This window comes from Nicotiana sylvestris, chromosome 8 (genome assembly GCF_000393655.2).
Source record: "Nicotiana sylvestris chromosome 8, ASM39365v2, whole genome shotgun sequence".
NCBI classification, from domain to species: Eukaryota; Viridiplantae; Streptophyta; class Magnoliopsida; order Solanales; family Solanaceae; genus Nicotiana; species Nicotiana sylvestris.
Genome location: NC_091064.1, coordinates 47,452,985 through 47,525,073, shown reverse-complemented (window position 1 = coordinate 47,525,073; position 72,089 = coordinate 47,452,985). Strand labels below are relative to the sequence as shown.

Genomic DNA, 72,089 nt, shown 5'->3' with positions numbered 1-72,089 from the left:
AAAAGGTGAAGCAGAAAGAGATGAGGTCGGAGAGAAGAACCCAACGAACGAAAAATGAAGTAAAGGAAAGATGATACCTACTACAAACCGCAAACGAACATGCTTGAAAATAAATTCTGAAGATTCGAATTTGAGCCAAAATTGGCCTCAATCGCATGTTCTTGTTAAGAGCAACTGATTAAGGCCAGTTTCGACTCCAAATCACCTCGTCAAACTAGAAAACACTCGAGTGATTTTGTTTCCCTATCTGCCTTCCTAGATCTAAAATTTGTCTTGTTTGGTGATGAATTGAGGGAATATGGTGATGGATTAGGGGTCAGGGGTGAGTGAGGGTTGTATGGTGTAATTTTGGGTGGTGGTTGGAGCTCTTCTGTGGTGAAAATGGCGGAACTAGGGTTCGAGGGTGAGAGGTCTCCGAGGGAGGGGGCTTCTGGGAGAGACGATTGAAAAGAGGGGGTAGGGATTTTCGGACAATTAAATAGAGCAAACCTATCAGTTCCATGCCGTCAGATTAGAGGACATCAACGGCTGAGATTAGATTCCACTTAGTCAAACGGGCTCGTTTTATTATCAGGGGAAATGGATCGGGTGAGGGTGGATTGGGCCTGATTTAATGGGATTGGGGGAGGAGTCCGTTTGGGCTGAGTGTTTAAATCAGAGATGGCCCAAGATATAATTTCATCATTTCCCATTAATTCTTTTTAGTTCCCTTTCTTTCTCTTTTCTTTTTCTTTTTTTTTTCTCTGAAAATTAAAACTAAAAATCCTAAATTAAATTAAAAACCAAACTAACTCATTAAGAAAAAACTAACTAATCCTAAATAAGTAACACCATTAATAAATTAAAGAAACAAACTACTTGAAAATCAAAAATTAAAATTAAAGAGTGCAAAATGACTATTTTTATGATTTTCCTTTTTATAAAACAACTTAATTACTAAACAATTCTTAAAATGCAAAATTAACTCCTAAATGCACATGCAACACATTTTTTGTATTTTTTCACTAATTAAAATGCACAAACAAAAATGCAAATAATTAACATAAAATGCCACGAAAATCCACAAAATTGCAAACACTTAAAGAAATTATTTTCTTTTGAATTTATGGGAGTAATTCATATAGGGCAAAAATCACGTGCTCACAGCTGCCCCTCTTTGCGCTAAAACATGAAGAGTTTTCGTGCAAAGATAAAGTGAGCGTGTACGAGCGATTTTTGCTCATTTGAATACTCCATGGGAAGCATTTTTTGAAAGATTTGACCGCACCCTGCTTTCGATGTTGCCTACATATCTATGGCTAAAAAGGAATCAGGTCGGTGTAGTTCAGGAATGTTTGGTAGCTGGGACTACCATAAAGTTGTGATTTCACTGTTGTTATTGTTGCTGCTACTGCTTACTGAACCCCTTTATTACACCATGTCAAAAATAAAAGAAGCTAGACTAAACTATGATCTATGAGTTACAAGAGATCCTATCTATATCTTCAAACTTGCTCTTGTGGTTTTTGTTGCCTTATTGACTTGTATTCTCCCGGTGAGATCCCTTTGTTGCCGCTTTGAATTGTAATCTGAGATGTTTTCCCTTTCTCCAGGTGGATGCCTGACTGCCAACTACACTTGAGATGTTTTCCCTTTCTCCAGGTGGACGCCTGACTGCTGAACTTGAATGTATTCCCTGATCTCCAGGTGGGCTCCTGATTGCTGCACTTGATATGTATTCCCATGCTCTCTAGGCGGGCTCCTGATTGCTAAATTTGAAATGTACTCCCATGCTCTCCAGGAGGGCTCCTAATTGCTGAACTTGCATGTATTCCCATGCTTTCCAGGTGGGCTCCTCTATGCTAACTTGAAACGTATTCCCTACTCTCCCAGCGGGCTCCTGACTTCAACAAAATAGACAAAAACAAAGAAAATTTTCTGCCCTAGTTTGGTATCTGGGCACATATGTAAGTGTAAAACGAATCATATTACCAAATATCAATAAGAATTTGAAAGCTAAAACTTGAATTGTACTCCCTTGTTCTCCAGGCGGGCTCCTGACTGTTGACTTAAAATGTATTCCCTGCTCTCCAGGCGGGCTCCTAACTGCTAACATGAAATGTATTCCCTGCTCTCCAGGCGGGCTCCTGACTACTGACTTGAAATGTATTCTCTTGTTCTCCAGGCGGGCTCCTGATTGCTGAACTTGAATTGTACTCCCATGCTCTCCAGGTGGGCGCCTGACTGCTGAACTTGAATTGTATTCCCGTGCTCTCCAGGTGGGCACCTGACTACTGAACTTGAATTGTATTCTCCCTGTTCTCCAAGTGGGTACCTGATTTCAACAAAAATAGACAAAACAAAGAAAATTTTCTGTCCCAGTTTGGTAACTGGTCACATCTGTGAGTGTTAACTGAATCATGTTACCAAATATCACTAAGAATTTGAAAGCTAGATCTCATTATCCAGGAGGGTCCTGAAAACTCCTAGTTAAATGATAGTTTTAAATCTAAATGATATCTTCTAAAGGTGTGACTTCCGCTAAATCTTGTTATCTAAGAGGATCTTAAAACTACATCCTATTATCCAGGAGGGTCCTCAAAATCAACCATCAAGTCTTATCTTAAAAGTGACAATTTTTACGACTGAATAATAATACCCTTCAACAGAACTTACGCTAAATCTTGTTATCTAATGGAAATCTTAAAGCTAAGTCTCATTATTCAGGAGGGTCCTGACAATTTCGAATTGAGTCCTATCCTAAGAATGAAAACTTCAAATCCGACTTATATTTATTTGGGGTACATTTTTGCTAGATTATGCTACTCATGATCGTTTTGAATTTTAAACTAGGTCCCATTTTCCAGGAGGGTCTTGAATACTCCTAATTGAATCTTATCTAAAACATTCAAACTTTCAAACCAACTTACCTTCCTCTATGTTATTCATGATTGTTTTGAATTTTAAACTAGGTCCCATTTTCTAGGAGGGTCTTGAAAACTTCAAATTAAATCCCATTATCCAGGCGGGACCTTAGAATCAAAAATCAAACCTGCCTAGTGCTTGCCTTTCCCCTGCGGAGGATTTCCCCGGAACAACTGAAATTTTCTGCCCCTGTTTCAATCAAAGAAAAAATCTTGTCAGTTTAAAATATGGTGGTTAGTTGATGGCATTCTTTGCTGAAAGTCTCTCCACTACCATGCTTTGTTTTGATTGGCTTCCTCTGAACTGGCTAAGACCCGCTTCACTTTCTGTCTGACTTTCAAACCCCATGACCTTTGATGACCCGAGCGTTCTATACCCATACTATTGTTTTACACCTCTGACCCCTTTATTTGAACCTTTGCATCTCCCTTGAAATTGCCAAATTATTTCACCGATGAAACTTCTGGTGACCTCTTATATCTCGTTTTACATCATGCTGTCTTGGTATGTTCTGGCCAAACTGTGCTTCACAATTTTGGAAGTTGGTAGTGAGATTTGAAACCTTTTCTTTCTTGCTCAAACAAAATTGACATTGAAACATCTTAGAGAAATAAAACCCAAAAGAAAATGAAATGCAATGACTTTGCGAGTTAACGATAAGAAGAATCGGATGACTGGTAAAAGGGAGAAAGAAAAGAAACTTATCTGAGTGGAACAGCTGGTACCAATGATCATGACAGGCATTTCGGATTAATCAGCCCAATCTGTCCAACCAATCAACTTTCAGTTGCCATACTTTGTTGCCCCGGAATTCCACAACCTGATTTCTTCGCCAAAACCTTGACCTTGCTCGGCCTGCGGCGCCCTGAAGGGTTTTCACCAGCAAACCTCTCTTATTTGTTCATACCTCAACTCATTTTCACCTTATGGTGCCCGTGCTGGTTTTCACCAATAAGGCTCTCTCATTTTTAATTTCTCTCAGCTCCCGTCACCTTATGGTGCCCGTGAGGGTTTTCACCAATAAGACTCTCTCATTTTCATCATATTTTTTTCTGCTTGGACCAAAGTGTTGCCCCTGATATGAATCACCTCCACTTGCTTGACTTGACATTTTTCAAAAATTGATCGGAAGGCCTTTCTTTGAGCCGTAATGTGGGCTTTTGGATAGGGTTAGAAAGAATGGGTCTCAAAGGATCAAAACAATTTAAATGGGTTCAAAATTACAACTTTTGGAATCAGATTTCTTGCAACAACCACAAATTCTGCCCCAGTTTCTTTGCTTGGGGACTTTTGGATTTTTGTTTTGATGGGACCGAACCGTGAGGCTGCCTACGTATCCTTAAAAGGAATTAGGTCGGACGTAGTTCATGTCATAAAAATTGCTTCGTTGTTGCGATTTTTCTTTTCTGTTCTTCCTCTTTCTCTTCTTTCCTTTCTTTCTTCTTTTTCTCTTTTTGTTGCATTGCTGTTTTGTTATTTTGTTTGTTTTTTTTCCTTTTCTTTTCTCTTTTTTTTTCTTTTTTTCATTCCTTTCTCTTTTTTTTCTTTTTTTTCTCTTTTTCATTCTTTTCTTTCTTTTCCATTCTTTTCCTTTACTCATCTTTCGCGTTTGCATTTCTGATCTTTGCTACTGATCCCAAAAGAGGGGTATGAAAGGAAATAAATAAGGCTCAAGGGGATAATAAAGGATAAAGTGTTTAGATAGTAGAACAAAACGCCTTCGTCATTCCAATCTTCAAAACATGCCAAGTACAAACAAATACAATTTAAACAAAGAAATCATACATAATATCTCTTGACCGCAACGGAATTGATGGCCATTTCTACACATTTGCCTTCTATATTTGTTAAGTACAAAGCACCATTGGACAAAACTCTTGTTACAATGAACGGCCCCTGCTAGTTCAGGGCAAACTTGCCTTTTGCTTCAGCCTGATGAGGAAGAATGCGTTTCAATACTAACTAACCCACTTCGAACTTCCGTGGACGCACCTTCTTATTATATGCTCTTGCCATTATTTGTTGATACAACTGGCCATAACACACTGCTGCTAATCTTTTCTCATCAATCAAACTCAATTGTTCCAGGCAGGTTTTAACCCACTCATCATCGTCAATTTTGGCTTCTGCAACAATCCGAAGGGATGTAAGTTCAACTTTCGCGGGTATCACTGCTTCCGTGCCATATACCAACAAATAAGGAGTTACCCCTACTGAAGTACGAACAGTAGTGCAATAACCCAATAATGCAAAAGGCAGCTTCTCATGCCATTGCCTGGACCCTTCCACCATTTTCCGAAGTATCTTCTTTATGTTCTTGTTGGCCGCCTCGACTGCTTTATTTGCCTTGGGGCGGTATGGGGTGGAATTGCGATGTGTAATCTTAAACTGTTGACACACCTCTTTCATCAAATGACTGTTGAGATTAGCTCCGTTATCTGTGATGATTACCCATGGGATCCCGAACCGACAAATAATGTTTGAGTGCATAAAATCGACCACTGCTTTCTTGGTCACAGACTTGAAAGTTTTAGCTTCCACCCACTTGGTGAAATAATCAATGGACACTAGAATAAACCTGTGCTCATTGGACGCTACTGGCTCGATTGTCCCAATGACATCCATGCCCCAAGCAACAAAGGGCCATGGTGCGGACATTGTGTGTAATTCAGATGGTGGTGAATGAATCAAATCTCCATGCACTTAGCACTGATGACATTTACGCACGAAACTGATACAATCTCGCTCTATAGTGAGCCAATAATAAACTGCTCGAAAAATCTTCTTTGCAAGCATGTACCCACTCATGTGCGGTCCACAGACTCCAGAATGTACTTCGGTCATAATAGTTGTGGCCTGCCTAGCATCTATGCATCTCAGCAGTCCAAAATCTGGAGTCCTTTTGTACAAAACCCCTCTGCTGAAGAAAAAACTTCTTGCCAACCGCCTAATTGTTCTCTTTTGATCACCTATGGCTTGTACTGGATACATCCCCATCCTGATATATTCTTTGATATCATGAAACCAAGGCTCACCGTCAAGTTCTTCTTCCACCACATTACAGTAAGCATGCTGATCATGGACCTGAATATGCAAAGGGTCAACATCTGGGCGATGTAACATTGATGCGAGAGTAGCCAAAGCATCGGCAACCTTATTATGGATCCTTGGAATGTTTCTGAACTCTACTGATCGGAACCGCTGACAAAGATCATGCAAACATTGTTGGTACGGTATGAGTTTTAAATCCCGTGTTTCCCATTCCCCTTGGATCTGGTGCACCAAAAGGTCCGAGTCTCCCAAGACCAAGACTTCCTGGACACCCATGTCTGCCTCCACCCTCAAACCCAAAATGCACGCCTCATATTTAACCATGTTGTTAGTACAATAGAAACGAAGCTGAGCCATGACAGGGTAGTGATGCCCTATTTCAGAAATAAGTACCGCTCCTATCCTAACGCCTTTCATGTTAGCGGACCCATAAAAGAAAAGTTTCCATCTTGGCTTTTAAATTGGTTCCAACTCATCAATATACATTACCTCTTCATCAGGGAAATAAGTCTTCAAGGGTTCATATTCCTCATCCACTGGATTCTCGGCCAAATGGTCCGCCAGTACTTGTGCTTTCATCGCAGTCTGAGTCACATAGACGATGTCAAACTCCGTGAGTAAGATTTGCCACTTTGCAAGTCTTCCTAAGGGCATAGGCTTCTGAAAGATATACTTCAATGGATTCAAACAAGAGATGAGGTAAGTAGTGTAAGATGACAAATAATGCTTCAACTTTTGTGCTACCCAAGTTAGGGCGCAACATGTCCTCTCAAGGTGAGTATACTTAACCTCGTAAGATGTGAACTTCTTGTTGAGATAATAGATGGCCTGCTCTTTCCTGCCAGTAATATCATGTTGACCTAACACGCAACCAAACGAACTATCCAAAACCATCAAATACAGAATCAAAGGTCTCCCTAGTTCTGATGGCACCAATATAGGTGAATTTGACAAATACCCCTTTATCTTATCAAATGCTTCTTGACACTCACCTGTCCACTTGACCGCAGCATCTTTCTTCAACAGCTTGAAGATAGGCTCACAGGTTGTTGTAAGCTGAGTAATAAACCTGCTGATGTAGTTCAACCTCCCTAATAGACTCATCACTTCAGTCTTGTTCCTTGGAGGTGGCAATTCTTGGATAGCTTTAATCTTTGACGGTCCAATTCAATACCTCGGCGGCTGACTATGAATCCGAATAATTTTCCAGATGGCACACTGAATGCACATTTTGCAGGATTGAGCTTAAGATTGTACATGCGAAGCCTTTGGAAAAACTTTCTCAAATCCCTGACATGGTCAGACTGCTTTCTAGACTTTATGATCACGTCATCCACATAAACCTCAATCTCTTTGTGTATCATGTCGTGGAATATGGTTGTCATTGCCCTTATGTAAGTTGCCCCAACATTTTTCAAACCGAATGGCATGACCCGATAGCAGTACGTACCTCATAGTGTAATAAATGTCGTCTTTTCTGCATCTTCCTCATCCATTAAGATCTAATGATAACCCGCATAGCAATCCACAAAAGACCCAATCTCGTGTTTGGCGCAATTGTCAATCAGAATGTGGATATTTGGCAGTGGGAAGTTGTACTTGGGGCTTGCCTTGTTCAGATCACGGTAATCAACACACACCCTGGTCTTGCCTTCCTTCTTTGGCATAGGCACTACATTGGCTAACCAAGTGGGATACCGAGTGACCCGAATGACTTTTGCATCGAACTGTTTGGTGACCTCTTCCTTGATCTTCACACTCATATCAGTTTTAAATTTCCTCAGCTTTTGCTTGACAGGAGGGAATGCCGGGTCAGTGGGCAATTTGTGAACCACCAAATCAGTGCTTAAACCTGGCATGTCATCATATGACCACACAAAAATATCTTTGTATTCAACCAATGCTTTAATTATCTCCTCCTTGAGTTGTGGTTCAAGATGGACACTTATCTTAGTTTCTCTGATATTGTCTGAGTCCCCTAAATTGATTGCTTCTGTATCACTCGGGTTAGGCTTGGGTTTTTCTTCTAAATGGCTTAGTTCTTTACTAATCTCTTCAAAGGCCTCATCCTCGTCGTATTTTGATTTATTATCACACTCTATTTCTTGAATTACTATTTCCGAATTAGGTTGGCTTTTAAGACTGGGCCGAAGATTCCTCATGCATGTCATGTTATTGAAACCATCATAAAAAGAGCTGTACAAGGAAGAAAAGAAAACAAAAATAAAACTGTCAGGAATGAGGAAAAAGGGAAATTGTATTTCATTGAAATCAAAAGGTAACAAGGTTTATACATCCAAACGGATGGAACATAAAATCTGAATTACAACCCTGGAATAATCCAAAAAAACTGAAAGAAAATCAAAGAAAACTACCAAAATCCTTCCTGGTGGGGAGAAGAGTAGCTTCCCAATTGTTAATATTTGCATCAGGCCCAACAAATTGCACATCTGCCTTGCTAGAACCCTCTCCAGCTTCCAACATGTTCACATCGTCGAATAACCTCTCGAACTTTTCAATCAAACCTCTATCTACATCAAACACTGGATTGGGAACTGTTGTCACTGGGCATTTCTTGGTGCCAGGCCTGACAAATGATCTGGAGAGCCGTGGGATGGGCTTTGGGAGGACCCAGGTGCTCTATTTCAACTTTCTGGATCTTTTCACGTCCGCAGCTGTGGGTTTGAACCCCAAACCAAATGTATCCAAGTTTTTGGGGAGAGACACCGGCTGTACGATACCTTGCAGAGATGCACCCAAACTCTTGCCCGATACAAAATCATTTTTCAACATTTTGGTAGCTACCATGACTGATGCGTCAGCTACCCTCGGGGTTGGAGCGCACTTCCCTTCTGGAATTTTCTCTACTGATACCGTGTCAAAAACCTGATAAACCCATGGCCCCTTGTCGTCTTCAAACTCTATGAACGAAATAATGGCATCACTGTGGGCACACAAATTATCCTCGCCGTGCACAACAATTTCCTGTCTATCCCATTCAAACTTGACCATTTGATGCAGAGTAGACGGGACCGCTTTTGTAGCATGAATCCAGGGCCGACCTAATAGCAGATTGTAAGAAACAGCCACATCGAGCACCTGGAACTCCATGGTAAATTTAACAGGCCCTATTGTAAGCTCAAGCACTATGTCCTCGACTGAATCTTTCCCTCCACCGTCGAATCCCCGAATGCAGATACTGTTCTTGAGAATTCTTTCATCATCCACCTTCAATTTGTTCAAAGTGGAGAGAGGACAAATGTTCGCACTGGAACCATTGTCGACCAATACTCGGGTAACCACGGAATCTTCACATTTCACCGTGAGATAGAGGGCTCTATTGTGCTCAGTACCCTCCATGTGCAACTCGTAATCAGAAAAAGTTACTCTGTTTACCTCAAATATCTTGTTAGCTATCTTTTCCAGGTGGTTTGAGATTTTGTCAGGAACGTGGGCCTTATTCAGGATCTTCATCAAAGCTCGACGGTGCTCGTCTGAATGGATCAATAATGACAATAGTGAGATCTGAGCCGGTGTCTTCCTCAACTACTCCACAATGGAATAGTCCTGTATTTTCATCTTTATCAAGAATTCCTCTGCTTCTTCTTCGATCACAGCTTTCTTCACTAGCACTGGGTTGTCTTTGGAGCTTTTAGCCTTCCTCAATTCTTTGGGGGTAAAGCATCTCCCCGGTCGAGTTAAACCATGGGTCTCACAAACTTCTTCTTTAACTTCTTTCCCCTTGTAAGTCACTGTCGCTCGTTCATAATTCCACGGAACTGCCCTGTTGTTGACTATTGGTAATTGAGTTACCGACTTGATAATGACAGGGTCTATGCGGACACCTTCCACAATTACAATGGGCTTGTTCGCCACTCCTGGCACAACCACTTTCGCTCTTTCATGTTTCCCTACAACGTCCCTTGAGGACCCCTTCTTGACCACCACAGATGGTTCGCTATTTGCCCCATTCAACTTGATCACAGACTTCTTACTTGTTGACTTTTCAAATGGCCTGGCTTCACTGGACCGAATCATCATGATAGTTTGCGAAGATTTCTTAGGATTCCCTTCCTTATGCACTATCTCAATCATATTTGTCTCATGATGGGCTGACAATGGGTTCTGGTTAATATTAGGTGCCTCCGGAGCTTGGACCTCAATCCGATTAGTATCGATGAGCTCTTGAATAGCTATTTTCAATTGCCAGCATTTCTCTGTGTCGTTCCCTAGAGCACCAGAATAATATTCGCAACTCACAGAGTGATCAAGATTCCTTGGGGCGAAGATTTGGCAGTTTTGGCTCGATCGGACTCAGCATACCCAATTGTCTCAACCTGTGGAACAAACTGGTATAGGATTCTCCCAATAGAGTGAAGATTTTCTTCTTTTGCAACCTCTCGTTCTTAAATGCTTGGTTGGGCCAGAAACCTGATCCAGGAGGGTTTCGGTATGTTCTTGGGGGTGGATAGGCATTTTATGGGCCATGTTCAGCTTGTTTTTGGATCGGGTGTTGTAGGAGTGAGTTGCCAGAATGCCAATCAAACTAACCACCTGCCTGATTGATTCTCATCAATAACAAACTCGTTAGCGATTAGGGCTTTAACAGATAGGCAATCACACATTTGAGAAGTGAATGCACCTAAGCAGTTAACCGTTTCTATTATGCATTTGTTTGGTTGCTTGCGTCATTCCGGCTTTTCTTTATTTCCATTTGCAACTTCTCTTTTCTCTCTCCTTTTCTCTTCTCTTTTCTTTTCTCTCTTTTTTATCTTTTTCTTTCTTTTCCTTCCTTTGCTTGATTTCCTTTTTACTCTCTCATTTCCCTCTCTTGTTTTGTCATTGTTTCCTTCTCACTTATTTTTCTCTCCTTTTCTTTTCCTCATTTTTTTACTTATCACTCTTTTTCTTTCTTTTGGGGTATGGTCGAATCCTATGGATATTGCCTAAGTATCATGACCCCGCATGAATCAGACCGAGCGTAGTTCTGGAGTAATAAATAACAAAATATTTTGGAATTTTCAATTTTCACAAAAAGCAAATGCTTTGATTACAAAGACTCAAAACTAACAGACTCTGATGCAAAGACGAAATACAGACTCCAAAATAAACTATCATACTCCAACAAAAGAAAATACAGACTCGAAAACAACTGACAGACTCCAGCAGAAAGAAAATACAGACTCAAGACAACTGACAGACTCTAACGGAAAAGGAAATACAGACTCAAATGAATAATCATGAATACATTAATGTTCCTGGTGCTCGCGGGACATCATTCGGTCTCGTCGCGGGCCTATATGCAAGATCCCTTTGAAGTCTATCTAAGTCACTCATTATCTGTTTAACAAATGTCATCACTGTCGCAAAGAAGGTGGTGCGAGTCATATCCTCACAGGCTTGGCACTTCACAACAATGTAATCGGCGATGGTTCTAACTCTCTCTCTTATGACACCTTTTTCTTGCAACAAACACCCGATCTGCTGGGCCCTGGCTTCCAAAGTTTGCTCGGCCACATGATTCTGCTCCTGAAGTTGTTGCAAATTTATTTCTAATTGTGCCAATGTTGTATAACAATGCTCTCTTTCAACTTTGAAGTCTTTCGCCTGTTTGATCATTTTGTTTTCCGTGGCGACGACCCTTTTCTTTAAGCTCGCAACCTCATTGTCGTACTTTTCTTTCAACTGCTTAACCAAGCGTGCTCGTTCATCCGCATTTTTAGCCAATTACTTTCGAGCCCTGGCTAGCTCACTTTCTGCTTTGTTCAGATCAAAACTATAGTCACTCACTTTATGCCTCAAGTTATCTATGAGTTTTTCATCTTTGGCACTTCTAGCATGATCTTTTGCTGCTATTTTCATTTTCTGAATTTGGGCTCGAAGGGCCTCATTTTCTTTGGTCAGCTTTTTCTTTTCCCCTTCATCTGTCGCGGCTTGCAAGCTAGTCTCGAATTGAAGTTCTTTGACTTGTTTTTCTAACTTTCCTATTGTGGCCTTGTACTCATTCTCCTTGGCCAACCAAGCCCATTGTTCTTGTGACGCCTCGACGAATTCCTGAAGGTGGGTATTTTGGCTGGCCTCCCAAACTCAATTTCCCTTCTATACCAAGCAAGGTACCCCGGTGAAACCTCACCTTTGGATCGATCACGTACACAGGTATTTGTTGTTAAGTATTGACACTCGCTCCAAATTTGGCGGATTGCTGCTTCATGAAACTAGCCTTTGGGACCGATCTCGACTACTTGGGCGCTAAGATCTTCATCTCTTGGAAATATTTGGCATCTTCCCAGCTGCCTCAAACCCGATACGGGGCATAAAGCTGGATACTCCTTAGTCCCATCAAAAGGAAATGAGGTCCGGTGGCTGGCATGTATATGATCTCATCCACAGGCAGTCATCCAAATGTCCACTCTATTTGGTTTGCAGTGATGGAACGGAGACGTGCTACCCACTCTGTAACCCCTTCTGGCAAGCTGATCCCATCAACCCTCGTATAAAATTCTTCTATGCATGTTTTCTTTGTCGACCCATAACTTATAAATTGAGGACGATGGCATAGGTGTTCGATCATCCACATCTACAGCAACACGTTGCACCCCTCGAAAAAGTCTCCTCCGGCTTTGCAGGCTGTGAGAGCGCAGAAGATTTCAGCTACTATCATGGGTGCGAGGGTGATGTTGGCCTGAGTAAGCAAAGTGCTGACAACCCCAGCTACTCGTACGTCAATATTCCCATCTTTTCTAGGAAACACCAAAAGTCCCAAAAAGACCACCATAAATACAAAACACATGTGTTCTTCCCATTTGAGGCAGTTTCCTTTGCTGCAAATTTTGTTTTCCGGCTTGTTGAACCCCCCTATATGACCATATCTGTTGTATATAAACCGCAAAGTACAAAAACCAGCTGTCAAGTCTGGGTTGTGGACCCCCTGCTTATTTTCAAAGAGTCTAGGAACCTGTGTACGGCTACGGCCCTTGGAGCAATCAGGTACTGGTGTCTCAGAGGAACTTTGGGACCCCTAATATATCCGGTTATTTCTTCCAATGTTGGGGTAAGTTCAAAATCTGATAAATGAAATACGTTGTGGGGCGGGTCCCAGAATGTAACCAACACATTTATGATGTCTCCCCTAGGATTGATCTTCAGCAACCCTGTGAGGCCTCCCAGGTATAGATTGACCGTGTCTTGTCCCGATTTACCCAGACCATCCCACCACGTATGCAACTCCAAAGGGATCTTGTTCATGATTGTTATTGGCAAATTTTGACTTGTGCTCATTCTGCACATTTATTAGATTAAGCAAAAATCATGATTCAATTGACTCAAAAACAAAGCTGACACTTTTTTAGATTTTCATTTCAAAAGTAAAAACCCAGCTTTGCAAATACGGCCTTTCAGCACTTCCGGGGAGATATTTTAAGGTTGTGCTCACTAACCGGCTAAAATTTTGAAAAAGAGACCGAAGGCGGTTGTTCTTGCAAAAACAGCCTTCTGACATCCTTTTGGGGACAATCGGCTATTTTTGACAAAAATGGCATCACCTTAACCATTATAAAAATAAAATTTTGTTTTTGGGCTATTTTTGAAAAAAAAATTGGACCCGATGGAGGTTCCCTACGTATCTCACACCTTGTGAGAATCAAACTGGCGTAGTTCGGACAATTTTGACAAAAATAAACCAACTTCTTTTTTTTCTTTTCTAAAAACACAAAGATTTTTCTTTTCAAAATTTCTTTTTTTTTCAAAATTTCGGCAAAGTTTCGGTATGTTTTGGGACATCGGTTTTTCAAAAAGGAACTTATCCCTCTCAGCCTCCTCATTAACTTTTCTAAATTTTCCCAATAAGCCGGTCAACATGCAAATTCGAAGCAAATGAATGCACAAGTAGCAAGTAAGATGCATCATAATGGTCTTTATATTTCGGGTACACATGTCCTAGACAAACCCAACCCCTGTGTTGAGTCTCCAAAATCAAATGCACATGATGCAAATAAACGTTCCTACTAGGGATCCAGCATGAGGCTGAGTTATTCTAGGTTCAAAACCTGGGTATTTGATCTAGACTTGTGTACTCGAGCGGACAACTCGAGCCGAGGAGAGGTCTACGTACCGGAAACCAAAAGGCCATCCGGCTTAGTAACTTGTCCGAGCCTCTTTCATATTTCAAGGTATGACACTAACGGAATAGGGAGTCTCGACCAGCGAGCACATCCCTGAAGATGAGAAGGGAGGGGTTTCATAGTAGTTTATATACAGTTCAGATAATATCAAAACGGTAAAAGCAACATTTAGCACATTAGGCCAAAATATGTAATAAAATCGGATAACAGATAAAACCAAATATAACAATTTATCTAAGTTTGAATTATGAACCCTGAACCAGAGATTCTGGGTTCGATCCCCAGTAGAGTCGCCAGAGCTGTCACACCTCCTTTTTCCTACACCCCGGAAGGGTATAAAGGAGTTTTTCCAATTAAAGGACAATCGAAACGGGATTTATTTATTTAAAGATTCAGAGTCCCCACTTGGGAGATTTATGGCGTCCCAAGTCACTGGTTCGAATCCCGAATCGAGGAAAAGATTGACTCTGTTTAACAGTCCGCGAATTAAAAATAAGGATAAGGAATTCTGTTAACACGGGAGAAGGTTCCCGAGTTCCGTGGTTCTAGTACGGTCGCTCAACTATTATATTCGGCTTAATTATCTGATTTTAAAACATTTTAAACCTACGTGCAAATTTTAATTTTAATCACTTTTATTCATTTTTTAGAGAAAATTGAAACGCTGCTAAAACACCTCTTGAACCACGTCACATAAATGCACCCGCAGTCTTCGACATATTTTAACATTGTTGAGATTTGGATTTGGGTCACATAAATGCAAACCCGAATTTAGGAAGGTAATGCTATTAAATGACACGCCTAAAGCAACTATGTGTTAGCAACTTTGCGAGGTCCATGGAATTTTGCTAATGGCACGCCTCGAACTCTAAGGTTAAGTTAAAACTAATTAAAACGAGGGCCACGTAATTGTCATTTTTGGCATGGAATGGCACACCTCAATTCTAAATTAAAAGGATTAATTCAACTACATTCAGAGGGCCATAACTGTCTATGTTATTGGTACTTCCTTTAACTGGTGACTTATTTCGCTAAAGCTAAGTCAAAAGACCAGCCCAGCACAACGATTATGTGGCCCAATTGACGAAGCCTGGTTTGAACAACCATTGATGCAGGCCTAATACGTGAAGAGACTGGGCTCCAGGTGAAGCCCAGTCCAGCGACCACACTATTTTAACAAAAGGAGACTAACACAATCGGGCCAAAACTTGGTAGCCCAATATGCCATGGCCGGGGAACTGGCTATTTTTTAATGGTTTGGGCCAGACCTCGAGAGTAGGCCCAATTCAAGAATATTACAACTGAAAGACGGGCCCAGGATCGAGCCCTTGGAGGAGTTAATCTAACAGGGCAAATATGTTGATCCACAAATCCTTTCAAACACAAAATTAAAACTCAATTTGATACTGAATAATATGTAGCTTTAAACTACAAAAAAACTCAAGCTACCTTTAAATACCAAACAGGGAAGCAAAACTTAACAAATCCTAAGAAATTAACCACTAAACAGCCATGACTGATTACTTCTTAAGTCATTGCAACAATTACTAACATTAAACTAACAACCATTTCAAACCATTTTGAGTCCAAACATATTCATGCGATAATCATTGAATCACTCACAATTTGACAACCATTAAAACACTAACAGGATGAAATCCTTACACTTAAACAATTCATTAATTACCCCAAAAGGATTTAATCAAACACCCAAGGTTAAAACCTTAATGATCTACAGCAAGGAACGACCCTAGAATTATTTTCCATGACAGTAAAGCATAAGAAATAAAGCTGAACAACTGAAATTTATAGTTTAACCATTTGTGCAAACTCAAATTCACTCCTATTTTCAGGCATAGGTTCGTGATACCATGAACACGTATGACTTCAATCACAAATTCATCCTAAAGTAGGCTAAACAACGTTAAACAGTCCTAAAGTTCACCATTCACAGTACTGTCCTATTTATACACACCATAATAATAAATTGAGTCATTACACTAATTGAACACTTTGAAGACTGAACATTACAAACATACTGAAGCTTAGACAACAGGAATAGGATTCATTTCATTTCATTTTCAAATTCCAATTCCAGACTTCAAATTCATCTAGATGATATCCACAAGGCTGAATAATACCTGGATATTGAAATGGAAAAGCAAACGGGAAGGGTCAGCAGAATAACAACAAAAATGGAGCAGCAACAACACAACCCAGATTCAATTCCAAATCCCCAACTTCAAATTAAAACAGCATCCCAAATACAAATAGAGCTCAAAATCTGCCTTCTAACACCAAACTAATCAGCTTCAAACCATTGAATCAAAGGAACTCAAAACTTTGGAAATTAGAAGAAAAGAACCAATGAAACAGTATTTTTCAAAGATTTTCAGCTATTTGTTTTTGCTATTTGCAGAATTTTCTTCTCTTAGGTCTCTTAGCTCTCTTAGCGCTGCCTTGAAAGACAAGAAAAGGTGTCTTTATAGGCAAGGAAAGTAGGGCAGCCTAGACAATTCAGTTTTGCATTTTGCCCCTTTTTCAATTTTTGTTTTTGCCTAGATAACCTTAATTAAAAATCTAAAAATCAAGTTAAACCCCCCACCCAGCTTCCTAGAAGCTTCTCAGTTGGTTACAAAGATATTCTCTACTTAAACTACCCACCTTACCCCCGAAAGACCCTGAAATTACCCCTTAAGCCTAAATCATTTTACCCTTCAACTCTTGGGTCAAATTGACCCAAACAACAATCCCAAATCAGGTTTGCAAAACTGGCCCTATTCCCCTTCCCAGGCCTCTGTCCCAATCAAAATCAAAACAAAAATAATGGGCTGAATGGGGTTGTCCAGAACCGGACAACTTTTCAAAATGGAACCCAAAACAAACGAGATAGAATTAAAACTAAACATGAACCGCAACTAACATGCTTTCCCTAATCACGCAAAGCAGAACACTACTTAGAACGACAAATAATGACAAATAAAAGGTGAATCAGAAAAAGATGAGGTCGGAGAGAAGAACCCAACGAACGAAAAACGAAGTAAAGGAAAGATGATACCTACTGCAAACCGCAAACGAACATGGCTTGAAAATAAATTCTGAAGATTCGAATTTGAGCCGAAATTGGCCTCAATTGCATGTTCTTGTTAAGAGCAACTGAGCAAGGCCAGTTTCGACTCCAAATCACCTCGTCAAACTAGAAAACACTCGAGTGATATTATTTCCCTATCTGACTTCCTAGATCTAAAATTTGTCTTGTTTGGTAATGAATTGAGGGAATATGGTTATGGACTAGTGGTCAGGGGTAAGTGAGGGTTGTATGGTGTAATTTTGGGTGGTGGTTGGAGCTCTTCTGTGATGAAAATGGCGGAACTAGGGTTCCAGGGTGAGAGGTCTCTGAGGGAGGGGGCTTCTGGGAGAGACGATTGAAAAGAGGGGGGTAGGGATTTTCGGACAATTAAATAGAGACAAACCTATCAGTTCCAGGCCGTCAGATTAGAGGACATCAACGGCTGAGATTAGATTCACTTAGTCAAACGGGGTCGTTTTATTATCAGGGGAAACAGATCGGGTGAGGGTGGATTGAGCCTGATTTAATGGGTTTGGGGGAGGAGTCCGTTTGGGCTGAGTGTTTAAATCAGAGATGACCCAAGACCTAATTTCTTCATTTCCCATTAATTCTTTTTAGTTCCCTTTCTTTCTCTTTTCTTTTTCTTTTTTTTTCTCTGAAAATTAAAACTAAAAATCATAAATTAAATTAAAAACCAAACTAACTCATTAAAAAAAACTAACTAATCCTAAATAAGTAACACCATTAATAAATTAAAGAAAAAAACTACTCGAAAATCAAAAATTAAAATTAAAGAGAGCAAAATAATTATTTTTGTGATTTTCCTTTTTATAAAACAACTTAATTACTAAACAATTCTTAAAATGCAAAATTAACTCCTAAATGCACATGCAACACATTTTTTGTATTTTTTCACTAATTAAAATGCACAAACAAAAATGTAAACAATTAACAAAAAATGCCACGAAAATCCACAAAATTGCAAACACTGAAAGAAATTATTTTGTTTTGAATTTATGGGAGTAATTCATATAGGGCAAAAATCACGTGCTCACAAATAGTTAAATTTTTTACTGATTTATTCAATAAGGATAAATAAAATGCTAAGAAAACGAAAAAAGTGGAATTACCAATGAAATGAGAGACCGCGTGGTTTCTTGTGATTGGATTAGTAAACTATAAATTGAGCAGGCCTAAATGCCATTATTTAGAACTGTAAACAGATTTGATTTGAAACCTTTTACTATCTTCCCATTACTTTATTCTGTTTTTATCAACATAATTTTATCCAAAAATGCCTTACGGGCAGCTTGAAGTTTATGTAGCAAACGCCAGAGGCCTTGATGACACAAATTGGCTCAGTATGTTCTTCGCCAACTCCCTTCTATATCGTGTTAAATTTTACTGATTATTGAAAATTCATTTATACAATTAGATAAATTCAAAATTTTCATTACATGTTGAAGAAGAAGCTCAACCAATTGATCATATAACCTAGTATTTATTTGTTCCCCAGCATAGTCCAAGGTGATCTCTGTTGAACGAATCACACATTCGAGGTGAAACTCTACGAAGCAGATTTAGGAGAGAAGAGAGAGAGAAGAGCTGAGCTCTGTTATGTCATTAGAAAGTTGAAGAAGAGAGAGTACTGTTACATTACTCAACCGCCTAGCTATATACATGTGTCTCAATAACTGCCTAACTAATGCCCACGTGTGAGTCATGTGTGTGCTAATTAACTAATTATCCAATAATAATCTACCCCTGACTATTAACCTTAACAGCTAACTAACTCTCACTAATATCTCACGTAATTTCCATTTCATCACTCCCCCTCAAGCTGGTGGGTGCAAAGATATTGAGAACTCCCAGCTTACCAACCAAATACTCATGTTGTTGTCTTCCTAACCCTTTAGTCAGGATATCTGCTAGCTGCTCCTTGGAAGGAATGTACTGAGTCTTTACCAGTCCTTCTTGTATCTTTTGTCGAATAAAATGAAAGTTGATTTCTATATGTTTTGTCCTTTCGTGGAACACAGGGTTTGCTGCTATCTGCATTGCAGCTTTGCTGTCACTGAATATGCGTACTGGAAGTTTTACTTTTGCTCCTAACTCCCTCAGCAATGCTATCAACCATACTACCTCTGAAACTCCACTTGTCATGCTTTTATACTCAGCTTCTGCAGAACTCTTAGAAACTGTATTCTGTTTCTTTGATTTCCATGAGATTGGAGACTCTCCAAAATTGACTAGGTACCCTGACACTGATTTTCTAGTGTTAGGACATGAGGCCTAGTCAGCATCACAAAATATGCTGATCTCACTTGATCTTTTACTGCTCAATAAAATTCGCTAACCTGGTTCCTTTTTGACATACTTTACTACTCTTATAGCTGCATCCCAATGAGACCTTTTTGGTTGTTGCATGAATTTACTAAGAGTTTGCACAGGAAATGCAATCTCTGGCCTGGACATGGTTAGGTACAACAGCTTTCCAATCAACCTTTGATATTATCCTAAATCTTCCAGCATTTGATCCTCTGTTATTTCTATAAGGCTGTCTAGTTCTGGAACTGTCAATTTAGCATTTGTCTCTAATGGAGTCCATGTTGGTTTTGCTCTACTTAATCCCAAGTTTGATATTATCTCCAATGCATACTTCCTCTGATTGACTAAAAGCCCTTTGGCTGATCTGCTGAACTCCATGCCAAGGAAGAACTTAAGATCACCTAAATCATTGATCTTGAAAGCTTGTTGCAGGAATATTTTGGTGTCTTCAATTAGCTCCAAGTTGTTTCCTGTTACTAGCATATCATCAACATATATTAGTATGATCACTAAATCTTCTCCTTTCTTCTTAATGAACAAGGAATGATCTAGACTACTCTGCTTAAAATCATCCTGCAGTAATGCCTCTGTGAGCTTCAAATTCCACTGTCTACTTGCTTGTTTCAATCCATAGAGAGATTTTACAAGTCTACACACCAATCTAGACTCCCCCTGACTTGTAAAACCTTGTGGCAGCTGCATGTACACTTCATCATTTAAATCTCCCTGTAGGAAGGCATTGTAGACATCCAATTGGTGGACTGTCCAATTATGCATGGCTACTAAGGAAAGAACAGTTCTGACAATGATGATCTTTACTACAGGAGAAAAAGTCTCATTGTAATCAAGACCTTCTTTTTGATTGTATCCTTTAGCTACTAACCGTGCTTTGAATCTCTCCACATCTCTATTAGCCTTAATCTTGACTTTATATACCCATTTACAGCCTATAGATGTCTTTCCTTAAGGCAACTGGACTAGTTCCCATGTGTTGTTATCTTGTGGGGCTTGAATCTCAGCTTGCATGGCTTCCACCCATCTAGGGTCCTTAGAAGCTTCCTAAAAAGTAGTGGGCTCAATAATAGAAGAGAATACTCCTAGGTAAGTCTGATATAAAGGGGATAGCTTAGCATATGAAACACAATTGTGTATGGGATATAAGGCAGAGTTCCTAGACTTCTTTGTAGTTACATAGTCTGTCAACCAGACTGGCTCTTTTGACTCTCTTTGTGATCTTCGTAAGGAATCAGGATGTGTCTGCCCTGCATGATGATTATGGAGAGATGTAGATGTTGCTTCTAAAGGTATTCCCATTGAGTCAGGAGGTGCAGATGAAGAACCATCAGTAGTGGTGTGCAGGTCTAGCTCAAAGTTGTCTGAGGGCTGTGCAATATCATCTGTAGGAGTATCATGAATATGTGGCTCTTCAATGATTGGAACAGTAGACTCATCTGCATTTGTATCTTCAAGATCAAAAACATCCGTAATAATAGGCTGGATTTGGTTCCTAGGATCATCAATTGTTTCTTGAAAAGGAAATGAAGATTCCTTGAATACTACATTTTTGTTGACAAAGAATCTATCTCCATCTAAGTCATATAGGACATATCCTTTAGTGACAGCAGAATACCCCATAAAAACAGCCCTCATTGCTCTACTAGCAAACTTGTCAGTTCTAGGTAAAACACTTGCAAAACAAAGACACCCTAATGTTTCAAATGAGAAACTAATGGTTTCCTGTTAAAAAAATGCCTCATATGGGGACTTACCATCAAGTGACTGTGATGGCAGTCTGTTAATAACATAAGTTGTTGTTAAAATACAGTGTCCCCAGAACTTCATAGGTATATGTCCCTAAAACTTGAGTGCCCTTGCAACTTCAAGAAAATGTCTATGCTTTCTCTCTGTTGCACCATTTTGATGTGGTGTATAAACACATGTCTTCTGATGAATTATCCTCATGGATGTGCATAGCTCCTACATAGCTGAATTTACAAACTCTCCATCATTATCAGTTCTAATTGTTTGCACCTTTCTATTGAACTGTGTTTGTACCAGTTTAAGAAAGGACTTAAAGACAATTATGACATCACTTTTAAATTGCAAAATAAAAATCCAAGTTACACGAGAGTAGTCATCTACAATTGTGAGAAAGAACTTATTACCATCAAAAGTAGGCATACTGCAAGGTCCCCACACATCCAAGTGCAATAGTTGAAAAGTATTAGTAGTTCTAGTAGTACTCAATGGAAAAGGTTGTCTTACATGTCAAGCCATTGGACAAACAGCACAACTATCTATTACAGATTTACAATCTTCCAGCTTACATCCTAGAATTTCTTTCAAGGATCCTCCAGATGCATGTCCTAATCTTTTGTGGCATAGAGCTATGTCTTCCTTTGTTGTCTGTGCATTTAATCCTTTGACTGTTGGTATGCTTTTATCAGTGTTTGGGAAAGCTCTTGGAACTAGTATGTATAACACATCCTTCTCTTTACCAATCCCCCCCACTTTCCTATTTGAGAGGTCCTGGAATAGGCAAAACTCAGGATAAAAGGAGACAAAGCAATGTAAGTCCCTTGTTATTTTGGACACTGAAAGAAGGTTGTAGGCAAATTCTGGGACATATAACACATCATGTATTTCTCCTGTTTCTGTGATCTTACAGTTTCCAACATGTGACACAATAGTACAATCTCCATTAGGTAAATGAACTCTTTTGTCTCTAGTAGGGTTAACATTTTTAACATTTGTTAACATCCATAAATCAGCTACCATGTGGTTAGTTGCTCCTGTATCAACTATCCAATTACCTTTTGAAACCTTGGCGATAAAGGAATAGGTATTTGCCATTGTACCCTTGGATTTGTCTTTGTTGAGCAACTTCATGATCTGGTCATATTGATCAGCTGTAAGTTGAGGTGCCATCTGCTAGTTTCTTTCCTTCATTGCTTCTGGTAGATCTCCCTCTCCATCATCCATTCCTGCAAGATTAGGATTAATATTTTCTACCTGTACATTATATGCACATTTCTTCCCGCCTTTAAAATCTTGTAGATAGACAATTATCTTGTAGCATCCTTCCTTTGTATGACCCTTCATATGACAGAAATCACATTGTACATTTCAATTCTTCTTTGGCCTTTGATGATTCTGGTGACTTCCTCATTTGCCAGCTAGTAATGCAGTCAAGTCAGTTCCTTCAACCAAAGTAGAAGCATTAGTCACTGATCTTTGACTTTCTCTTTCAATAAGCATTGCATATGCTTTGTTGATGCTAGGTGTTGGGCTAGTCATGAGGATTTGACTACGAGCCTGTTCATAGTTATCATTCAAACCCATTAGAAACTTCAGCACCTTTTGTTTCTCCATAAACTCGATGAAACTTTTTGATCTAGCACAGTCACATGGCAGGGAAACCATGCTATCAAATTTATCCCACAAATTTTTGAGTTTGGAAAAATATATCGAGACACTGTCTGTTCCTTGAGTTATCGTTGATATGGCCTTCTGCAGCTGATAAACTTGTGAAGTGTTTACCTTATCAAATCACTCTTTCAGATCCTCCCACACCTTTCTCGCATCCCTCGGATACAGGATTCCAGTAATTAGTTCTTTGGACATTGAACTCATAATCCATCCTAGGACTATAGCATTACATCTATCACACTGATGACCTAGTTCAGTAGAAAAATCTCCTTTCTTCAGAGTTTCGTCGATTAGACCTAGTTTCTTCTTTCCTAATAACTGGATCTCCATCGCACGACTCCAGGTGGAGTAATTCTCTGAACCAGTCAACTGAATCGAGATGATCGGAGCTCCGGTGGTGTTCGATGGGTGAAGAAATAGAGGATGGTTGTGATCTAGATCTGTTTTTCCCCTCATTGATAAATCTCACTCTCAGCTGTAATTCACAATTGAATTTATCACAAATTCAACAGGATCTTCGAATTTAACTCGCTATTGCGATTGAGCTCTGATACCATGAACGAATCACACATTCGAGGTGAAACTCTACGAAGCAGATTTAGGAGAGAAGAGAGAGTGAAGAGCTGAGCTCTGTTATGCCATTAGAAATTTGAAGAACAGAGAGTACTGTTACATTACTCAACCGCCTAGCTATATACATGTGTCCCAATAACTGCCTAACTAATACCCACGTGTGAGTCATGTGTGTGCTAATTAACTAATTAGCCAATAATAATCTCCCCCTGACTATTAACCTTAACAGCTAACTAACTCTCACTAATATCTCACGTAATTCCCATTTCATCATCTCTCTCATGACAAATAGATCTGTCTAAAACCTAGGCAATTATGATTAAGAAATTTGAGCACAAACGTACCTATATGCCATCTTTATGGTCAATTCTTTAGGATCATCATATTCTACTCGGGAACGGAACACTCCTCCCGTTCTAAATAAACTAAACGAATTTAATTTTTGCTTTCTCTTCCATGGGTTATTATGTTGATTGGTTTAAAAAGTTGCATGTACCCCTGGCGATATATCGTAGATCTGTCCGGAAGTGTGAAAGAAAAAAACCAAAAAAATTAGATCAAGTGCGTGTATATAAATATAGGTGATTGTCTAAAAAACATATTGCGGATTATATTTTATTCAACTATGCTTTCTCCTTTAGTATATGAATTGGTTAGTGAATTTAATTGTTTCTTAAAATACCAAAACAGCTGATATGAATCCTTATGTGGTTGTCACCTGCCGTACTGAAGAGAAGAAAAGCAGTACTGCATCAGGTTGTAATTAATTAACTTGGATTAAACCTTGAAATTTTCTTGTATCCGACCTATGTTAATAAAAAAACATTATATAAATTTATAGGTGAAGGATCCGACCCTGAATGGAATGAGTCCTTCCTCTTCACCATCACTCGTGGTTGCAACGAGCTTCACATCAAACTTATGGATGAAATACATTCCAAGACGACGATTTCTTAGGGGAAGCAACGTGAATAATCTCTCTGATTATATTCCTTAATAAAATTAATTTTTCGTTATGCGATTAAAAATAAAATTAATTTTTTGTTAATCGGAAACAGAATTTCCTAGGAGGAAGTGTTTCGTGAAGGAGAAGTAGGATCAACCTCTTATCAGCTTTACAAGGATGATGAAGAATGTGGATCCATCAGACTTGGCCTTACTTTCACTCCTGAGGAGGTAATAGATTCGTCAATTTTAAAATTATAATTTGCACCATCGGTGTAATTCAATATGTTATACCGTGTTATATTTATAGCATATTTCTATCATATAAAATATACTTACTATGCATTCTAAATTACTAATTAACGTTTCTTATATAGATTTATCCGTTATAATCTAAATGACCTATTATATACATTTCTTTATACCGTCAAACTTAAACTTATTTATTAGTAAAAGAACAAGACTGATCAAGAATGATTTTTTTCCATTACTGGCAGAGGGATGAATGTGACGAGGACTACTAATTTTTGCTATCTAGCCAAGGAGTCTGAGTTTATGGAAGGGTCGTTTGGTTACAAGTACTGCAAGAAATATTAGTCCTAGAATAAATTATGAAATGATAGTGAATTGTTTTTGTTCAGTTATCATTTTCTTGTATTAGTACGAATAATATATGCATTTAGTTATGCGATAATTTTTGTATTGAATGTAACGTGAAATAAAGATACACGTTTTAGCAAACATACCATTAATTTGTGCCATCAAATTGTTAATTAGTTGACTATTGTTACTTCTTTTATAATAAATTGAATACGAGTACGAGGTATGGAGACCATCTGAGAAATATCCAAATTGTAAGGTCCATTAGCGTGCACATCCAGGAAAGTCAGAAGCAAAAGAAAATATTATCTTCTGCTTATCAATACTTCATTTCGACAAAGCATTCGCAACTTGATATGCTTTTTAAAGGCTATAGCTGTGTTGAATCTTGCCTTCCGTCTGGTTGGCAAGACTTTGCACTTAATGGTGACTGAGCATAATGGTGTACGTCTAGCATATAAATGATTAGCAGAGATGTCTTGGGGACACAATCCATTTACGTGGATGATGAAGAACGTGGATCCATCAGATTTGGCCTCACTTATTTGCAGAGGGACGAATCTGATCGAGGAGTTTGAGTTTTATGGAAGCTAGGGTCGTTTGGTTACCCGTACTAAAGAAATAGTCGGAGGAATGAAGTCCGTAATAATAGGGATTTTTTTTTTTTTTACGATTAATATATACTAATTTTATGCATTATTATGTACTGAATTTGGCGTGCAATAGAGCCGCACATATTATCACAAGTATCATGTGTATTGATTTTTAATTAGTAGTTGACTATTGTAACTTGTTAATTAATTATCTCGTGTTTGCTTCTTATATTGCTTCTAAACTTTATTTTCAAATTATACGTCCAAAAGGAATTCTTTCTAAAACAGAGTTCTATATCACGAGATGATTATTGATGGGTGAGTGAACAAAATCCTACATTTATAATAGAAAAGATTGGAAACATATATATAGTTAGGTGTAAGGATCTCTTTATAGTTGAAGCTTTTTGAGGAAAAAATGTCTGGATTTGAGCCAAAGCAGACAATATCACACAATGCTAAAAGTATCATTGGGTTAGTTTAGCCCAACAACTGATATCAAAGCTTAGGTTTGACGGGACGAATAAGGCGATCGCAGAGTGATGGCGTGACGTGGAGCTCAAAAATTAACCTTGTATCGAGGTAATGAGCCACATGGACTTATTTCGAGGAAGAGATATGCATATTGTGATAGTGGGCCACATGAAACTTAGTTCGACGAAGATTTTGTTGTGCGTGCGAACATTCGAAGGAGAAACTCTTGGATCGTAATAGTAGTCACGTGGAACTTAATAAGGATCTTTTAATGGTACAAGACCTTTTTAGAAAAAATCCTCCTCGACTTAGTTTAAAACAAATAATATTACACTATTATTAAAAGTATCGATCTTTGGACTTGTCTAACCCAATAGTTATAAAGATATATTATAGTAGTAAAATTTTTAATAACATCAGACAATAAATCACGAAGGTTACATTTGCTAAGAGCAATTTTGAATCATCTTTATCCAATAAAAAAATTGCATGATCCAAAATTTGAAGGATTCATGACCGGTATTCGTCTTTTACGCCACCAAGCGACTGAAACCTAATATGTCTAACTCATTCGAATTCAATAAAACATAACAAGATATTCATACGGAAATACATTTTAAATGAAAACATATAACGATAAATACACAAGTGATGTTTTATACTTCAATACCATACAACATGGGTGATTTGTATGGTGTCCAATTTTTCGCGTACACAGATTATAGAAAGACCTGGTTGTTCTATGTGTTCCTTATATTACTGTTATGAAATAATAAATGCCAAAAGTAAAAAACACAAATACTTTTACGTGAAAACCACCCGACTCAAAAGGTGAAAAACCCACGACCTACTGCTCAATAGGATTTTTTTTCCAACACTTTACTAAATCATTGAACCAAAACAGCAGTCACAAAACTCTTTGTAAACCCAAGGATTACCTCTAACCCTTTGTGGTAACAAACTTCTAGTTGTTGTGACAGCTTCAAGTTAACTCTGACTTGAATACAACACTCAGAGTACCAAGACAATTGCTTCTAGATAAAGCTAAAAAAAAGTACAACTCAAAAACCCTACTACAATGAAACTAGAATAAAAGACAAACACTTGAAATTATTTCTTCTATCTGGTTCATGTAGCTTCAGGTTCGCACACTTGAATTACACAGGAATTGCTTGCAAAATGACTTGCAATTTTGCTCTCAACAAACATTTAACTCCAGCATTTGTGCATGCCTGTAAAATTAGAAGATCCTAGAATATATAGAGTTACTAGAATAAGAAATAACTATAAGTCTAATGCTTTACTCTTCCTTGGTGGAAGAGTTCTAGTTATCTTCAACTTCTAACTCCTCCTTTATCTAGGATAGAATTCTTTTCGAGTAAGGAGTCCTTATCCTTATTACTTATGCAACATTTTCATTCAGGAGATATCAGATATAACCACTTAAGCTTATCTCTTTCACGTGCATGCCTTGTGCTCGAATATGCCTATGTCTGTGTACACTGTGCATGGACCTGGTTCATGCTTGAGTTCCTTTGTCAATCATCAAAATAAACTTCACTTAGGCCAATAAATTCCCCCTTTTTGATGATGACAAATTCTGTGCTTTTCATAAGCATAAGACCTATTTCAACTTACCTCAGCATCAACACAATGTTAGAACACTTTCCACTTTAAAGTCACAAATTATCGAGGACCATGTTCATTAGGTTATAAACATCACAATCGAAAGTAAAAAAGCACAACCTATCTTCCCCCTTTTGTCATCATCAAAAAGTTGCATAATTATGTTAGATAACCAGATTTTAATACATATCACTCATGACCACTGGGACTATTTCAAATGCAATCATGGAACCAAACATCATATATTAATCCAATAATATTAGCTATCTAAAAAGCATCAACAAACAGTTAGAGCACAAAAACAGTTGATTATCATTGATCCTAGTCATCCACAAATCATAAAGAAAATTAAAGATACTGGATCGTGAGCAAAAAGAAAACAAATCCCGTCCGGATCACTGTTTGTCTAACTAGGCTAGGAAGGTTTCAACCATGGGAATGACCAAGTTCTTGGTTTTTGGCCTGAAGTAGCTTTAACATATCATGAAGAATGCCTTCATTCTTTTCCTTCTTCTTTGCAAGTTCAGCTCTGTGAGCATCCCTCTCAGATTCTACTTCAGCCAGCCTCTTCTTTAGTCTCTCAATATCAGTGTCCTTGGCCCTACTCTCTTACACCAAGGCTCTCAATTTGATCTTAATATGTACCTTATTAACAAATTCAAATAGCACTTTGTGGGCAGACCTCATCTCACTTTTGTAAATAGCCTTGGGCTGAAGTTCCTCCTTATTGTTAGAAAACTTTCTTGTAATGGCAAGTGAATTGGGGAGGTTTTCTAGGCTTGGCCATTTTAACTTTTTGTAATCATTGTACCCTTCAGCAGGTACTCCTAGAATTTCTCCGAATTCCTTATCGTCAAAGCTCACAGTCACCCCTTTTACTCGCAGGAATTAATGTTCCATTAGGATCATTTGCCTTGCCACCATATGTTTGGTGTTCTGACCACACTGTAGCCTCTAATACTTCCATATGAACATCTTCAACTTGATCACCACCTGAAAGCTCCGTTGGAACACCTTCAACATTAGCCAAAACCTCAATAGTTTCACCAGGGTTTACTGTTACATTGGCCTACTTCTTAGCTGAAGCTTCAATAGCTGATCCTCCAGTTGTTCTAGCTTCTTTTTGATAATCCTTTATCAACTCCAGTTGGTGGTATTGGTTTGTGATTATTAGAACATTGGCTACCATCAACCGTAGTCTCCAGGATACTAGGGTTTACTGTACCACTAGGGTTAATTGTGCCTACTAGTTGCTCCTGCATGTTCTCTTTCTTTTCTTTTCCTCTTGTAGTAATTGTTGTGCCTGATTGTGCCTCCATATCATCAAATTCATCACTCCATAAAGATCTCCCAGAGTTAACTTCAATATTTGCCTCATTCTTTCCAAAATCCTCATAAGTTTGAGATGGAACATGAAGCTCTCTAAGCTCCTCCTTACTCGTACCAAATCTCCTATGCACCCATTCAATGGTTGATTCCTTCTTGGTAGCCTCCTCAATCCTTGTATTAGTAGGATTAGGAAAACTTTCCTTTGCCGGATCTTGAACCCCATTCTTGTTTGTACTAACTCCCTAGTCGGTGTAGGATTCGACTTCTTCTCCTTATTTATCTCATCTTTCTCCCTATTTTCTACATTCAAGATAGCCTCTTTTTTAATCCGTTTGGCTTCTTCTTCTCCTTGTTTTATTAATGCAGTATTATTACTCATATTCTCCTTAGGATTTAAACTGGAATTTGGTGGCTTCACTCCTGTTTTGTTCCTCAGCTCCTTGGTGGACTAGGCTTCTTTACCATCAGTGATCATCAGCGTTTCCATTTCCTCTTCATGCACATTTAACACATCAAACGAGTTCATAGTAACCAGAGCATCTTCCTTGTTCTTCTCCTTGCCCTTGTCACCTTCTTTATCATTTGCACTATCAATAATATGGCCTCTTTTATCTCTTTGATATTTATTTTGTCTCCTTTGCATCCATTCTTGTCTTGCATTATTAGGAATAGGTTTTCCTAACACCTTACCACTCGATAACACCTTAGTAGTAGTAGCAGCAGCAATTCCCAGAATGTCCTTTCCTTTACTTAGCTTTGATCATCAAGAACTTCCTCAAAATTCTTGTGTAACTTAGGATGAATTTCCCAACAATCATATTTATCGTGTCCTTTCTTTTTACAAGTATTACAATATTTTGGCATATAATCATACTCTGTTTTGATCCACTTTGATTCTTTAGGCCCAGAATCATCTTCTTCCTCAACAACTCTAGTTCTTTGAGGGAACTTAGCTAACAAATTAACTTCAACCTTCACCTTTGCAGAACTAGGCCTAGTACCATTTTGACTAGCTAGGTCAACATGTAAAAGCTTCCCTACAGCACTAGCCAAAGAAAATACAAACTCCTTACCAAAGAAATTAGGAGGCAATTTTGGAAAACTAATCCACGCAATGGCAATTGGAGTTTCTTCTTCAGGCTTCCACCATGGATTCCATTTTATGCACCTCATTTGCCACATCTCCCCTTGAGCTTTTAAGTAGAATGCAGGCTTTCAAAGCAGGTGGACATGATCTTCTAGCAATGAAAACCTAATCAAAACATGGTTGTCTTCAATAAGGCCAATTGTGCACGCACCTTTTAGTTCACATTGGATTGGGGTCACCTTGTAAAGTTCATTGATAACTGGCTTGCCATATGAAAATTTGCCAAGCACTCCAGACTCAATCCCTGTTGTATAATGGATTTCTTCATTTTAGACTTCTTCCACTTAATAATTGGTTCACCATGTAAATACTCGACAGCATTTAGAGGGACGATGGGTAGGGTTTGCATGGGAGCACTTAATGTCTTTGGTCGTAGTAATTGAGCGTACTTTGGAGGTGGATTAGGGTTTGTAATGAATGTTTTGGGACTGTGGGGGTGAAGAAGACGAATGACCAACCTCAGGAGAAGGCTGGCCAGTGACCGGCGAGGCCATGAGAGGAGCTACGAAGCTAATCACCTCAAAATCGCCCAGAAATTGCCACAGCTTCTCTCTGTAGGACAATCAATTGGATCCTATACGGGTTTTAACTGTGGTATTTGATTGTTATTGAAAAGGGGATTTTTGTTTTTTACTAAAATTTGAAAAATGTAATCAGTTTTTACTATAAGTTTTGAAATATCTGTCAAATATTGTTTTCTTAAACAACAACCACGTGGATTGCAGTGATTGGGGTAGTTAACTATAAAACGAGCATTGAGCAGGTCTAAAGGGCCATCATTCAAAACAGGAAATAGGTCTGAATTGAAACCTTTACATCTTTCCACTATTTTGTTCTGTTTCTGTCAAAGTAATTCGATCCAAAGAAGATGCCAACTGGAACGCTTGAAGTTATTCTTGGAAATGCCAAAGGCCTTGAAGACCAAAATTGGCTCAGTATGATTCCTCATACACGCCATTTTTTCATTCTATTTATCCTGTTTGAGCATTTCATCTAAGATGATTCAATGCAGATTTTTTTACACAATAAAAAATTTGGAAGAGAAAACGAACTGTTGTTCTCCTTCACCTTTGGCCACCCAAAGGATTCTTGTTTAGATCTTAATTTTATATATGCAAATATATAATTTATATATGTACGTATATATGATATACCTGCATGTATATAATAAATCACATCAACAGATCGCTAATAGCAACTTCAACAACAACAACATACCTAGTGTAATTCCGCAAGTGGGGTCAAAGAAAGCATAGTAGAGTAGTGTATACGCAGACCTTTCCCCTACCTTATGAAAGTGGAGAGGTTGTTTCAAATAGACCCTCGGCTCAAAGAAAGCATGGTTACAGCTACTTTAATTATCATGTCCTTTACAGCAGGAAGCCTATATTTATCCATGCAACTTTGATTTGTCCTTTAATTTAGTAGGCATATGCATTTGCTCCTCGTTCTTTATTTTCTAGGTTACTAATCCTTCAATCTCTTAGTTAAATGAATTTGATTGATTTTTCGAATTTCAACAGCTAGTATGAATCCTTATGTTGTCATCACCTGCCGGACTCAAGAGAAGGAAAGTAGTGTTGCATCAGGTGTGTTATTGATTACTATAATAAAAACTTGAATGTTACATATCTCTATGGTATATTCAGATTGAATATTATCCAATTTATTAACATAGAACAAATATCTCAATATTAATTGGCTACAGGTGAAGGATCTGAACCTGAATGGAATGAGACTTTCCTTTTCACCATCAGTCAGGGTGTCGAAGAGATCACCCTCAGGATTATGGATAAAGATACATTCAGTTCGGATGATTTTGTTGGAGAAGCAACGTTAATAATCTTTCTTATTCGTTATCCTCTTATATGAACATTATTTTTTTGACATTAATGATATATATCTAATTGTAAATTTTTTTGGTCTATATTTTGTGGTTTTGTTAATTGAAACAGAATTTCCTTACATGAAGTGTTTCGTGAACGGGAAGTGCCAACACGCTCTTACAATGTTATCCAAGATGAAGAATATTGCGGAGAGCTAAAACTTGGCCTTACTTTCACTGCTGAGGTAAGAATATTATGTAACAAGAGTTTAACTTATATATATCATAGTGTACTATCGCCTATCGGACTATCGAAAAAATATCTACAAATAATTCGTCATAAAAAGTAAGATTGTAATTTTGAAAATAAGATAGGTTATTTGCTACAACATCATAAAAAGTAAAATTGTAATTTTAAAAATAAGATGTCTTATTTTCTACAACAGGTAAAGGCAATCAATAGTGTAATTTCTTTAACTATCAATGAATTTAAGTTAAACTCATATGACAAAAACAATCTTGAGTATGATTACACAAGGAGTTTAACTTCTATTTACCAAAAGTGAAAAATAAAATTTACTATTCGATCACCTAAAAGATAACTACAAATATGAGTCTATATATAGTAAGTGTGATCTGCAAAATAAGACAAGTAATCTGTTATAACGAGATAATATATACTCCCTCCGTTTCAATTTATGTGAACTCATTTGACTGGGCACGGAGTTTAAGAAAAGAGAGAAGACTTTTGAACTTGTGGTGTAAAATGAGGCACCTATATTTTGTGTGGCTATAAATCATTGCATAAAAGTAAATTGTATCCAAATAAGGAAAGAGGTCATTCTTTTTGGCATGGACCAAAAAGGAAATAGGTTGACATAAATTGAAACGGAGGAAGTAGTAATTAATTGTGTAAAAATTCTTACACTATCAGTGCATTTAAGCTTTTAAAAAAAAAAAGCTAAAAAATACTTTCTTCACTTGCAGTTGGGTTCTGAAAGAGGATGTGATGAAGAAGGCTATGGTGGACGTAGACAATCACGCGATGACTACAGGGGAAGTGATGAAGATAATAATGGAGGACGTAGAAAATCGCGCGACGACTTCAGTGGAAGTGATGAAGATAATCATAGTGGACGTAGAAAATCGCGCGACAACTACAATGGAAGTGATGAAGATAATCATAGTGGACGTAGAAAATCACGCAATGATTACAGTGGAAGTGATGACGATAATCATGGTGGACGTCGAAAATCGCGCGAAGACTACAGCAGAAGTAATGAAGATAACTATGGTGGATATAGAGAATCACGCGATGACTACTAATCCCGGGAGTTGAGTTTATTTAGTGCACGTGTGGTTACAGGAAATAATCCTAGTGATAATAAACGCTGCATCAATTGTTTGTAGTTTGTTACATTCCTCAACCTTCTTTTTGTCTATATCAACATGAGGTGTTGTCAATGGCTTGGTTTTCTTAGCCTTGTCATCACTCTTCCAAGTAAATAGGCTTGTTGTCTTTCTAGGTTTCTTTAGGAATGGAAACGGGACAGGGCAAAGTGCACGGGTAGGGGAGTTAAGTCTTCCCCTACTAAGGTTTGGCCATGCCATGCCCCATTTAACTCACTGCTCTATTTAGATCCAATCCTGTCCTACCTCGTTTAACACTGCTCTGTCTTGCCCATTTAGCTCCTCATTTATGTGTTCTTTATTTTTGTTCCACGTGAAAGATGAAGAAGTATATTGGTTCTTTGCCCTGAGTTGCCTCTCAAATTTTATGGTCAAATGGAGCAAGATCTCCCATGTTGTCATAGGGGTATAACTCTACCATATTGGCCATTGCCAATATATGTGCAAATTATATTGTAATTATTAGATTATTCTAAATGAAATTCCTCATGGAATAGAGATACTGGTATTTGCGAAAGAGCCATTGATCATATCATGTTTGCCATATATAATTCATTCTTACTGATGCCTTTAAATTTCAAAATTATATAAAAAGGAAAAATCGTTGTGGCCACAATGAGCGTGGCCAAAATGGGGACAATTAAGATATTTCATCTGAGCTTCGACGGCATTATGGACACTTAACTATTTTTTGTGTACCCGTTATACCCTTTTCTATAATTGCTAGAGTGTCACGACCCATATATCCACCTAGTCGTGATGACACCTAACCTAGTGCTAGGTAAGCCTAACATAGAATAACGTAACTCAAGTGAAAGATCAATAATACCAAGAATAAAATAACTGAATTCTGTACAAGTTTCCAAGGACTGGTAGTACAAGTCACGAGCGACTACGAATAAGATTATAATTTCAGTTTGAGGAAAGATACATCATTTGTTTTAAATTTATATAAACAGAAATATAAATCCTAAACTACCGCGAACAAATGGTAGCTTGTATCTGGAGTGCCGATACGTCTTCAATGCTTGGCCCACGAACTCTATATAGTTGTACCTCGCTGAATATCTGCACGTAAAGTCCAGAAGTGTAGTATGAGTACAATCGACCTCATGTACTCAGTAAGCATCTTAACTAACTTCGGTGAAATAGTGGCGAGATTTTTTACTCAGAAGATACTAATATAATGTGTTCAGTTAGATTTGCAATAGAATTGATACTAGAAATAATAGCGAAGAGTACAAGAATAAATATGCAAAGCAATGAATGATTACTAAAAGAAATCATGGTCAGTTTTCTCAATATCATAACACATCCTTTTCTTAAAGCGATAACCACCAAATAACATAGTAAATCCACGATTCTTCATAGTATGAGGAATGCGTTCAAGGTATCAAGTCAAATGACATGGCAACACTTTTCGTGCATTTATCTCGTCCTTACCAAATATATGAATGTATCTCAAATCAATTGGCACGATAACACTCTTCATACATTTATCACATCCTCACCAAGCATATGTGTAACAGTACCAACCATTGATAAGGAATGCCAATAACAGTAACAGCAAAGTGAAAAATACAATATAAAACAAGGCAGAGTATACGGATAACGGTAATAGGCAGGGTGGGAAGCACAAAAGTAATCATAGCAATCAAAACAAGAGAATATAAATTTCATTGTCTAGCAATTAGAAGGTTTAGATGGAGCATAACAAACAAGGAAAGGCATAGGTGTAAATATAACAAACAAGACGAAAATCATAATTGTGACCAGATAAACAGTTAAGGTAGGAGGCAAAGACATGACAACAACAACAAGAAGAAGAAGCACATAGAAAGCATAGGTGCAGCAATGACAACTTGGAATGAAGGTATAAATTAATATGCAATGGTACGGTATCATCCTTTATACTTTACTTTCTCCCTCACATGATAATATATATATGCAATAGCACGACATCAATGTTCAAGCTTTACACTTTTTCTCACATGATAATGTATAACAATGGCACGGCATTATCCTTCGTGCATAATAATGTATATGAAATGGCACGGCATCATCGTTCGTGCTTTACATTCTTCCTCACTAATAATGTATATGCAATGGCACAGCATGACCTTTCGTGCTTTACACTCTTTCTCATATGACAATGTTTATGCAATGGCACGGCATCACGCTTCATGCTTTACACTCTTCCTCACCAAGTACATGTATATCAATGACAGGCAACGTAGGAAGCATGGATAGCATCAAGAAGAGTGGTTAAGCAAATACACCACGTGAACATCAATCACAGCTCTCGAACTAATAAACAATTCAACAAACCTCAAGAATCCTATTGTTTAAATATCTCGACAAAGCTCAAACATATTTTTCAACATAGTATGGAACCCACGTACTTTAGAATTATGGTCATAGACATGTATTTTGTGATTAGGTATAGTGATGACCAAATTTAATACATCAACAGTTTCACAAAGAGGCCATCAAATTTAATCTAGTTATGACAATCTGAATCATGGTTTATAGAATTGAAATTCATATTCATATTATTATAGAAGTCAAGTTAAACATGAGGCAAGAAAATAACATAGTCCTACAAGGCACAAAGAATCCTATAATCTACCCAATCATGGATAATCCTAGAACATGCATATACGCTCGTCACCTCGCATATACACCACCCCCGCATATAGAAAATAATATCATTTTATTCGAAAAAATTCCTCCAACAAAGCTAGGGAAGACACTTATCACAAGTAAGCTAAATTAACACTCTAAGAAGCCCTTCCCGCGTAAATCAACCTCTGTATGACTCGAATCTAGCCAAAATAACTTAACATCATAAACAAAAGCCATAGCAAACTATTCTGAATAATAAAGTTTCGATCTTTGACTAAAATAGAAAAGTTAACCCAAAAGGTCAACCTCGAACTCGCAGTCTGGAACCCGATAAAACTCATAAATTCCGAACACCCATTCCAATACGAGTCCAAACATATGTGTTTCATCCAAATCCGATCTCAGATCAACCCTCAAATCATCAATTTATATTTTAGAAATATTTTTATTAAAATCTCTAATTTCTTTAATTTGATTCATCAAACAATCACTAAATTCAAGGTTGGAATTATGAAATATAAACAAATCCGAGTCAAAAATATTCACCCCAATCTACATTGTAAAAATACCCTCCAAAATCTCTCAAATCCGAACTCCAAAACCTTGTGAGAAAAAGTTGCTAAATTCCAGAACAAGTAAAAAATACAGCAGTTGTTCCAGTTCGAATCAAATCCTAGATGACCCTAAAAATCAAATTTAATAAGCCCAATATAATCCTTGTGAGATTACATCCAAGATAGACTTTTGAATCACCCAATTTGGCTTTATAACGAGGAATATATGATGTTTTGAAGTTTTAAAGGAAGTATAAAAATTTCAGGGACATAAATAGTATTTTCGTAATTATTCACACCAGAAAATCAGTAATAAAAAAAATCTTCGTTTTAGCACCCAAAACTCATTCGGAACCTCTCACACACAAACCATATATACATTTCGATAATAAAACATGCTACAAACGTGCTCGCACACTCGAAATACTGAAAAGAGGTCATCTTGACCCGATATTAACCATGGTCAAACTCCAAATCCTTAACTTAACTAGTCTCTCAACCAATGATCCAAAACATACCGAGCCCCTCGAGACCCCATCCAATCATACCGACATATACAAATTCATTATCAAAACTTATCTGAATCCTCAAAACATTGACGGGAACATCACAACAAAGAATCGAGGTTCCAATCGAATCGAATTGCTCTTAGGTTGTTAAATATTTATTCCTTCAAAAGAGTGTTTGAATAAAACTTACACACTTCGGATTACAATTTGTGACGACCCAAAGAGTCATCACCTGTTTCGTATCATTATGTGCTTCCTAGGCCTAAAAAACCTCATTTAGAGTCGCCTCAATTTGGTGCGCAGTCCGGGCGCGTAGCCAGAAAGCTTAAATATGAAATTTTGTGAAAAATGCTAAGTTTTGAGTTTAAAATGAATAAATTTGACTTTGGTCAACATTTTGGGTAAATGGACCCGGACCCGTATCTTGATGATCCCGGAGGTCCATAGGAAAATATTGGACTCGAGAATATGCCCGGAATCGAATTCCGAGGTCCCGAGCCCGAGAAATGAATTTTTAAAGGAAATTGTTTTTCTAAAATTGTTAAGGAAAATTGAAATGAAATTTGATTAGAACGTGTTGGTATCGGGCCAGTATTTTGGTTCTGGTGCCCGATACATGTTTTATATATGATTTAAGATGTTTCTGTAAAGATTGGTAAAAATCGGACGTCGTTTGACGTGTTTCGGACTTGAAATCCTAAATTTGAAACTTGATGAAATATTTGGAAAAATTCTTGATTTTGAGGTTTAATTCATTATTTTTAAGGTTATTTAGGCGATTTGATCGCACTAATAGGTTCGTATGATGATGTTGAGTTAGTGCATGTGTTTGATTAGGAGCCCCGAGGGATCGGGAGTGTTTCGAAGTGGTTTTAGACTTATGAAAGTTGCAGGTTTCCAGTTCTGGTATGGTCTTCTTCCCGTTCGCAGGAGAACCCTCGCGAACGCGGTGAGTAAATTTGCTGGAGGAAATTCCCTTCTACACGAACGCGTAGACCAGGTCGCGAATGCGATGCAGCTGGGGGCTAGACTTTCGCGAACGCGTTCCTGGCTATGCGAACGCAAAGGCCAAGTGCTTGGACAGGGGGAATGGGTAGAACACCTTACGCGAATGCAAGGGCTCGAGGAGCTACAGCTTCGCGAACACGAGCCCCTATCCGCGAATGCGAAGGCCAAAAAGCCTGACCCTTCGCAAACGCGAGAGGTCTATCGCGAACGCGTAGAGTCATTTTGCCGAGTTATTTTAAAGTTCCAAAACAGAACCACAAACGGGATTTCATAACATTTTCATAAACCCTTTCTTCTCCAAAGCTCCTAGGCAATTTTTGAAGCATTTCTTCACCAAAGTTTCTTGGGTAAGCATTCTTTAACTCGTTTTCTTCATTTTTCATCAATATCTATTGAAATTCTAGGCCTAAAACATGTAATTAAGGGTAGAAATTAGGGAATTGGGTAGAGCTAGGGTTTTTTGATTTTTCTTGATTTAGACCTCATTTTGGGGTCGAATTTGAAAACAAATTATATATTCGGGCTCGTGGGCGAATGGGTGATCGGGTTTTGGTCTGAACCTCATATTTTGACCAAGCAAACCCGGGGTCGATTTTTGGGATTTTGGAAAGAATGATTGGAAAGTTATAATTGAACATTGGAATTGGATTCTTTAGCACTTATTGATGATATTGAGTCAGTTATGTATAGATTCAATCAATTTGGAGACAAATTCGAGAGGAAAAACGGTGTTCGAGGCTTGAATTGGCCGTGGAAGTTTGAGGTAAGTGTTCGGTCTAACCTCAGCTTGAGGAATTAGGAGTTAAGTCCTATGTGCTACTTGCTTCTTGTTGAGTGCGACGTATAGGCATGGTGACGAGTATCTGTCGAGCATGACCGTGAGTCTTAAATTTGAACATTGTTATGCTCTTAGATGGAACTTCGGATGCTTTAATTAATGATCTCCTATATTGAGTAAAGATTGATTTTATCCTCGTAGATCTTAGTTATGATTGAGTATTGTCATTAATTGAGCTGAGAACAAAATAGTTAGGATTTGGTTATAGTTGATTCTCCCTTGCCGGGATGACTGTTTCGATATTATTGTTCCCTTGCCAGGAAGTTATTATATTATTTTTGTTCCCTTGCCGGGATTTCTTGTAATTTTGTGATGACTTGTAAATGGGAGTAGGTGGTACGCCTACCACAAGATATAATGAAATGGGAGCGGGTGTTACGCCTACTACAAGATATAATGAAATGGGAGAGGGTGGTACGCCTACCACAAGATATAATGAAGTGGGAGCGGGTGGTACACCTACCACATGATATGATGAAATGGGATCGGGTGGTACGCCTACCACAAGATCAATGAAATGGGAGCAGGTGGTACGCCTACCACGAGATATAATAAAATGGGAGCGGGTGATACGCCTACCACGAGATATAATGAAATGGGAGCGGGTGGTACACCTACGACAAGATATAATAAAATGGGAGCGGGTGGTACGCCTACCACAAGATATGAGAAATGGGATCGGGTTGCACGCCTGCAACAAGCTAAAACTGAAAGTGAAAGTTGCCTTATTTCTTTTATCCATGTTAGAAGTTAAGTTGTAGTTTCCTTATTATTCTTTGATATTCTGTTTTATATGCTTACCCCGAAGCATGTTCCCCTTCCCTAGCTTTGATTGCTTATTACCTGTTTACTTTTTCCTCCATATATTATATAACTGCACAGGTTTATCTGGAGTTTGGTATTAGCCTCGTCACTACCTCACTGGGGTTAGGCCAGACATTTACATCACATAGGGTCGGTTGTGCTGATACTACACTCTGTACTCTGTGCAGATACCAGAGTAGCTATTGATCAGTAGCAGTATCTCGGGAGCCAACCTTTAGTCCACCGAGACACCGAGGTAGCCTTGCAGGCGTCTACAAGCCCGGCATCTCCTTTATCTTATTTCATATTCTGTTATCTCTTGTATTCGAGACAAACAGTGCTATATTTCTTTCAAATGGTTGTATTTAGTACTCTTAGTAGTCCGTGGATGTTGTGACACCGGTTTCTGGTTAGAGGCACGTGATGGTCTTTGAGACATTTTTGTTTTCTATTTATTTAAGGCTTCTGCTAAATTTCATATTCCGCTGTTATTTAACGGTTTATTTCCTTGTTATTATAATTGGTAAGAAGCTTTAAAATAAAGGAGTTAATGATTTCTATGTTCATGGCTTGCCTAGCTTCTACGAGTAGGCGTCATCACGACTCCCGAGGTGGGAAATCCGGGTCGTGACAAGTTGGTATCAGAGTTTTAGGTTACATAGGTCTCACAATTCACGGACAAGCTCAGTAGAGTCTGAGGGATCAGTATGGAGACGTCTATATTTATCCCCCAGAGGCTACAGAGTTAGGAAAATTTCACATTTGTTCTTTCTTGTTGTGCGGTTTTGTTTCTCAATACTGATTGCCTTCCTACTTTGTTCTTTCACAGATGGAGAGAACACGAGCTTCCCCATCTATCGCTCAGCAGCCCGAGTGCCCAGCAGCAACTCGTACGAGGGGCAGATAGCGAGGCCGAGGCCGTACTAGAGGCCGAGGTAGGGGCAGAGCTCAGCCCCGAGCAGCAGCACCAGTGGCGGAGCCTCAGGTTGATTTTGACGAGGAAGTTCCGGTCTCAGCGGTTCCTGTGGGCCCATATCAGGTCCCAGAAGGGTTTATTGCTACCCCTTTTCTTTAGGATGCTCTGGTCCGCTTAGTGGGCCTTATGGAGAGTGTCACCCGAGCAGGTTTGCTTCCTGTAGCACCAGTCATCTCTCAGGCTGGAGGAGGGGCTCAGACTCCTGCTACTCGCACTCCGGAGCAGGTGGCTCCTCAGATTCAGACTCTAATGGGTCAGCTAGTTGGGGCAGTCCAGCCGGGTGTAGCAGCTCAGAATGGAAATGGAGCAGCCATGTCTGCCGATACTTTGTGGAGGCTGGATAGGTTCACCAAGCTCTTCACTACTACTTTCAGTGGTGCTTCTTCTGAGGATCCCCAGGATTTTCTATACAATTGCCACGAGGTTCTCAGGAACATGGGTATTGTTGAGACCAATGGGGTTGATTTTGCTACATTTCGCTTGTCTGGATCCGCCAAGACTTGGTGGAGGGATTATTGCTTAGCTAGACTAGTCGGTTCGCCATCTTTGACTTGGAAGCAGTTCACAACGTTGTTTTTGGAGAAATTTCTCCTCGTGACTCATAGAGAGGCCTATCGGAGGTAGTTTGAGTGCCTCTAGTAGGGTTCCATGACTCTTACCTAGTATGAGACCAAGTTCATTGACTTAGCTCGCCATGTTCTTATCATACTTCCTACCGAAAGAGAGAGAGGGTGAGGAGGTTTATTGATGGCCTGATTCAGCCGATTCATCTTCAGATGGCTAGGGAGACTGGTAGTGAGATCACCTTTCAGGAGGCGGCCAATGTGGCCCGTAGAGTTGAGATGGTTCTGTCGCAGGGAGGTGGTCATGGGTCAGATAAGAGGCCTTTCCATTCAGGCAGATTCAGTGGTACCTCGTCTGGAGGTAGAGATTCATATGGTAGAGGCCATCCTCCTAGGCTCTTTCAGTCAGCTCTTCAGGTTTCTCATGGTGTTTCAGGTAGCCGTGGTCCTCCGATATAGTATTCTGATCAGTAGTCCTTCAGTGCACCACCGCTACAGAGTTTCCAGGGTCATCAGCCCCAGCAGCCGAGGGCTTGTTTTACTTGTGGCAACACGAGGCACATTGCTATGTATTGCCCTCGAGCTTCGAGTAGTTCTTAGCATCAAGGTTCTCGTGCTATGGTACAGGCATCAGGTGTTCCACAGCCCGCCCAGCCAGCTAGAGGTGGGGGTAGATGTGCTAGAGGTGGAGGTAGAGGTCCAAGAGGTGGAGCTCAGGCCGCCAGAGGTGGAGGCCAGCCAACAGCAGGCCGTCCTAGAGAGGTAGCCCAGGGTAGTGGGGCCCAGCCCCGATGTTACGCCCTTCCAGCTAGGCCCGAGGTTGAGGCTTCAAATGCAGTCATTACAGGTATTATTCTTGTTTGTGATAGAGATGCTTCGGTGCTATTTGATTGAGGGTCTACGTACTCGTATGTGTCGTCTTATTTTGCACCGTATCTGATCATGCCTAGTGATTCATTGAGTGATCCTATTTATGTGTCTACACTGATAGGTGATTCTATTGTGGTTGATCGAGTCCATCATTCTTGTATTGTGGTGATTGGGGGTCTTGAGACTCGTGTAGATTTGTTGCTTTTAGACATGGTTAATTTCGATGTTATATTGGGGATGGACTGGTTATCACCTTACCACGCAATCTTGGATTGCCACGCTAAGACTGTGACCTTAGCTTTACCGGGTATACCTCGTTTAGAGTGGAGAGAGATTCTTGGTCATTCTACTTGCAGTGTTATCTCGTATATGAAGGCTCGGCATATGGTTGAGAAGGGGTGTTTGATCTATTTGGCGTATGTTTGCGATTCTAGTGTTGAGATTCCCTCTATTGATTCTGTGCATATTGTTTGCGAGTTTCTTGAGGTATTCCCTTCAGACCTGCCGGGGATGCCACCCGACAGGGATATTGACTTCTACATTGATTTGGCTCCGGGCACTCAGCCCATTTTTATCCCGTCGTATCGTATGGCCCCGCCAGAGTTGAAAGGGTTGAAGGAGCAGTTGCAAGACTTGCTTGAGAAGGGTTTCATTAGACCCAGTGTTTCGCCGTGGGGTGCGCCCGTGTTGTTTGTTAAGAAAAAGGATGGGTCAATGAGAATGTGTATCGATTACCGGCAATTGAACAAGGTTACAATCAAGAATAAGTATCCATTGCCAAGGATTGATGATTTATTCGATCATCCTCAGGCTGCCAAGATATTTTCAAATATAGACTTGAGATCTGGCTACCATCAATTGAGGATTAGGGCCTCCGATGTCCCTAAGATAGCTTTTTGAACTCGGTACGGGCATTATGAGTTCTTCCTTATGTCGTTCGGGTTGACAAATGCCCTAGCAGCCTTTATAGATTTGATGAACCGAGTGTTCAGGCCTTATTTTGACTCATTTGTGATCGTCTTAATTGATGATATTTTGATATATTCCCGTATCCAGAAGGAGCAGGAGCAGCATCTCAAAGTGATTCTTCAGACTCTGAAGGATAGTCAGTTATATGCTAAGTTCTCAAAGTGTGAGTTCTGGTTGAGTTCAGTTTCATTCCTGGGTCATGTTGTGTCAGCAGAGGGTATTCAGGTTGACCCGGAGAATATTGAGGCAGTCAAGAATTGGCCTAGACCAGCATCAGCTACAGATATTCGGAGTTTCTTGGGTTTGGCAGGCTACTATCGTCAGTTCGTGGAGGGGTTTTCATCTATTGCAGCCCCAATGACCAGGTTGACCCAGAAGGGTGCCTAGTTCAGATGGTCGGACGAGTGTGAGGCGAGCTTTCAGAAGCTCAAGACAGCTCTGACTACGACACCGGTGTTAGTTTTGCCCACAGGTTCAGGGCCTTACAGTCTATTGTGATGCTTCCCGTATTGGGCTTGGTGCAGTGTTGATGCAGGATGGCAAGGTCATTGCCTATGCTTCGAGGCAGTTGAAGATTCATGAGAAGAACTATCTGGTGCATGATTTGGAGTTGGCAGCCATTGTTCACACATTGAAGATTTGAAGGCACTATCTGTATGGCGTGGCGTGTGAGGTGTTCACGGATCATAAGAGTCTTCAGTATTTGTTCAAGCAAAAGGAGTTGAATTTGAGGCAGAGAAAGTGGTTGGAGTTGTTGAAAGATTATGACATCACTATCTTATATCACCCGGGAAAGGCCAATGTGGTGGCCGATGCCTTGAGTAGGAAGTCAGCCAGTATGGGTAGTCTTGCCTATATTCCAGTCGGTAAGAGACCTCTTGCCTTGAATGTTCAGGCTTTGGCTAATCGGTTTGTGAGGTTGGATATTTCTGAGCCTAGTCATGTATTAGCTTTCACGGTCGCTCGTTTTTATTTATTGGAGCGTATCCGTGATCGGCAGTATGATGATCCTCATTTGTGTGTCCTTAGAGACACGGTGCAACGTGGAGGTGCCAAGCAGGTTACCTTAGGTGATGATGGGGTTTTGAGATTGTAGGGCCGGGTTTGTATGCCTAATGTGGATGGGCTTCGAGAGTTGATTTTAGAGGAGGCCCATAGCTCCACGTACTCTATTCATCCGGGCGTCGCGAAGATATATCAGGATTTACGACAGCATTATTGGTGGCGTAGAATGAAGAAGGATATTGTGGCATATGTGGCACGGTGTTCGAATTGTCAGCAGGTTAAGTACGAGCATCAGAGGCCTGGTGGTTTATTTTAGAGGATTGACCTTCCCGAGTGGAAGTGGGAGAGGATCACTATGTACTTCGTTACTGGACTTCCGCTGACTCGGAAGAAGTTCGACGTAGTTTGGGTTATTGTTGATAGGCTGACCAAGTCAGCACATTTCATTCCTGTTGCAGTATCCTATTCGTCCGAGAGGTTAGCGGAGATCTATATCCGAGAGATTGTTCGTCTTCATGGTGTGCCGGTCTCTATCATTTCGTACCGAGATACGCAGTTCACCTCGCGTTTCTGGAGAGCAGTTCAACGAGAGTTAGGCACTCAGGTTGAGTTGAGTACAACATTTCATCCTTAGACGGATGGGCAGTCCGAGCGGACTATTCAGATATTGGAGGATATGCTCTGAGCTTGTGTTATTGATTTTGGAGGCTCGTGGGATCAGTTTTTTCCTTTAGCAGAGTTTGCCTATAACAACAGCTACCAGTCGAGCATCCAGATGGCTCCTTATGAGGCTTTATATGGTAGGCGGTGTTGATCTCCGGTTGGATGGTTTGAGCCGGGAGAGGCTCGGTTGTTGGGTACGGATCTGGTTCAGGAGGCCTTGGACAAGGTCAGGATCATTCAGGATAGACTGCATACAGCTCAGTCCAAGCAAAAGAGCTATGCAAACCGCAAGGTTCGAGATGTGGCTTTCATGGTTGGTGAGCGAGTATTGCTCTGAGTGTCGCCTATGAAGGGCGTGATGAGATTTGGGAAGAAGGGCAAGCTTAGCCCTAGGTTCATTGGCCCGTTTGAAAGTCTTGATCGAGTGGGAGAGGTAGCTTATAGACTTGCATTGCCGCCGAGCTTATCAGCCGTGCATCCAGTGTTTCATATGTCCATACTTTGGAGGTATCACGGTGATCCATCCCACGTGTTAGATTTCAGCACTTTCCAGTTGGACAAGGACTTGTCCTATGAGGAAGAGCCGGTAGCTATTCTAGACCGACAGGTTCGTCAGTTGAGATCCAAGAGTTTCCCTTCTATTCGTGTTCAGTGGAGAGGTTAGCCTCCTGAGGCATCGACCTGGGAGTCCGAATCCGACATGCGGAGCCGTTATCCTCACCTATTCTCCGACTCAGATACTTCCTTCTTCTGTCCGTTCGAGGACGAACAGTTGTTTTAGAGGTGGAGAATGTGACGACCCAAAGGGTCATCACCTATTTTCTTATCCATTTTGTGCTTCCAAGGCCTTGAAAACCTCATTTAGAGTCGCCTCGATTTGCTTACGCAGTCCAGGTGCGTAACCGGAAAGCTTAAATATGAAATTATGTGAAAAATACTAAGTTTTGAGTTTAAAATGAATAAATTTGACTTCGGTCAATATTTTTGGTAAATGGACCCAGGCCCGTAGCTTGACGATCCCGGAGGGTCCATAGGAAAATATGGGACTCGGGCATATGCCCGGAATCAAATTCCGAGGTCCCGAGCCCGAGAAATGAATTTTTAAAGGAAATTGTTTTTCTGAAATTGTTAAGGAAAATTGAAATGAAATTTGATTAGAACGTGTTGGTATCGGGCCCGTATTTTGGTTCCGGCGCCCGGTACAGGTCTTATATATGATTTAAGATGTTTCTATAAAGTTTGGTTAAAATCGGACGTCGTTTGTCGTGTTTCGGACTTGAAATCCTAAATTTGAAACTTGATGAAGTATTTAAAAAAATTCTTGATTTTGAGGTTTGATTCATTGTTTTTAAGGTTATTTAGGCGATTTGATCGCACTGATAGGTTCGTAGATATGTTGAGTTAGTGCATGTGTTTGGTTAGGAGCCTCGAGGGCTCGGGAGTATTTCGGAGTGGTTTTAGACTTATGAAAGTTGCAGGTTTCCAGTTCTGGTATGGTCTTCTTCGCGTTCGCGGGAGAACCCTCGCGAACGCGATGAGTAAATTTGCTAAAGGAAATTCCCTTCTACGCGAACGCGTAGACCAGGTCGCGAACGCGAGGCAGCGGGGGGCTAGACCTTCGCGAACGCATTCCTGGCTATGTGAACGCAAAGGCCAAGTGCCTGGGCAGGGGGAATGGGTTGAACACCTTACGCGAATGCGACCCCAAGGACGCGAACGTGAGGGCTCGAGGAGCTACAACTTCGCGAATGCGAGCCCCTATCCGCGAACGCGAAGGCCAAAAAGCCTGACCCATCGCGAACGCGAGAGGTCTATCGCGAATGCGTAGAGTCATTTTGCCGAGTTATTTTAAAGTTCCAAAAAAGAACCACAAACGGGACTTCATAACATTTTCATAAACCCTTTCTTCTCCAAAGCTCCTAGGCGATTTTTGAAGCATTTCTTCACCAAAGTTTCTTGGTTAAGCATTGTTTAACTCGTTTTCTTCATTTTCCATCAACATCTATTGAAATTCTAGGCCTAAAACATGGAATTAAGGGTAGAAATTAGGGAATTGGGTAGAGCTAGGGCTTTTTGATTTTTCTTGATTTAGACCTCGTTTTGGGGTCGAATTTGAAAATAAATTATATATTCGGGCTCGTGGGCGAATGGGTGATCGGGTTTTGGTCCGAACCTCGTGTTTTGACCAAGCGGACCCGGGGTCGATTTTTGGGATTTTGGAAAAAATGATTGGAAATGGATTGTTTAGCACTTATTGATGATATTGAGTCAATTATGTATAGATTCAATCAATTTGGAGACAAATTCGAGAGGAAAAACGGTGTTCGAGGCTTGAATTGGCCGTGGAAGTTTGAGGTAAGTGTTCGGTCTAACCTCAGCTTGAGGAATTAGGAGTTAAGTCCTATGTGCTACTTGCTTCTTGTTGAGTGCGACGTATAGGCATGGTGACGAGTATCTGTCGAGCATGACCGTGAGTCTTAAATTTGAACGTTGTTATGCTCTTAGATGGCACTTCGGATGCTTTAATTAATGATCTCCTATATTGAGTAAAGATTGATTTTATCCTCATAGATCTTAGTTATGATTGAGTATTGTCATTAATTGAGCTGAGAACAAAATGAGTTAGGATTTGGTTATAGCTGATTCTCCCTTGCCGGGATGACTGTTTCGATATTGTTGTTCCCTTGCCGGGAAGTTATTATATAATTTTTGTTCCCTTGCCGGGATTTCTTGTAATTTTGTGATGACCTGTAAATGGGAGCGGGTGGTACACCTACCACAAGATATAATAAAATGGGAGCGGATGGTACGCCTACCACAAGATATAATAAAATAGGAGCGGGTGGTACGCCTACCACAAGATATAGTGAAATGGGAGCGGGCACAAGATATGATGAAATGGGAGTTGGTGGTACGCCTACCACAAGATTAATGAAATGGGAGCGGGTGGTATGTCTACCACGAGATATAATGAAATGGGAGCGGGTGGTACGCCTACCACGAGATATAATGAAATGAGAGCGGGTGGTACGCCTACCATAAGATATAATGAAATGGAAGCGGGTGGTACACCTACCACAGATATGAGAAATGGGATCGGGTTGCACGCCTGCAACAAGCTGAAAGTGAAAGTTGCCTTATTTCTTTTATCCGTGTTTGAAGTTAAGTTGTAGTTTCCTTATTATTCTTTGATATTCTATTTTATCTGCTACCCCCGAAGCATGTTCCCCTTCCCCAGCTTTGATTGCTTATTACCTGTTTACTTTTTCCACCATATATTATGTAACTACACAGGTTTATCTGGAGTCTAGTCCTAACCTCGTCACTACCTCGCCGTGGTTAGGCCAGACATTTACCAGCACATGGGGTCAGTTGTGCTGATACTACACTCTGCACTCTGTGCAGATACCGTAGTAGCTTTTGATCAGCAGCAGTAGCTCGAGAGCCAGCCTTCAGTCCACCGAGACACCGAGGTAGCCTTGCACGCGTCTGCAGGCCCGGCGTCTCCTCTATCTTATTTCATATTCTGTTATCTCATGTATTCGAGACAAATAGTGCTATATTTCTTTCAAACGGTTGTATTTAGTACTGTTAGTAGTCCGTGGATGTTGTGACACCAGGTTCTGGTTAGAGGCACGTGATGGTCTTTGAGACATTTTTGTTTTCTATTTATTTAAGACTTCCGCTAAATTTCATATTCCGCTGTTATTTAACGGTTTACTTCCTTGTTATTATAAATGGCAAGAAGTTTTAAAATAAAGGAGTTAATAATTTCTAAGTTCATGGCTTGCCTAGCTTCTACGAGTAGGCGCCATCACGACTCCCGAGGGTGGGAAATCCAGGTCGTGACACATTTAAACTTTGCACACAAGTTTAATTCTACTGTATAGACCTATCCAAAGTCTCGGAACACCAATTAGAGTCCAATAATATCAAAGTCAATTCTTGGTCAAACTTATGAACTCTTAAGTTCTTCAAATTGTCAATTTTCGAGAATAGAGCCGAATTGTTCTAGAAACCTCCAAAACTAAATCCGAAGATATGTACTTGTACAAGTCATCATACAAACCTATAGGAACAATCAAAATTCGATTTCGAGTTCGTTTACCCAAATGTCAAATATTGGTAAACTCTTCCAACTTACAACTTCCAAATCGAGAGTCAATCTTCCAAATCAATCCCGAATCACTCAAAAACTAAAATCGACCATACACAGACGCAGACCTACATGGTGGCTTGAGGGGTCACGTGACCCCGTTAGCCTTGGCATAAATCCTGTATATACATATTATATATATTTGTACATATATATGAGACCTCTTAAATACTTTAAGTGTGCCTCCTAAAACAAAGAGGTGGATGAGAGAAGTGGTTGCTTGGGCCCTTTAATTCCTAACTATAATGAGGACGTTGGTTCGAAACCCCCTTTAGCTTTTTTCTCCTCCGTTTATTTTTATTCTTTGAGTACAATGTAATTTATATTTAATAGCAAATTGCTTTATCTTTTACTTTTATCTCTTTTTTTTTTAAATTCAATTATAATTACTAATATATAATAGTCAACTTTATTAATATTTTAGTTCTTTGAATACAATATAATTTATATTTAATAACAAATTGCTTCTTTTTTTTTTACTTTTATCTTCTTCTTTTTGTATTTCATTTATAGTTTAGTACTAATACACAATAGTCAACTTAATTAATTTTATTCCTTCTCTTCCCATAGTATCCATTTTGCGAAGAAATCTCTCTCTCTCTCTCTCTATATATATATATATATATATATATTATATTTTATCGCTGGTGATTAACATACAGTGGTGCCTCCGTCTTGCTCAAATCCTGGGTCCGCCACTGACCATACATACAAATTATAATACATCATATAAAGCTACTCAAAGTCTCAAATCACTGAATGAAATGCTAAAGCTCAAAACGATCGACGGCTTATATAGAGTCAACGTTCGGTTTGTTTCTTCTCTCATTAGTGTAATTATGAGATGTCTTTTCAATGTATGGAAAAGAGGAAAAAATAGCTCGACAAAGCACACAGAATCGGTGTAATTACTTGTGCTTGCATGTTTTGAAAATTCCAAGAATAATCTATACACCGTTGTATATATATCTCCCACACTAAATTTATATATGTACCGTATAGCATATAAGTACACATATGCGTGTACACAATCCAAATCTTCTATGTACGTACTATATAGCGTATAAGGACGACACATATGTGTATAACAGAGGCAGATCTAGGATTTGATGACTATGGGTGCCACTATTTTTAATGCAAACCTATATGTTGAATAATTAAGATGTACATTCAATCTGTGAGATCATTTTAAATTAATTCGGTTCAACTTGATTTATTTTGAATTAGTTCGATTTCGTTTATAATATTTATGGTTTATAATACGTGATCACCAAACCTGATAAGCTTTAATTAATCCAATTCGATCTAATTCTCTCGATTCAAACTTTATTAAATATATGCAATAGAACAAAATTTTATAATTAGCATTTACACCCCTTCAATGTACATGTAGCTAGCATAATACTATGTCTATTGATGTCATCACTTTAAAAAAAAATGGAAATCAAGAGAAATAACATCAGATAAATAAAAGGAGAAAATGATTAAAACTATATTCAAGTGAAATTTTAAGGATCTAGAAACATAAAAAAGAGGTACCAAATATATATTTTAAATAAATAATAAGAATGAGGTTGCATAAAGAGAGATAAAACACAGAAATAAAGTAATAATAGAAATTAAGAAAAAACATAAAGAAACGAAAGAAATGAGAAAAGTGAAAAAATAAGCACAAGGATAAATAACATCGGCTTTGGAAATCAATAAAAAAATAACATTAGATGGATTGAAAAAAGATTAAAATTACATTAAAATAAAATTTTGAAGATCTAGAAACAAAAAAAGTAAGAAAATATATAATTTAAATAAATAATAAGAATGGGGTTGCACAAGGGGAGAGTAAATACAAAAATAAAGAGATAAAAGAAATTAAGAAAAAGGAAGAAAGAAAATAAAGAAAAGGGTAAAAGGGAACAGGTAGGGAAAAAAGTAAATAGAACCACATCGGAACCAGGTTCTAAGCATGGGATTTTGACACTTTGACCACGGCAGGTACAATTAATATGTGACTGGGGTGCCATCCTTTAGTTATATAGTTTTTTTCTGTAAAATACCTGTACATATATAACAATTTACCCGAGCGACCGGGTGGCGTGCCCCCCAAAGCCCTACATGGATCCGCCCTGTGTATGCGATCCAAATCTTATCCTCTAAGGATACATACCGTGAAACTTTTATCGCCTTAATTCTCTTTCCGTCCTTCCAATCAATCTCTACATCATTCTTCTTCTTCTTCTCTTTCATTGTCCAAATTCCTTCCAATTGTAAGTTTCTTTTCCTTATTTCAACAATGAGGAAATCTAAAAAGGTGTATATATATTGTATCATAGTAGGAGGCCCGTTATATATCGATCATGGTCCAAGTATTTATGTCACGACTCGGATTTTTCACCCTCGGGAGTCGTGATAACGCCTACTCGTGAAAGCTAGGCAAGCTGAGTATTACAGATTTTATTACCCTTTAACAGTTACAGATTAAGGTGTGGTCAACAACAGAATAATCAAAATAAACAGAAATGTGGAAGACAAAATCTAATAGTTTAACCAAATACAAGTACAAGAGAAATCCCACAACACAACTCTACCTAGAATTGGTGTCACAATGTCACAGACTATCTACGAATACTACAAACAGTGGTCTGAAAGATAAATACAAATCTGTCTCTGAAGTACATAAAAACTGAATGGAAAAGATAGAAGGGGATGCCAAGGCCTACGGACGTCTGCAGGTATACCTCGGGTCTCCGCTGGACTGAAGGCAGCAACCTCTCTACGGTCCAAATGCTCCAGCACAGGGATCTGCACATAGTGTAGAGTGCAGTATCAGCACAACCGACCCCATGTGTTGGTAAGTGTCGAGCCTAACCTCGACGAAGTTGTGACGAGGCTAGGACAAGACTACCAAATAAACCTGTGCAGTTATATTATATACAACGAATATTAACGATAGAAACTAGCAATTAAAAATGGGAAGGGGAAACATGCTCGGGGGAATATCATGTACAAACAAAAATTCAGTAAAGAAGCATACGGAACACCAAAATTCAACTATAAGCAAGAATAAGGGAAACAATAACAAGTGCACGGCATCACCCTTCGTGCTTTTACTCTCGTTCTCACCATAAGAATCAATATATTCGGCACGGCATCACCCTTCGTGCTTTTACCTCACATAATCATGGCACGACATTATCATTCGTACATTATCACTCATATCATGGCACGGCATCACCCTTCGTGCTTTTACATTTACAATATCGACACGGCATCACCCTTCGTATTTTTACACTCACTCACAAATATCACGCACGGCATCACTATTCGTGCTTTTACATTCTTCCTTACCCAAGCAACAATCACAAAGGAATTCGGGCAAAGGAATCAATAAAATTACAATAGAATCCCGGCAAGGGAACAATAGTATAACAATAATATCCCGGCAAGGAAAAATAATATCATAAGCAACAATATCCCAGCAAGGGAAACAATATCATAAAACTCTTCTCTTTTCCACAATTACTTCACAACTCAATTCTCAACTTGCACCAATGCTTTACAATGTTTAATTACCAAGAATACTTCCATAAGGCTTGTTCCACATTAGAAATTATCATATTAAGTATGGACAATACATAACAGAGTCACAACAATCATAGTACAAGACTCAATCATAGTATAAGACTCACGGGCATGCTTGACACCAACGTATAGATACTCGTCACCACACCTATACGTCGTACTCAACAATTAATACATTGCAAATAAGACTACAACTCCTATTCCCTCAAGCTAAGGTTAGACCAAACACTTGCATCAATGCCCCGAACACAATCAAACCTCAACTACCGCTTTACCTCTTGATTCCACCACCAACTCGCTTGTATCTAGTCACAATTTACTTAATAACATTAATAAATGCTAAATAAACCAATTCTAACGCATGAAAATTGTTTTTCTAGTGTTTTTCCCAAAAAGTCAAAAATCGACCCCGAGCCCGCTTGATCCAAACCCGAAATTCGGACCAAAACCCGATTACTCATTCACCCTCGAGCCCGGATATACAATTGGTTTTGGAATCCGACCTCAATTTGAGGTCTAAATCCCCAAATTTCGATATTTCTAAGTTCTACCCAAAATTCCCAATTCCACCATGAAAACCCTAGATTCTAGGATGAAATCTTGTAAAAAGAAGTTAAGGAGTGAAAGACATGAGTTAAAAATCACTTACTTGTGTTTTGGGGAAGAAAGAGTGTCTTGAAAAATCGCCTCTTATGTTTTAGGGTTTTGAAAAATAAAAAATGACTGAAAAATCTCGTTTATATATACCCCTCTCAAACCCTCACCGTTGACCGCATAAAAAGGACCGCGGCCGCGTAGCTCCACCGTGGACCACAAAATATCTAGCGTGGCCGCGAAGACATGGCCTTGCCCACCGCTGATCACGAAGACCCCACCGCGGTCGCGAAGTTTCATCGCGGACCGCGAAACCTATTTTAGAGACCTGCTACTTCTTTGAATCAGTAACAATTATTTCCTAAGTCTAAATTCACTCTCTGGCCATCCAAAACTCACCCGAGCCTTCGGGGCTCCAGACTAATCATGCACGCAAGTCTAAAAACATCATACGGACTTGCTCGTGCGATCAAATCATCAAAATAACATCAACAACTACGAATTCAACCTCAAATTCTTACAATCACTCAAGAACATTGAAATTTCCATTTTCTCTTAACTATAGATCCGTTTTATACCAAACCACTTCCGATTCTTACCAAATTTCACCGACTAAACCAAATTATTGTTTTAAACTTGTACCGGGCTCCGGAACCAAGATACGGGCCCGATACCATCAAGAAATTGCATTAATTCACTTTTTAAAGCCTTTATATTTTTCAGCAAATAATTTTCTTTAAAAAAAATTCTTTTCCCGGGCTTGAGACCTATGAATTCAATTTCGAGCATACACCCAAATCCCTTATTTTACTACGGACCCTACGAGATCGCCGGATCACGGGTTCGGGTCCGTTTACCAAGAATGTTGACCAAAGTCAACTTCAATAAATTTTAAAGGCCATTTTCCTTATTTTATTTAGACTTCACATAAAAAACTTTCCGGAAATGCAAGTGGGACAAAAAGAGATTTTTAAGGCCTCGGGACACAAAATTTACTTTCCAAAACGAGGACATCACTCCAATTCATATATGACTAATGGGGGTAAGGTGAAGCCCCTTTGAATCATACAAATGTTATGACTAAGCCTGTGAATCTTACAACAACTTCCAGAACTATCGTAGAAGTGAAAGACATACGACGAGATTTGATGTTGAAGAAAAGAGAGAAGGTGGTTCAAGCCGTATTTTATTGACTTCTGTATTTGGAATAATTAATGCTCTTTTTGCGGGGTTTTAATTATCTAGCAGTTGACAACTTGAGAATTTATATATGCTTGTACAAAGTTTAGAAATTTTCATAAAGCACTATCCTTTAGTGGTAATTTGCTATCCATAGATACCATTTGCTATATTACAAATTGTAGATACGTTTTCTGTTGTTATAAGATGTATTAGATGTATTTAAGCTACTGTATTCATGAATACAGTAGCAAAAATAGGCGTGAATCAGGGAAGTCCAACTAATCAATTGTTGTATTCGAGTGTATTCGACTGTATTCATGGCGTGAAACATGGGATTACAGCTGGACAAATTATTGTATTCGACTGTATTCACGGCGTGAAACAGGGGATTACACTGTTTTTAAACAGAAAGTGAATCAATTAACATAATAGACTCCTAATAAAACTCAACAAACTCAATTATAACACATAAATTTTGTATTTCCAGTTATAAAAAAGATTCTCAACCGAAAAATACCCCAAAAACATAGTAATCTTCAGAGAAATTATATAATACATCTGAATACATAAATTATATTAATTAAAAAAAAATATAAATACATTCATGGCATATAGCGGGACAGTGAATACAATAAAATACATAGAATACAACGGGATACATTGAAATACAATAAAAAAGACAGTGAATACAATAAAATACATGGAATACAGCGAGATACATTGAATTACAATGAAAAAAAGACAATAAATACAATGAAATACATGAGTGCTCATCAAATTGATACCATTGTGGAACGAAGAACTTCTACAGAGCCTATTATATATTCCTATGAGATAGAAAATAGAAAATAAAGTGAAAAATCTGAAGTCGTTGGATTTGAAACAAGCTAATCTGAATATGATTCTTTGTGGTGCATTACTAATTGAAGCAAAGAGAGAAATTTGAACTGAATAAACTGGAGTTGCAGGTTTATGGAGCCGCTGATCTCAAGAGTTCCGATGATGGTTATTGAAGGAAACCATGAGATTGAGCATCAAGTAGCAGGCCTCTCATTCCTGTCGTACTTGACAAGATTTGTTGTTCCTTTAAAGAAATCTAGCTCTAACAGTAACTCGTGTTTTCAGGGAATGGGGGAAGAGACTGACATGTATCAAAGTAGAGAGAGAAAGAAAATAGTGTAACTGAATAGCGTATTTAGTGGCTTAGGGGCAGGAGGTAACCAAAATTAGATATTTTGCTATAAACATTAAAAGGTATCTACAAAATATAATTTTTTTAAATGGTATTTATTTAAAATAAATAAGGTGTTAACCTTTGCTATAGGAGGTAAAAATTCTTATAAAGAACGATGAATGTACGATGGGTCATGTGTTTGCGTTGTGTTTTCTCACTTGTTTTAAACTTAACTTTTTTCTAATTAATCATGATTCGGATCTAATTTATGAAAAGGTCATGTCCAAGCTTTTGTTTTTACTTAAATTCTCTCAATTTGGGTACTTTTTACCTAGTAATAGATACATAAATTTTTTCATATAGTTATGTAAGTCATCCAATATCCTATTTTGTTGTATATTAGTGGTTGATTTAAATCATCTCCATAAATTTAACGTTGTTAGTTTGTGACTGGAATTATTTAGTTGAACATTCGAATAATATTATTTAATGGATCAACCACAGTCACTTAGCCTGCATTTAGATGCTTTTCCTCGTTTGATCCTCTGAATGTTGTGCCATTGTACGAAAGAAAAAAATATTAAGTGCATAATATTGGAGGGACACCACTTGACTGATGAAGTTATTCTAGCCCAGTGGTATGGAGTGTATGCGACACCGGTTCAGAGTTCAATTCCTCAACACATGCGAACCAGCCGTGTATTTTTACATGATATAATTATGTGTATGCCCGTCTAGTTGTTAAAAGGTTGTGTAGTAATGTAGTCCCTAAATAATTTTTATTTAAATAGTCTTTGTATACTTAAATAAAATGAGCTTTATCCATGCTCTTTACATAGTTACAATAATGTCAGCAAGGTACTATTGGTAGACATTTTTGTAATTTCTCTCGAATTGCCTTGGTTGACACCTCAAGCACATATTTTTAATGGGTCAACCAAGGACATTGTAGTAGGGGAGAGGGGAGAGATCATGTTATTTGTCTTGTTTGATCCTCAGACTCTGACGGTGAAGGACATAGCAAGGAAATTTTAGAAGCAATAACTATGAGTTAGTAACTTTTTTGAAGGAATATAAAATAAAGTCAGTAGAAAATAATATTCAATAAAATAATAAACTAATACTATTAAATTACAGAAATAGCTGAATGCCTGACTTATGGTTCAAATGCCTAATGAAATATTTCAATGGCAAATCTCTCTACAAAAGCATGTATTACATTCACTATACTTTTGCCAGCCATGATGAACTCACTAAAACTTCAAGGAATAAACACCACAAAATTCACCGCTAGGATTTTATGGGAGACCCTTAACATACCTAACCTCTCATGGTTTGGTAAGTTTATCTTCGTGCAAATGGTTGAACATGCCTGATATTCTGAGCAACCTTAAAAATAACCTCTGAGTGGGTATGATGAATTGGTTAACACTTTCCTTTTTGTATATTTGTTATTTCAGTCATAAACCTCAATCACGACATCACAATGCCGATAAAAACAAAACAGCCTTTTAGCTTATAATCTTCTAATTGACTTGTTACTCCTCTATCAAAACTTCAATATCTTTCTCTTCTACTTTACTAAAATTAAAAGTTCATCATATATTCCCATTACAAAATTTACAAAACTTTACATTAACAATTACGCCCGCAGAATCGTAGTACCCAGGGTAATCTATAATATAGCTCCGCATCAGTGCCATTATATTAGAAATGTACTACAAAAATAATTATGCGATCAAACAAACATATATAACAAATATTATGTGCACTTTGTTAGAAATTTTTGGGAGAGCAAGAACTAAACAAACACTTAAAACTCACTATTAGAGAGGTGGAGGAAAGGATGATTTCTATTCAACTTCACTTGCTCCAAATGACTAGCATACATGGGTATTTATAGTAGAACTCCTACATGTATCTAGCCTAAACTTCATGTGTACATATTAATTAAGTCCACATGTACACACTAGTCCATACATGCCTACACTAGTTCACACATGTCCACACCTCACTCTTTTCTAACTATATGTATGAAAACACTAAATTAATGTAAACAAATCTAAACAATTGTGGACAAATGGAAACAAGTTTATTACTATTTTTAACATCCCCCTTAAACTTGTTTCATTACTCCAAGTGTCATCCTTAACTTTTGAAAGGCGTCAATCTTCAAAGGTTTGGTGAAAATATCCGCAATTTGATCTCAAGACTTCACATGCTCAAGCTCCACAACTTTATTAGATATGCAATCTCTAATAAAATGATATGCTTGCTTCTTTCATGAAATACCGGGTTCTTGGCTAAATCTATAGCCGATTTGTTGTCAAAAAAAAACTTTGTAGCATCCTTCTGTGGTTGGTGAAGTTCTTCCAACAAGCTCTTCAGCCAAATTGCATGGCAAACACACGAACAAGCTGCTACATACTCCGCTTCACAAGTTGACAAAGTCACAATTGGTTGCTTCTTAGAATTCCATGTAAATGCAGAATTTCCAAGTAAGAAAACAAACCTAAGAGTACTTTTCCGATCATCAATATCACCATCCCAGTCACTATCACAATATCCCACGAACTTGGATTCTTTAGAAGATGAACAAAGAATTCCATAATCAAGCGTACCTTTGATGTACCGAAGTATTCTTTTGGCTACCTTTAAGTGCGAGGTAGTAGGAGTTTCCATAAAGCGACTCAGGAGTCCAACTCCAAAAAGAATATCCGGCCTTGTACATGACAAATACTTTAAGCTTCCAATAAGACTCTTGAAAAATGTGGGATTGACTCTATCTCCATCTCCATGCTTGAATGTTTTAACTCCACATTCAACAGGGGTGCTTACGGGATTGCAATTCTCCATCTTAAATTTCTTGAGAATTTCCTTTGCATACTCTCCTTGAAAAATAAAAATGACATCATTCCTCTGTGCTACTTGAATTCCAAGATAGTAGGACATTAGGCCAATGTCCGTCATCTCAAATTCTCTAGCCATTGCTTTCTTGAATTCTTCAAACATCTTTGGATTATTTCTGTAAATATCAAGTCATCTACATAAAAGCAAACAAGTAAGATGTCACCATTTTTAGCAATCTTTACATAGAGAGCATGTTCATGTGGACACTTAGAAAAACCATTTGCTAGAAATATTTATCAATTATACTATTCCAAGCTTGTGGGGATTGCTTCAACCCATATAAAGCCTTCTTTAATTTAAAGACTTTATCTTCTTGTCCTTCAACCTTATATCCCGAAGGTTGATCAATATAGACCTCTTCCTCTAATATGCCATTCAAGAAAGCTGACTTCACATCCATTTGATGGATTTTCCATTGATTTTGTGCCGCCAAAGCAATGACAAAGCGAATTGTTTTCAAACGAGCAACTGGCGCAAATACTTCATCATAGTCAATATCGGCCTTTAGCTACCAATCTTGCTTTGTACCTTTCTATTTCTCCCTTGGAATTCTTCTTTAGCTTGTACACCCATTTGACTCTAATGGTGCTTTTGCCTTTTGGAAGTGTGACCAACTCCCATGTATCATTCTTTTTTATAGCTTTGATTTCTTCATCCATTGCATCCCTCCATGTGGAACTTTGGCAAGCATCTTCAAAGCTTAGAGGCTCACTGTCCACAAGCAAACAAAAATGAGTAAAATCATACAAGTCATTTCTTACTGCTTCCGTATTTTCATACAAGTCACCTTGACTTCTACTCTTGTGAGGTGCTTCACTTGAACTTGAGCTTGATTCCCCAACTTCTTGATCTTGCGGCGGAGGTTTGATGTTATTGGATTCCAATTGGTGTTACAGAACTTTGGATAGGTTAACCAACCTGTACGCAATGTTTGGATGTGATTCGAAGTGTTTAGGCATGAATCAGACACTTGGTTGGAAGTTAAGAAATACTTAAACTTAATAGAAGGTCAACTTGTGGTTTGATTCTTCACTCGTAGATGTGATGATCTCATAGGTGTTTGGAGGATTTGGATTGTATTTATGGCCTTTTTGGTAAGTTTGGACGGGTTCCGGGGGGGGGGTGAGCTTTGGACAACTTGGAGCATGTTTAGAGATTGCTGATTTTATGTTGTGCGGTGTTATTTGCATTCACAACGGGTGTCTCACATTTGCAATGAAGGATTTTGGGATTGAGTACTTCATGCTCTGCAAGGGGAGCCGCATTCGTGAAGGAGGATCGGAGTATGGGGTTGTTGTTTTTCGCATTCGCAGAGTGTCAGTCGAGTTCGCCTAGAAGGATCTTGGTTGGGGAGTGTCGTGCCCCCTTTTTCTCGCGAAATCAGGTTTTGACATTTCTAGAACAACTCTTTTTGAGAGGGTAGGGAATTGGAAGAGTCCACACCTAACAGATTAAGGTTCCACTACAAGAAATCGGACCTTTTGTGGCGATCAAGGATCCCATAGTCCCTTAGACGGATCTAAGGTAAGGAAAAACAGTCACGCTAATGCCGGTCATAGAAAATGAAAAACAATCTCCACAATGCTATAACCATGGAAAATGATATATGCAAGCCCCCCAAAACGAAGATTGCAGATTACTAATGATATGCTAAAAAGAGATGCCAAAGTAACCCTGAGAAATGCGCGGATTCGCTGCAAATAACCAACAGCACCACCAAATGCGGCCTGCAATAGTCAATATGAAATACTCCTATGTCCCAAAAAAGAAAGACAGAGATTGGTGAACGACGGTCAAAGTATGTCATTTTATATGTTCATTTGAGCATCAATTCCTCAAATATTTAAATAAATAAACCTTTTTAGAGACAACGTAAAAACTACCATAAATCACATTTGCTGAATTTAAAAGTACTTTGATATGTTTGAAAAAAATTTAATAAAAGTTATGCCTCTTCAAATAGTAACAGCATCATCATATGAAGTAGGACAGGCAGAGCATATCATTTTTTATTTTTTTGATGAGCAAGCAGAGAGTATGACACTGCGTCTTGTGTACTACGGTAGTTCAATCTTGTCTCAGTTTTTCACCTTTCATGCATGTTTTTTTCTAATATACTACTCTTATTTGTCCACAGGAAACTATAACATAAACAATTCAAGTACATCTTTCCCTTTGACTTTTGTTAGATGACAGGACAGAATTCTTAGAATCCAAGTACTTTGCAACTATTCCGTTTCAAGCCCCAGGTAACAATCTTCATGTTCTTTTAATTAGGTGTAATAATTGACATCTTAGTTCTCTAATTACATAATAAATCAATACAAGATATAATCACAAAAACTAAATAGAAGAAATATACTGGCATCGCAGGAAGGAGGAACCAAGCCATGAAGAGCCAAGCTGGGGAACTTACTTTGAAGGGAAAACTACGCTCTCTTGCACTATTGAGATTCTTGACAACTTCTCCATATACAGCAACTTTTTTCTCAAAAATGGGCCTATTGGCTAATGGTACAGACTCCACACTAGCTAGACCGGAAGAAATCTGAGGGCTATATGTCAAAGATGCTATTTGCCCCTAACGACCACCTAAAGGGCTTGATTCACTGATATTGGTCCTAGGTAAGGCAGAAATTCAGCTTAGGCTCCGGAGGAAGTCCCCTTTTTCCTTCTTCCACTCATTCTGTAACAAAGTCCACAATGCAACTAGACTTTAAATAAGCATAAAAGACAAAGGAACCAAACATATACATATTAAAATCTAGATAGAAAAGAAATAATAAAAGTAATATGGCCTTTTCATGTCGAACTTAAGAAGCTAAATTCTGATAAGAATCAAAATATGTGAGTTGTGATGTTAGCAACTCACACCACAAAGAAGATAACCATATAAAAAGCAGCAGGGCAACTAACCTCCAGAACTTTCATCATGTAATCATTAAAATTTTTTAGGTTATCCTTCTGAGCTTCTTGGACCGCAGAGACCATTGCCATTTCATGGATCTGTTTTGCAGCACCCAAGATTACAACATCAAGCATTATTATCCTTTATTGTATGAAGTAAAATAGAGCAATGCACAAAATATAATGATGCAGTTGGATATTACAAAAGTATCAAACTGACAAAGAAAAAAAGATCAAACAACAGAAAAGGATATGAGATATCCTGAGATGATGATGCATTTCAAGCGAAACAGAAGGTGATCCGTGGAGATGCTGAAATGTATTCCTTTACTCATTGCTGGGAGGAAGAGAAAACAACACTAGGTAGAGAATACCCATTTTGAAAGAACTTAAATTGAATTACGAGTACTACTTCAGAGCACACTGTGCAGAAAAATATCTAAAAGGTCTTGCAAAACACAAATGCAATTTGTGGCATTTACAAGTACTTTACAACTCCTAAAATCCACAATAAAAAGAACCACAACTATAAGAACAATCTCTCTTTGGTTGTAGGATCTCCTTATCGGAGGAAGAGTGTTAAAATCTTTTTGATAAATCAAATTCTTATCATTGATATTGCACCAAGGTAGTACCAAAATAATTGCAATGTCAATAAGTAGCTAAGCAACCATCTTCTAACACGTTGCATGAAACATCTATGCATACAGGCATTTTCTCCTTACACCAAATGAAAATATGAAAGAGAAATGACTTTACAACACTGCTAATTTGCTACCCTCTCTCCCCCAGGAATATTCCCCCTTAACATCACTAATCGTTCCAAAATAATGGACTAAGGTATAACTGGTTGTCACTCTAACAAAGTATCATTCTCTCGTATACGATGATATCATCCCTCATCTCCATTCCCTGAACATCACCATTCTCCCTTCTCCAATTCCCATCCAGCTCATGCAGTCTGACTTTGCTTCTCAAAAAGAGTGTTATAATAGAAACCCAGTTACTAGCATACTATAACAAAGTATCAATCTCTTGTATTCGATAATATCATCTCTCATCTCCAATCCCTCAATATCCCTCAATAACCCAAAAATTAATAAACAATAAATACCCAAATACTATGAAAGTTTGTGCTTCTTCTACTAAGAAAAGAACAACCCAACTTTTATAATTAACACAAAATTACTACTCGATTTCGTTAGAGAAAGAGAGAGCGAGAGACTAGATGCTGGCAAGACCGCGAATCAAAAATAGTTTACTACTCAATTTTTTCGGAGGCCAAGAGAAGTTCAGCATCAGACTAAAAGCTCGGAACCCCCACTGACTCCTCACCATAGACTATTACTGTATGAATTTCTTATATAGATTTTAACTGGGTCACAAAAATTATAGGTGAAATATGTGAAAGCATTGAAATTATCAGTCTCGCAAATTGTATATACCATCGAAAAGGGATTTGAGTTTGAGATAGGAGCATGTACCTGATGGAGTCACGATTTCTGATTAGGGATTTTGTGTTGCTATCAGATGGATCACAATTTGTGATTTGAGCGGTTCGAATTGAGAGATTTAAGCAAAGAGGAAATTGAGAGGGATAATTTTCTATAGATCAGTGTGTGCTTCTTTTTTCATTTAATAAGAGTGGTTTTTCTTAAAAGCTTTTATTAGTGTTAGAGGCGACTGACTCGCCACAAAAAGGCCTTCAGAGGTGACAGTATAAAAAGTCGCTACATAACTCTCAAAGCCAAAACTTCGGTCTTAGCGGGAAAGAAAAATTTAGTGTTTAGCTTCACGTATTAGGAGCGACCTTTGAAAACTCGCCACTAAACGTTTACCTTCTGTTGCAATAATTATAGTCGCCACAAAAAGTCTAGCTTTTGCTGCAATAAATCAAGTCGCCACTAAATATTGCCACAATAAGTCTGATTTCTTGTAGTGTATGTTAGGGCACCTAGAGAAAATAACTCATATAACCAGTTTACATCACTAGAGATCGGGTAAGGGTTCGAAACTACCTTGAGGGGAAGGTGTTAGGTAACCCTCGAGGACCACAACGGTGGTCCTAATCGAAATTAATTTAAGCAAATTAGTCTAAAGGGGAGAAAACAATTTGGGCAAATACAATATTTAATTTATTTAAACAGGGTATAGGGGGTCCTAAGTTTTTTAGCTAACAGGATCATTCCATGTAATGCTTTGTAACTCCCTCAAGTTGGGGTGTTACTTATAGCATTAGCGCACGGGCTATCATATCCTTTACTACCCAATTACTATCCTTAAGTTGTTACCTAAAGTGCACTAGTTAATTCTAAACCATACTCTATGCGTACATTACCAGTCCCTTACCTATGGCCCTGGAGGTAATAGGACCTCTATTAAGGATAGTTCTAGACGAATCCTATATTGCTTAAGAATGTGAAATTTAGGTGCCAAACAAAAACAAGTAGGACTTTCAAATAAAGCAAGTATGGGCTCACATTGACCTCCACACATAGGCAACAAAAGCACGCAATGGAATCAACAAACTTTATTAACTTTGGAATCCAACAAGCAGGATATCTATGTGATAAAATAGAGTGTAAAGACAATTTTATTAAGGCGAGCATTGAGACCTATTTGTTTGCCTACTGATTTTATTCAGCATGGATCTGGACATTTCAGGCAGTAGTATGTCATAGTTTTAAACCCAGAATCATTAGTAAGTCCTACAGATACATTGCCTAAGTGATTAACAAGAGCGATTGAATTCAGAAGCGGTTAACTGAATCCTGTAGGCATGTTTTATATGAACTTGTAATTACAGACCTATAAACATGGTTTCTATGTGTAGCATTAATTTTAACTTATAAAGACAAGTTTTATTCCTTTTAAAATCCTATAGGCATACTTTCTAATTGCTGAATTAATTTAAACCTTATATGCATGATTTCTAAATACTGACTTGATTTAAACCCCTATAGGCATGATTTCTAATTGCTGACTTGATTTAAACCCCCTATAGGCATGATTTCTAATTGCTGACTTGATTTAAACCCATATAGGCATGATTTCTAATTGCGGGGTTGGTTTAAACTACTACAGACAAGATTTCTAAGTTTCAGAACTGATTTCACCCTATATGCATGATATCTATTAGTTTTAAATCCTATAAGCATGATTTCTAGGGTTGAAACTGATTTTTATTCCTATAGGCATGATATCTATTAATCGTATTAGGACAGAAATTAACAGATTATCGTGAAAGATAATCAATAAAAGTCCTATAGATATGGTCAATAATGCACATTGGGTTGAAAATATGTACAGATCCTATGAACAGGATTTCTAATGCAGAATCAAGTGAAAAGTCCTATTGAGCAGGATTTCTAGCATGCAAGCACAGAATTAGAAAAATCCTATAGGCAGGATCTCAAACACAGTCCAGCATTCACGTAATTCAATTAACATAATTAAACATATAAGCAGGATTTCTACCCAGATTTAACAAAGGTATAAGAAACCCTCCCAACTTTTACTAATAAACCCCAAATATGTTATTACAGAGATTATAGCCCAGAATGAATGAATTACATAATAGTAACGATTACACTATAGGGAGCCTTCGTAGGCCCAATCTAAATCTGGGAACCAGGCCTTCAAACATAACAGATCTGGAGCATAATAGTGATCCATCTATGGTATATAAAATTAGGCTTCCAATGTATCAAAGTTCCCAAAGAGCCTCAGGGACCCCGAGCAATGCTCACACCAGAACCACACAAAAAGAGTTCATAAAAGATTGGAAAATCAGCCCCCAGTGTGTCAGAGTTCAGAGGAGTTTCAGGGACCCTAGGAAGTGCTTACACTAGGGGTGGTGAGAACCTAAATGACTATGAGTAGGAGTTTGAAAACCAATGCATAAAGGGTAAGGGGCAAATCTTTAAAATAGTTTACTTTCAAAAGCAAGCAAATTCAGAATACAGAGTTACAGACAATATTGTACCAACAAAACAAACAAAGTTCATGTTCAGCACATAGTTCAAACAAATTGGCATTTGATTAGGCTAAATACTAAAGCAATCATGGCTTAAACACAGAGACAGAAATAGATTGGACCTATAAATTAAACCACAAACATATTTGATTACATGCTTACAGTATCTGGCAAGGTTTAGAAAGAAAAAAGACTAAACATTAAAACTAACTTAGGAAAAGGGGTCACATTATTTGAAGCAACTTAGTTTAACATTATTACTAAATGGGATCATGTAGTCATATAGAAAGCAGAGTCATGCTGAAGATTGAAACAGACTAATTGAATAAAGTATAGAGAACAAAATAGTAAGAGCTAAGGCATACCAGTTGAGAAGAAAGCAAGTAAGAATGCAATAACAGTTAAATTCTAAAGAGTTTGTCCTTGGCTTTCAGCCAGCCAAATAATAGCCACTTATTGCAGAAATCAGAATAAGAGAATAAAGAGAGAGCTTAAGTTTTTGTAAGAACAGAGAGTTCGAGAGTTGTCCAGTTGTTGTAAAGGAAGTGAGGAAGGGGGTTTAAATAGCACCCAATGAAGGAAACAAATAAGGTAATGAACCAGTACTACCCAAATAAGGTATGAAAATAACTTAACAATCAATTAAGGTCGGCATGAATCAATTAACAAGACAGAATCGAGTAAAGTTATTCTAGTATCACTTAATTTGAGGAAAATCTTATATGGAATCAATCAGTAGTCAAGTACTAGGTTAAATGAGGTAATAACTATTTCCAAAATCAATTAGAAGCCGAATTTAATAATCAGAACATAAAATTAGGCCAGTAAGGTTAAGTTAAGGGAAGTAGCACAAATTATTAATCAAACATTCGTCCAAATAAGGTAATAACAGGTAACCGCATAAGTAAACACCAGTACTGTACAGAAAAGGAAAACTAATTTCAAACCCTAATTTAGGTAAATAAAATCAATTAGCAATTAGTCACCAGAGTTAAAGGCAAACAGGAAGAAACAGTAAGAATGAACAGTTAAATAATCGGAACCCTAAGAGAATAGGCAAAAATACAAAGACATATAATAAGTAAAATCAGTCTAAGTTAAATGAGGAAACCCTAACAGATACCTAGAGACGAAAACGTTTAAAGGTTAAAAATATTTTTTGCAAAATCTGTTGAAATCAAAACCCTACTTCTAGGGTAAACAAGATCGGTCAGGAATAACAAGAGAAAAAGACTAGGAAATATAGAGACAGAAGTATCGAAATTTTAAAGTAGAAATACCAAAACAAACATAAAACCATTTCAGATCTAGGAAGATCTAAACAGATTCAACCAAAAATAGTCAGATTCATAAAAAATAAACAAAAGTTGAACCAAATCTTGTTTGAACCAGAGATTTGAAACCCTAAGATACGAAAATATTCGTACTCACAGGTATTGGGATGAACATAGACGGAAATAGCCAAGATATGAGAGACTTTGAACTAGATCTGGTTCGAGTCTCTTGAGATTCACTTGCCATTTGAGGCAAATGAATCAAGTAACATCAAGATCGGGTAGCCAGTAAAGAAACAAAGCCAAATAAGGCAGGAAATCAAGGGAAGATCCCATGAATCAAAAGGGAAAGTGTGACGGCGGGCTAGGGTTTTAGAGTGAAAGAGGTGAGTAGATGATAGGATCAGAAGACAGCTTGTAGGGGGAAGAAATTATTTAGGGGTTGGGGGGTGTTTGATATATTTAGAAGGGGTAAATGATTTAGGGCTATTGATCTTCTGAGATCAACGGCCAGGATTAGATTTTAGGTAGGGGGCTTAATTTGGACGGGTATGGGTAGTTGGGTTAGAGTGATGGGTATTGGGTAAGGGCTGGGGTAGGTCCGAAAAAAATCAAGTAAAAAGGGCTATATTTTAAATACCCATTTAAATTAATAAAATAATTTATAAAAATAATTACTTAATGATAAAAATGCTATTTGTATATCAAAATAATTTAAAATAATTATTTAATATTATAATAATATAAAAAGTCATTTTTCGTATAAATAATGTAATTATACATATATGGGCTATTATTGAAAAGTTATTGCAATTATAGCCTAAAGATACTAATAAAAATATGCACAAAATGATTAAAGCTCAATATAAATATAAATGATAAAAATTAAGCAAGAAATCATTATAAAATTATTTGTGATGCAATTAGTAATTATTTAGATAATAAAATACTGGAATAAATTAATTAAAATCCTTTTAAAATTACATAAAATTATGGAAAAATACTGATTGATGCTCATGCACTATTTTGAAAGTATATATTTATTTTTAAAAATATACGAGGAAACAATTGGGTATCAACAGATGCCCCTCTTTATACGGGAAGGATGAAAGAGTTGTTTGGTAAAGAAATAATGACCGATTTTGACCGAATGGGGGTGTTTTGAAAAATATAGGCCGACTCTGGTCTCTGAGCTGGCTACATATCCCTGATTTTACAGGAATTAGGCCGTGTGTAGTTCTGGACCCAACAGTGAATGAAACCGATGGAATTGTTATAGAAATAATTGTATGTTTCAGAAAAGGTTCTTTTGGGAAGGGATAGTATCGGATGGGTTTATGCGGAGTTATGAAGGTGAATCTAAATTGTAACGGATGTATCACAGGGCAGGTATCTGAACGGTCAAGAGTTAAGGCGAGTAATTGATGGGAATTGGTTACATTTGAAATAACGACGAGGTATAAATGGTATGATCGGAAACCGGAGCGAAAGTTGCTCCCGTTTGAAGAACGGGTACTTCCTGGATTACTTGCAAAACTTAAAACACACCGTATGCAAGAATATAGATTACCGTAAGAATTTAAACATGATGCAAATTTCCTTTGGACCATGAAGGTTGTCTTTGGACAGTGAAGATGACGTCCTTAGACCATGACGTCCCGGGCCATGAATCATGAGATAAGAGATTCACAGGCCATGAAATGATGTTCTGGGGCCATGTGAATGGTGCCTCTGAACCATGACACCTTTGAATAATGACGTGTAGTATTGAGAGATCCTCGGGCCATGACATGGTGTCTTCAGGCTTTGAGGATGATGCCTTCAGACTCTGATGCCTTTGGACAAGTTGGCTATACATCAGCCTATGAGGTGCAGAGACATAATACCAAAGGTAATAAAAAGTCAAAGCTTAGCCTTGTGCAGAATTTGGGGGGGGGTGGGGGGTGGGTAGAGCTTAGCCCCGAGAGAAAAAGATAATGCAAAGTGTATAATAGAGCCACATTTATGCAGAGGGAGACAATGCTTAGTCTCATGAGAAGGCAGTGCTTAGCCTTATGCAAATAGGGAGGCGGGGCTTAGCCTCATACAAGATTTGAGATAGGGCTTAGTCTCATGCAAAGAGAAGGCAATGCTTAGCCTTATGCAAATAGGGAGCAGGGCTTAGCCTCATGCAAGATCTGAGACAGGGATTAGTCTCATGCCAAGAGAAGGCAATGCTAAGCCTTATGCAAATATGGAGGCAGGTCTTAGCCTCATGCAAGATTTGAGACAGGGCTTAGTCTCATGCGAAGAGAAGGAAATGCTTAGCCTTATGCAAATATGGAGGCAGGCTTAGCCTCATGCAAAGAGAAGACAATGCTTAGCCTTATGAAAATATCGAGGCAGGGCTTAGCCTCATGCACGATTTGAGACAGGTCTTAGTCTCATGCAAAGAGAAGGCAATGCTTAGCCTTATGCAAATATGGAGGCAGGGCTTAGACTCATGCATGATTTAAGACAGGGCTTAGTCTCATGCAAAGAGAAGGCAATGCTTATCCCCATGAAAGATTTGAGACAGAGCTTAGTCTCATGCAAAGAGAAGGCAATGCTTAACCTTATGCAAATATAGAGGCAGGGCTTAGCCTCATGAAAGGTTTGAGATAGGGCTTAGTCTCATACAAAGAAAAGGCAATGCTTAGCCTTATGCAAATAGAGAGATAGGGCTTAGCCTCATGTACGATTTGAGATATGGCTTAGTCTCATGTAATGGACAAATAGCAAATAGGAGCAGAATATTTCTTAGCTGGAGATATATTTGTGCTTGGCGACCTGATTTAAGGCGCATATACGGGGTGGTTATTTCTTGTCCCTACGTTCAAAGAAAAATCGTGAGTTTTGTGGGGAGGTTGGTTCGTGCCTTTGGCTGCTTGTTTTGCTTTGCTTCACTCTAGAGATCCTGTTCGAGTTGTCCTGGGTAACACCTTGTCACCATAGAAATAAAGTTTTCAAAAAATATGCACTTATTGATGAAATAGAAACATAGTGGTATATAGTATCAAGTAAATTAGATGAACTAACAACTGCGACACTTTAGAGACATTGCGGCTTTTTTTTGTCTAAGGACGTCATCTTCACTATCAAATTCTGCCCCGGTTTAGTAAGTGATCCTTCAGCCGTCTGCATGTAACGAAGATTGTTGGACCTGCCCCGGAATTTTGAGAATCCTTCTCAAAATTTTGCCCAGTTACTTAACCGATTTTCTGACTATCTTACATATAATGGCATCGGCTGGACTTGCTCCGGAATTTTGAGGGTCCTCCTTAAAATTCTGCCCCAGTTTCTGATTCTAGGGGAAATGAAGATTTTATTAAGATGTGATGGAACCCACTGGGCTGCCTATGTATCCCCTCTTAAACGGAAATCAGGTCAAGCATAGTTTAGTTACATTAGATGAAGGAATGTGTACAATCTAAACATAATATCTCTTGACCATGTATGAATTGAAAGGTTTTGGCCCGACTTCTCCGTCTATTTCTGCAAGTATGAGTGCTCCTCCTGTTAGTACCCTGTGAACCATGTAAGGACCTTGCCAGTTAGCTGAAAATTTCCCTTTGGCTTCATCTTGACGTGGGAAGATTCGCTTCAGCACCAACTGCCCTGGTGTGAACTGTCTTGGTTTGACCCTTTTGTTGAAGGCTCTGGACATTCTATTATGATAAAGCTGGCCATGACATACTGCATTCATCCTCTTTCCATCTATGAGGGCTAGTTGCTCATAGCGGCTCCTTATCTATTCCGCATCACTGAGTTCAGCTTTTTGTATGATCCTTAAAGAAGGAACTTCTACCTCGGCAAGAATGGCAGCTTCGGTACCATAAACTAGCAAATAGGGAGTTGTCCCGGTTGATGTGCGCATTATGGTACGGTATCCCAATAAGGCGAATAACAACTTCCCATGCCATTGTTTGTGATTTTCTACCATTTTCCTTAGTATTTTCTGGATATTCTTATTGGCAGCTTCCACGGCTCTTTTCATTTGAGGCCTGTATGCTGTGGAGTTTTTGTGCTTGATTTTGAAAGTTTCACACATGGCTTTCATCAGATCACTGTTGAGATTGATGGCATTGTCAGTGATGATGGACTCGGGAACCCCGATTCCACAAAAAATACTATCCCTGACAAAATTTGTGATGACTTTCTTGGTTATCGCTTTGTAGGACGCAACTTCCACCCATTTTGTGAAGTAATCGATGGCCACTAAAATGAACTTGTGCCCGTTTGGAGTAGTGGGTTCGATCAGACCGATGACATCCATTCCCCAGGTGATAAAAGGCCAAGGTGCACTTGTTGTATTGAGTTCATTTGGTGGTACCCTTTTCATGTTTGCATGTATCTGGCATTGGTAGCATTTCTGGACATACCAGATGCAATATGTTTTCATAGTCATCCAAAAATATCCTGTTCTGAGTATCTTTTTTGCTAGAACAAAACCGTTCATATGTGGGTCGCAGGTTCCGGCATGTATCTCCTCGAGCAATTTGGAAGCTTCTTTTGCACCAACATACCTTAATAGTCCCAGATGAGGAGTTCTTCTATACAGGGTTCCTCCGCTTTGGAAGAAGTGATTGGACAACCTCCGCAGTGTGCGCTTCTGAGTATGGTTCGCCTATTCCAGGTAATCTCCTTTTGTCAAGTACTCTTTGATGTCGTGGAACCAAGGTTTTTCGTCTGTTTCTTCTTCAACATGAGCATAGTATGCCGACTGATTATGGATTCTTGTCTGGATGTTGTATCATTGATGACAAGGTGAGTGCAAACTCGTTCTGAACTCTTGGAACATGTTTGAATTCTATCTTCGTGAACCTTTTCATCAATTTTTGTACATGATACAAGTATGGTAGTATCTTGGTGTTTTTCGTGGCCTATTCTCCTTGAACCTGATGTACCAGAAGATCTGAATCACCAATTACCAGCAATTCTTGTATATTCATATCAATGGCCAAATTGAGCCCCATGATGCAAGCCTCATATTCTGCCATGTTGTTAGTGCATGAGAATCTATGCTTTGCGGATACCGAATAATGTTGACCTGTCTCGAACACCAAAACTGCTCCAATACCCACTCCTTTAAAGTTTGCAGCTCCGTCGAAGAATATTCTCCAACCGTCGTAGGCTTCAGCAATGTCCTCTCCTACGAATGACACTTTTTTGTTAGAAAAATACATTTTTAGTGGTTCGTATTCTCCTCCTATAGGATTTTTAGCAAGGTAGTCTGCCAACTCTTGTCCTTTGACTGCCTTCAGAGTTACATAGATGATATCGAACTCACTCAGCAATATTTTCCACTTGGCCAACTTCTCGGTAGGCATAGGTTTCTGAAAGATGTACTTCAGAGGATCCATTCTTGATATGAGGTATGTGGTATAAACATAGAAGTAATGCCTCAATTTATGAGCTATCCATGTCAAAGCACTGCATATGCGTTCTAGCAGAGAGTACCGCGCTTCGTAAGGTGTGAACTTCTTACTCAAGTGATATATCGCTTGCTCC

General features: G+C 38.5%; 2 protein-coding genes and 1 long non-coding RNA gene across 4 annotated transcripts; 1 reads left to right on the top strand and 2 right to left on the bottom strand.

Annotated features, from left to right (window-relative positions):
- Positions 1 to 29,792: 29,792 nt before the first annotated feature.
- Positions 29,793 to 30,224, bottom strand: LOC138874996 (uncharacterized). Its single transcript, XM_070153799.1, has one exon. The coding sequence runs from the start codon at positions 30,222 to 30,224 to the stop codon at positions 29,793 to 29,795; it is 432 nt and encodes a 143-aa protein (XP_070009900.1).
- A 757-nt stretch (positions 30,225 to 30,981) lies between these two features.
- Positions 30,982 to 33,941, top strand: LOC104240509 (elicitor-responsive protein 3-like). Its single transcript, XM_009795371.2, has 5 exons — positions 30,982 to 31,124; positions 31,713 to 31,778; positions 31,898 to 32,024; positions 32,145 to 32,259; positions 33,002 to 33,941. Exons 1-5 carry the CDS (start codon positions 31,058 to 31,060, stop codon positions 33,338 to 33,340), a joined length of 714 nt encoding a protein of 237 aa, XP_009793673.1. The 5' UTR covers positions 30,982 to 31,057; the 3' UTR covers positions 33,341 to 33,941.
- Positions 33,942 to 56,643: 22,702 nt separating this feature from the next.
- On the bottom strand, positions 56,644 to 63,053 carry LOC104240510 (uncharacterized). Of its 2 annotated transcripts, none has more exons than XR_714444.2 (4): positions 62,795 to 63,053; positions 61,320 to 61,409; positions 58,932 to 61,089; positions 56,644 to 58,536 (listed from the first exon to the last, which is right to left on the bottom strand). It is a non-coding gene; the product is annotated as an uncharacterized lncRNA (long non-coding RNA). The 2 variants fall into 2 exon arrangements; XR_714443.2 differs by lacking the exon at positions 56,644 to 58,536 and having other exon boundaries at positions 58,544 to 59,114; positions 59,191 to 61,089.
- Positions 63,054 to 72,089: the final 9,036 nt, after the last annotated feature.

What these genes read in the sequence shown, in the direction of transcription:
- LOC138874996 (XM_070153799.1), bottom strand. Translation starts at nt 30,224, where the DNA reads ATGTGGCAAATGAGGTGCATAAAATGGAATCCATGGTGGAAGCCTGAA.
- LOC104240509 (XM_009795371.2), top strand. Translation starts at nt 31,058, where the DNA reads ATGCCAACTGGAACGCTTGAAGTTATTCTTGGAAATGCCAAAGGCCTT. An exon ending in TGAAGACCAAAATTGGCTCA is followed by an intron (nt 31,125 to 31,712) that starts GTATGATTCCTC and finishes GAATTTCAACAG; the next exon opens with CTAGTATGAATCCTTATGTT. An exon ending in GATTTTGTTGGAGAAGCAAC is followed by an intron (nt 32,025 to 32,144) that starts GTTAATAATCTT and finishes TAATTGAAACAG; the next exon opens with AATTTCCTTACATGAAGTGT.